The sequence below is a fragment of the Zootoca vivipara genome, chromosome 11 (genome assembly GCF_965207765.1).
Source record: "Zootoca vivipara chromosome 11, rZooViv2.hap1.1, whole genome shotgun sequence".
Taxonomy (NCBI): Eukaryota; Metazoa; Chordata; class Lepidosauria; order Squamata; family Lacertidae; genus Zootoca; species Zootoca vivipara.
In genome coordinates this window covers 44,179,177-44,251,265 of record NC_142594.1, presented here as the reverse complement: position 1 = coordinate 44,251,265, position 72,089 = coordinate 44,179,177, and positions in this window count along the sequence as shown.

The window sequence follows — 72,089 nt, the reverse complement described above, 5'->3', positions numbered from 1 at the left end:
TTCCTGGCGTCTCCAATTTGTGCTGGGAGAGAGATCCCTGTGTGAAACCCTGAAGATCATCGGCCAGTCAGGGCAGACAATACTGATTTTCATGGACCAATGGTCTGACTCGGTGTAAGGCCTATGGTACTAACCGTGTTGGTTTCAGTGATTACAATCCTGTGTCTCCATGTTGTTGTTGTTGTTTAGTCGTTTAGTCGTGTCCGACTCTTCGTGACCCCATGGACCATAGCACGCCAGGCACTCCTGTCTTGCACTGCCTCCCGCAGTTTGGTCAAACTCATGTTCGTAGCTTCGAGAACACTGTCCAACCATCTCATCCATACTCGTGTCTCCATACTTGACAGCAAGTCCCACAGAGCAAATCAGACCAGGCTGTTACTCTCATGAGGAACTTAGATTTTATCACAAATTGCTTGCCAGCAATTTCAACCTGACCTCCCTAGGGACATAGATAATGTGGAAATAGAGACCATTCTTAATCAAATGCTGGACACCAGTGCTGGACACCAATGTAGCTCTCATCAACTAAGGCCCCATCCTCACTATTCTAAGCAGTATCGTACCACTTTAAACCACCATGGCTTACCCCAAAGTATCCTGGAGACTGTGGTTTGTCCCCAGCTACAATTCCTAGAGTTCCCTGGGAAGAAGGTCTGCTAGATTAACTGCTCTGAAATTTGTAGCTTTGTAAGGGGAATAGGCTCCCTCAGCCTATAGAGTGAGATGAGCGCCGCAACCCCAGAGTCGTCTGTGACTGGACCTAACGGTCAGGGGTGCCTTTACCTTTACCTTTAAGGGGAATAGGGCTTTAAGGGGAGCGGGTGGCACTATGGTCTAAACCACTGAGCCTAGGGCTTGCCAATCAGAAGGTTGGCGGTTCAAATCCCCACAACGGGGCAAGCTCCCATTGTTTAGTCCCAGCTCCTGCCAACCTAGCAGTTCGAAAGCACGTCAAAGTGCAAGTATATAAATAGGTACCACTCGGGTGGTAAGGTAAACAACATTTCCGTGCGCTGCTCTGGTTCGCCAGAAGTGGCTTAGTCATGCTGCCATTGACTGCCCATTCACGCAGTTTGGAGAGATCCTTTTGGCATGCCTCACAATCCACTTTTGTTTTTGCCACCCTGAGCAGTTTAGTATTAACAGAGAACTTTGTCACCTCACTACTCAACCTTAGATCCAGGCCATTTGTGAACAAGCTAACAAGCATGGGTCCCGGGATTAATTCTTGAGGAAACCCACTTCTTATATTTCTCCACTATGTGAACTGTTCATTTATTCTTACTCTCCGCATCCTATTCTTTAACCAGATACTAATCCAGAAGAAGACCCGTCCTCTCATCTCATAACAGTTTAGCTCACTCACCAATCTTTGACGAGGTTCTTTATTGAAGGGTTTTTGTTTGTTTGTTAAGTATGCAATGTCTACTGGATCAGCCCTGTCCACACTCCCAAAGAACACTAAGACTTTAGCCTTGAGGAACTCATGCTGGTTCTACACCATCAAGAATTCTTCTGTATGCTTTTCAATTCTGCCTTTAATAATCCTTTCTAACAGTTCCCCCTCCCCCCAGAACAAATATTAAACTAACTGACCTGTAATTTCTAGAACAGGGGTCAGCAAACTTTTTCAACAGGGGGCCGGTCCACTGTCCCTCAGACCTTGTGGGAGGCTGGACTATATTTGGGGAAAAAATAATGAATGAATTCCTATGCCCCGCAAATAAAACAGAGATGCATTTTAAATAAAAGTACACATTCTACTCATGTAAAAACACCAGGCAGGCCCCACAAATAACTCAGAGATGCATTTTAAATAAAAGGACACATTCTACTCATGTAAAAACACACTGGATTTAGAAGGCGATTGGGCCGGATCCGATCCCTGGGCCTTAGTTTGCCTACCCATGTTCTAGAATCTCCACTGGAGTTATAATTGTCCACTGAAGAAGTGTGCATGCACACAAAAGCTCATACCTATGGCAAACTTAGTTGGCCTCTAAGGTGCTACTGGAAGGAATTTTTTCTTATTTTTTGTTTCACGTCAGACCAACACAGCTACCTACCTGTAACTAGCACTTTCCATTTGTGAGGTATGGAGGGTGATCTTAGGGTTGTTACATATTTCTGTTAGATGATCAGCAATTTCACAATTGCTAAGAACTCTCGGGTGGATGTGATCTGGACCCAGTGATTTGCTTATTTTAAATCTGTCAGCAGGGCCCAGAAATTCATCTGTTGTCGCCACTTTTTATCTCAGTTCCTCAGACTCTCTTCCCAAGAAAGTTAATTCAGGAACAGGGATTTGCCCTACAGCTTTGCCATTGGAGACAATTTATTCTGCTCTCTGCAATCTGCCCCCCCACTCCTTTAGCTGAGAAAAAGCTTGCTGTCCAAAGGTCCAGATGCCTCCCTATGAGTTCACTGCTTTTAACGTATTATTATTATTCTTGTCCTTAAATGTCTTTAGTGATGTGCTCCTCACATTCTTTACTTCTTCTTTGCATCTCTCTCTGGTCTCTGTCATATTTCTTCTGCATTTCACCCACAAGTTTGCTCCCTCTCCTTTTAAATATCCTAATATAAATTCATACTGTATTTAAATATGTATTTTCAAGCATACTGTATCTACAAATACACATTTCAAAATGTATTTGATCTCAACAACATGCACTTATAAACATTTCTGATACATTTTGTGGGCTAAGAACCAGTTTAGAAGTTGAGAACTGCAGGGCTGAGAATATCAGAGCTGCGTTTTTAGCAAAAGATTTGGAAGTAAAAGGAGGTTGTAGAAGAGTGTTAGTTAAGTTTATTATGTATTAAGATTTAGTTAAGTGTTATTATTGTATTGAATTTTAAAATTTAACTAGAATAGAATTGTATTTTGAGATAAGTATAAGAGATTTATAGTATTGATAAGTCATTAAGAGTATTAATAGGTTTAAAGGTAAAGGTAAAGGGACCCCTGACCATTAGGTCCAGTCGTGACCGACTCTGGGGTTGCGCGCTCATCTCACATTATTGGCCGAGGGAGCCGGCGTATAGCTTCCAGGTCATGTGGCCAGCATGACAAAGCTGCTTCTGGCAAACCAGAGCAGCACATGGAAACGCCATTTACCTTCCCGCTGTAGCAGTTCCTATTTATCTACTTGCATTTTGGCGTGCTTTCGAACTGCTAGGTTGGTAGGAGCTGGGACCAAGCAACGGGAGCTCACCCCGTCACAGGGATTCGAACTGCTGACCTTCTGATCAGCAAGCCCTAGGCTCAGTGGTTTAACCCACAGTGCCACCTGGGTCCCATTAATAGGTTTAGATAATGATTAAAAAGATTGGATTCAAGATTTGGAAAGTACTAAGGAAGTAATATAAAGAAACGTAGTTGGGAGGGAATGGAGGAAGTTGATAAAGATTCATGTTAGAAGATTGATTTGTTATCTTTTTTATTGTAGTCTTTGTATTTTGTTTTGTTGTGTAATTTGTGTGTTTTTTGTGTTGTATGTTTCGTTTTATAAAACCAATAAATATTTTTTTTTTTTAAAAAAAGAGAATATCAGAGCTGAGAACTGCATTCTGGAAATGCAAAGGTAATGAAGTTCTGAACCACATCTTTGCCCAGGAGGTGCACATCAGGTGAGCTTGTATTGAAATCTGCAAATACTGAATTCCTCGAGCATCCCTAGATCCCTACCAGCAACCTAGAGATGCCGTGTATACAACTATAAGGGCGCTTCTGATAAGCTGATCCTTAAAAGCACAAATAACTCTCTAGGCAGTGTGTTTGCAGCTGTGTGCATGCAGTGGTGGAGCTAATCTGGCACTCCCCTCCATGCACCATGCAATTCTGACCTCACTGGCACCTTGCCCTGCTCCAGGTGAGCTGCAGCTGTGCTAGTGATGATGATGATGATGATGAATAACAATAATAATAATTTATTTGTACCCCGCCCATCTGGCTGGGTCTCCCCAGCCACTCTGGGCAGCTCCCAACAGAATATTAAAGACACGATAAAACATCAACCATTAAAAACTTCCCTAAACAGGGCTGCCTTCAGATGTCTTTCAGAAGTCAGATAGTTGTTTATTTCCTTGACATCTGATGGGAGGGCGTTCCACAGGGCTGGTGCCACTACCCAGAAGGCCCTCTGCCTGGTTCCCTGTAATCTCACTTCTCGCAGTGAGGGAACCGCTAGAAGGCCCTCAGAGCTGGACCCCAGTGTCCGGGCAGAACAATGGGGGTGGAGATGCTTCTTCAGGTATACTGGGCCGAGGCCGTTTAGGGCTTTAAAGGTCAGCACCAACACTTTGAATTGTGGTTGGAAACGTACTGTACTGGGAGCCAATGTTGGTCTTTCAGGACCGGTGTTATATGGTCTCGACGGCCACTTCCAGTCACCAGTTGAGCTGCCGCATTCTGGATTAGTTGTAGTTTCTTGGTCACCTTCAAAGGTAGCCCCACGTAGACCGCATTGCAGTAGTCCAAGCGGGAGATAACTAGAGCATGCACCACTCTGGCGAGACAGTGATGAGACGTTTGGCGGTTCCACCCCATCCCACCGGCTGCTGCTGGCAATGTGGTAGCTATTTAAGTCCTGTGGACAGGCCTGCAGGCAATCAGTGTTGCTCGTTCAGAAAGGAAAAGTAAATCATCTCACCCCCCAAGCAGAGCACATTCAGTTTCTCATTTTCCCTTTTGCAGGTCAGAATGAAATAACCCACAGCATCCAGTTCATCTCGGGGCTAACACCATCCACTTGGCAGAGTTACCCCAGGGATGTGCATGGCCAATTGACCTTAATATCAGAAATTTTCAAAGTGATGCTGAGCACCTATTTGTGTAGCCCAGCCTGTCCCAAAGGTCCTTACAAATTTATTTCCAAATTGGAAATGGACATTGGCCATGGCGAGACGTTTCAGTGGCACAGAGCAGATGAGATGGGGAGTAAAAAATCCTGGGTCAAAGTGGGGGAGATGGCAGAGGGGATTTAGGGAAGCAGACGGCAATTTCCTGAGAGCACCGTATGGAATCCAGCCAAGCCAGATCCTCACTAAAGCATTCCAGAAAGAGGAAGAAGTTTGTGGGTGATATGAAGCTGCTGCAACCAGTACTGTCTGCTGCGAAACAAACAGAAGTGGTAAAATATTATTTTTCCCATCTGTAGCTGTTAGGGCCTTCCCTGTTTTTTTAAAATTTATTTTTATTTCCTTTTCTGTTATGTCTTGTCATCAACATATGCTATGCTACTGTCATACATTAAAAAAAGATAGCATAAGTATAAAACATAAATGTATAATAGCGGTAATAATGTATCTAAATTCTTCCAAGATTCTTTAAATCCTCAATGTCTTAAATTATACTTCCTTTCCACTCTTTCCAGGGTTTCCTATCTACTATCCTTTTATCTGTGTTTTCTTATTCTCTAAATTATTTTCATTACCTTACATAATCTCATGCTATAACATCTACTGCTGAGTATTCTTTCAGCCTGATATGATTATTTTCTTGTTATAATATTTTTCCACATAATCTGTATATAATATCCAATCCTCCCTCAGTCTCATATCATCTTTATTTCTTAATCTATCTGTCATACTGACTAGTTCTATGTAATCTAATATTTTGAGATGCCATTCTTCTCTTGATGGTACTGTGTCTGTTCTCCATTTTTGTCAGATACCACCTGTGGATCATTTTTAAATAGTTCCCTTTTAGTGAATAACAGAAAGTAAAATTTAAATTTATTTTCCACAGTTGCTTCCATAGATTTAAGTCAATACTGTGACCCACATCTTGTGCCCAACTGATCATAGATGGTTTCACTAGTTCTTCTTTCGTTTCCTACTCAGGTAATATTTTATACATTTTAGATAGGTATTTTTTTACCTTAGATCTTAGGGGCAGAAAGAGACACAGAGTTGCTGTTGTCCGTGACTGCCATGCATCTTCTGCAACATCTACTTTCAGTTTTCCTAGACTCTTAGTTTTTCTCATAAGATAATACCGTACATATGTTTTGCCTGAGGAGGAATTTCCACTTGATACCCACAAATTCTCTTCAAATGCCACCTTCGTTGTGATCCAGCGGTGAGCCAGAGATGCAATGTGGGTGGCATATTGATTCCTGAAGCCAGACATTCTGAGGAATTCAGTATTTCCAGAATCATATTTGATATGGCCTAATGTACACCTCTTGAACTACTCTTGAACTACTCAGCATCCAACCGGCATAGTACTTTTCCAAATTTTCCTAAGTGTTTCTCAGCAGTTTTGGGTGAAAACACACATTCTGCTGCATATGTTTACATAAAATATGCAATATGCGTTTAAATTTTAAAGGATTTTAAAAAATTGCCAATTTTAGTTCAAATAGAATGGAATTCTGTGTAAAATCACATGAGAGTGACCAGGACCAGGAAGGGATAAACTCATCCACAAAGTTTAGAAATTCCTTGACGAGTTCCATTGATCTTGCTGAAATACTTTTCAGTTCCCTCAGAGTTTCTACAGGAGTGGGGAACTCCACCCAGCTTGTCGGTGGGTTTTGTGGTATGTTGAATGGCAGGAGATACATTCAAAAATAAAATAAATGCCCATTTCCCATGTGGATCTGCCCTACTGCTGCAGGAGGCCAGAGCATTGGCCTAGATGGACCTTGAGCCTGCTTCAGTGAGGCAATTGTCAACTTTTTGAAACACAAAAAAGTGCTGCGGCACCCTAGAGACATATGAGCTGTCATAGGCAAGAGCGAACTTCACCCAACGTGGGATGCAAGACTAAGAAGTTGGTCGAGCCGCCAGCACTTGAATTGACAGAAGTGAATGGCTATTCTTCTGAACCAAGGAAGGGAAGCAAGAACGAAAGGGACTGCATCAAATAATACATGCAAATTGAACTCCGTGTATGCTTATTTTTTTTTAAAAAAAAGTTCCTGCAGTGATTCATTATTATCAGTAGGTGAAATATTAACACCCTGCATATGCTTCCAGATAGCCTGTTTTCCTCTCGCATTAAGAGAATAAATCACTACCTAGTGCTATTACACTCCGACAGCAGCAGGCCTACAATGGGTTTTGACTGAACAATATCAATAAAGCTCATGGAAAGATTTGCTGCCTAACTGCCGACGGCAGGAGAAATTAAAATGGTGGGCCTCCCTCGCCGGGCTTTCTTCTCAGATCAAAGCCAAACAACAGAACGGCAGTGCCCAAACTGGAAAAGTCACCTCAAAAACTTCTTCGTGAGAGTTTCTACCTTCTTTTGGGGGGGGAGGGGGGAGGGATTGGGCAACTTTGATTAGCTAGCCCGAGAGCATTTTTTCCTCCTCTCTGAGATAGCCAGGAAGGTCAGATGTCCCTTTCCTAAAAGCTTTCTGTTTTAAGACTCCTTTCATTTCAAAGCATTGCTAATGTTCAGATCTGCACCAAAGGACTGGAACAAAAGGCCAAAAGGATCTCCTCCGCGACGTCACTGATGAAAACAGGAGCACTTTGTAGCATTCCTAATATCACACCTGAGCTCTGCGCTTGCCCATGATACACCGTCCCGCGCTTTTCTCTACTTGCAGTTCCTTCACGCTATTTATTTCGAGAATTTATGTGCCTGCCAAGCATTGCTTTTTAAAAATGCTCAAGGCGGTGTACAGACCCCACCCCCTATCCCAGCAAAACAATCCTAATCATTGCGTGTTGAGATCCCCAAACCACCCCTCAAATTTTTCACACCACAGACAGAACTTTTGTTTGGGGGTTTTGGCATGAATTTGGCCACAACTTTATTAAAATACAAAATATGTGAGTGGTTGCGTAGGCACTGGTTCACCAACTGTCCCCTAAGGACAGAACTAGCCTTAAGTCAGCAAGGGGAAACCCTACAGGGAGAGACAGGGAGCCGGGTGTGCTAGCCCTCCCCTCTCCCTTCAGGCTCCCAGGGGCTCTCACGCGGCCCTGGCCCCCAACCAGGGGTTACGGACATTGCATATCGAGCCCCTGTATTCCTGAACGGAATTTCCCCTACACAACACACAGGCATTAACTTGAGGGGCCAACACAGTCAACAAGACCCCTCATACAACCAACAAAATAACCAATGCCTAACCGCCAACCTTACAAGTTGTGACTATTTGCTATGCAGTAGGCAAAAACCAGATGGCACCAGCCAATCAGCCAAATGGAAAAATTCCTACTGGGCCCCTGCCAAGCAGACGACCCCATGACAGGCACAGCAAGGTCAACACAGAGGCCTAAACATAGGGAGGGAGGGAGGGAGGGTGATCCAAAGTACAGTGGAACCTCGGTTTATGAACACCTCGGTTTAAGAATTTTCGGTTTACGAACTCCGCGGACCCATCTGGAACAGATTAATTCACTTTCCATTACTTTCAATGGGAAAGTTCGCTTCAGTTTATGAACGCCTCAGTTTATGAACAGACTTTCGGAACCAATTACACCCATGCTTCGGGTTAAGTACGCTTCAGGTTGAGTACTCTGCGGACCCGTCTGGAACGGATTAATCCACTTTCCATTACTTTCAATGGGAAAGTTTGCTTCAGTTTATGAACGCTTCGGTTTAAGTACTCTGCGGACCATCTGGAACAGATTAATCCACTTTCCATTACTTTCAATGGGAAAGTTCGCTTCAGTTTATGAACGCTTCAGTTTATGAACAGACTTCCGGAACCAATTGTGTTCATAAACCGAGGTACCACTGTACGCAGTCAAAGAGGAGGAATAAACCACGTGCCTGCCTTTTATACCCCTGGGCTGTCCCTCTGAAATTGCAACATGCTTCCCCCCCCCCAACAACAGCCTGGGTCCAATCAGAACAGTGGCCACTCAAAGCCCCCACCCCAGCAACTCAGGGGTAGTTTTCTAGGCCGCACCGCAACACATGCTCTCCATGAAGGAGAACCCGCATTGTTACCAAAGCTGCCAAATTAAGGCAACCCCCCTCCAAATCCAACATAATCAGTATCAAATCATAACCACAACTAACTTACACGGCATCCGGAAATGCCCAGGCAGATGGGGAAAACTAATGTTTTCCTGCCAGTGGGATGGCATAGAAGTTGGCACCAGGAGAGCTTTTCTGTGGAGGGTATTCCACAGAAGGGGCACAAACAAACAAAATACCTGTTTCCTCTCTCATGTCAGGTGGTGGTGGTGGTGGTGGAGACCCTCAGGTGATGACTCCGGAGTTTGGTATAAAAGTCAACATTGTTATGCTTGGCAAAGAGAAAATATAAACAGCCAAACATTAACATCACAGATTGGCAAAGCACACACTAGTGGTATATTTAAGTAGCACCATTCCCTGTTGACTTCTAGGAGGGAAAGAAGAAAGACTAGTTATCAGAAGTAGATCTCCAGCTGGGGCAGAGCTGCTCCCTCAGCTTCCTGGAAGGTGGGTCATTGTAGCTCATCAGAAAAGAGAAGGGAGAGGCAGCAGGGAAGACAGGGAGGGTTGGCAGACGGTATGTGGTTAAATGCTTTCAACCAGGACAAACTGTTTTTCTTGAAATGCACGAAACAACAATCAACAATAGCATCATAGGGTCATAGCATTATCAGAACATGTGAAGAGCCTGCCGGATCAGGCCAATGCCCCCATCTAGTCCAGCATCTTGTTCTCAGAGTTGCCACCAAGATGCCTGTGAGAGACTCACAAGCATGATTTGAGCACAAGAGCACTCTCTTGTGCATTACTGCCACTGATATTCTTATCCTCCTTGATCAGTGTGGTGTAGTGGTTAAGAGCAATAGACTCGTAATCTGGTGAATCTGCTCCTCCATGTGCAGCTGCTGGGTGACCTTGGGCTAGTCACACTTCTCTGAAGTCTCTCGGCCTTACTCACCTCACAGAGTTTTTGTTGTGGGGGGAGGAAGGGAAAGGAGAGTGTTAGCCGCTTTGAGACTCCTTCGGGTAGTGATAAAGCCCGAAGGATTTTATCAAATCCAAACTCTTCTTCTTTTTCCTCCAAAAGCACTTTGTGGTGTGATAGGGCCAAAGTCTGTTGCTCAAAGACATAAAATGGTGGACATTTCACTGGACAAATTCAAGGCCTCAGACAGGCCTGAGTCACTCTCTTGACAGAGGGGACTTTTTTCCCCTTCAAAAATCCTGCACATAATGTTTCCTATCGTCTTCTTTTTCTTCTTCTTTTTTAAAAAGAGGCTTTTAATTTATTGGGCTCTTATATAACCATAACAAAGCTCATCAATCCGATTCAACAGCCGGGCCCTCAGGGCTTATGGTAACCAGTGTGAAATGGATAGCATAGCAGGACGTTTCCTCAGGGAACATGCACGGTTGTCAATATTACAAAGATGAATTAAAATGTATATCCCAGCATTATTTTCTTTTTAACTCCACCGGTTAAGCAAACAGATTATTCTGCTGAAATGTTAACAAAGTGTACTTTTGCTGTTAAACAGGATAAACTTGTTCAGTGGATAGAGTTGGGCCTTGGTTTCAATTCTTCTGCTTCCATTACCTTCCTGGTATGCCTTTCTTAGTGATGAAATGGTGAAAGGATAGAATGAGGTGAGAAAAGTGCTGTAAAGATGAGTGTATGATATTTGTTTTGGGACTCTTAACTCTCATCAGCCCCAACCAGAATGGCTGGTGATCATCAATGATGGCAGTTGCAGTCCCAACAACATCAAAAGGACCACAGGCTCCTTACCCCTGGCAGGCATGGTCCTTTTACCTGGAGAAACACCCCATACCCTCCAACATTGCTCAGGGATATTCTATGCTTCATCAATATCACTGCTGGGGGGAAGGGGCTTTTTAATGTTAAGATTCTTATTAAAGTTTTCCATGATGCAGGCAATCCCTGCAAAGACCGACTAGCTCCAGCACGCACCTGCAACCATCATAACCTCCTTGCCCCCAGCACAACCCTCCAACTCCAGCTCCTGACAGGCCTGCCTATACCCCCACCAGCTATATTTTTTCCTCCCACTCCACCACACCCAGGGCCTGCTCCTGCCCAGGGTCTCCTACAGCCACTCCCTGGTCTTCAGACCTTCTCTTCTCTTCTCTGCAATATAATTTGATGTATCACAGAATAATAATAATAATAATAATAATAATAATAATAATAATAATAATAATTTATTACTTATACCCCACCCATCTGGATAGACCTCCCCAGCCACTCTGGGCAGCTCCCAACAGAATATTAAAAACACCAAACGTTAAAAACTTCCCTAAACAAGGTTGCCTTCAGATATCTTCCGAAAGTCAGATAGTTGTTTATTTCCTTGACATCTGATGGGAGGGTGTTGCACAGGGTGGGTGCCACTACCAAGAAGTCCCTCTGCTTGGTTCTCTGTGACCTCACTTCTCGCAGGGAGGGAACCGCCAGAAGGCCGTCAGAGCTGGACCTCAGTGTCGATGGGGGTCGAGACGCTCCTTCAGGTATAATGGGTCAAGGCCATTTAGGGTTTAAAGGTCAGCACCAACACTTTTTAATGTTCAGTTTATGCCAATTATTCCTAGAAAAATGGGGGGGGGGGGAGAGACTGGCAGGGAAAGGAACCTGAAACAGCTATTTAAGTGCCTGGCAGCTTCTATGAGATCCTGAATCTAATCCTTTGCTGTGTTTGAACCTGGGGAGTCAAGTTATGTTGACTTGAAATGCCATAGCATGCTTTGCATTCATGGGTCGACACATGAGTAATGTAAGGGAGTGGACATGATCTTCCCCCCTTCCCTCCATAAGTCAATCTCCTGAGATATGTCACATGCTCATACCTGCCAAGTCTCTCACGGAGAAATCTGGGATCGGCAGCCGCGCGACACCGGAAGTTGTGTAGACGCAATTTCCGGTGTCCCTTTGCCCATCTATGGGCACCAGAAAATGGCCGGTGCCGGTGCCGGAAGTCGCGTCTATGCATGTCTGGAAGTGCGTAGATGCAACGTCCGGTGTCGGCGCCAGCCATTTTCGGTGCCCATAGATGGGCAAAGTGGCACCAGAAAAATGGCCGCCGACAGGAACCAAAATAAGGGAGATTAACGGGAGAGGAGCTGAAATGGGAGACCTCTGGGAAACGGTAAGGAAAAATGGGGGTTTCCCAGGAAATACGGGATACTTGGCAGCTATGCACATGCTTCCAGGGATAAAGAAGCCTGACACGGACATTCAGCTCATGTGCAAAACCTATACACAAGCAAGTAAAGTGGGTTTGAATGTGCTTGGCTCCTCCCACCATTGCCCTCCTACTTACAGAAGTGAAGGCCCAAAGTGAGGAGCTTCCTCTACTCAGAAAGGAGCACCCACCTGATTTGGAACCCTGTTTCTGAAGGGTTCTAAACTGGGTGGGGAACTCCTATGAGTAGGGAGGCTCTCTGCTTCAGACCACCTTTGCCATCCACAAGTTCAAGAACGACGGAGATGGTTATGGAGCTGAGTATGCCCATCTTTCCTCCTGTGCATGTTCTACACGCCAGCATAACACCCAAACAGGGGAGGAGGAAGAGAGACGGAGGAGAGGGAGGAGGAAGAAGAAGAGGATATTGCTTAAATTTCAAGGCAAGCCTACTAAGGTCCATCCGGATGACCTGTTTACTGATGATGCATCCTGATTTGTTTGCACAGCGCTTACGTGGAGGTCTGGTCTTTACTGAGTATTTGTTCTGATTTGTTTGCGGAGAGGTTATATGACAAAGGACACTCATCCCAAATTCATCCTGAGTCGTTTGGGGCACCCCACAACATCTTCCTATTTGTCATTTGTTCAACCCACACTTTCCAATACCTCCAAAGTTTGTTCTGCTAGGGCGACAGAGCCCTTTTAACACACTTTTACTGGGCAAACCACAAATTCTGGTATGTGCTTGAATGCCTCCCACAATTTTTTAACAGTCAGGGTACCTCTAATTTCAGTATTGACAACATAATTGGATCAAACTGAGAGCAATACTTCATTTTCAGATATTTGGAAAATGAAAATAAGCCCTTTGTGGGGCAGGATAGCCTTCACTGGGGGGGGAAACACACACCCATGCTTCAACATAATTCAGCATTTGCATTCACAAGCTTTATTTGTATGCCTGCCCTTTCCCAGACACGTAAGCAAATAGAGATATGATTTGAGAGGGGTAATGACAGTCTTGTGCTTCTAATGCATTTGCCCAAAGGTGTACTTACGCATATGCTTCCTATTCATTTCTGTTCTCTATTGCACATTCCCCTCCATTTAATTATTCCATTGATTGTAATTTGTTGTTGTTTAGTCGTTTAGTCGTGTCCGACTCTTCGTGACCCCATGGACCAGAGCACGCCAGGCACTCCTGTCTTGCACTGCCTCCCGCAGTTTGGTCAAACTCATGTTCGTAGCTTCAAGAACACTGTCCAACCATCTTGTCCTCTGTCGTCCCCTTCTCCTAGTGCCCTCAATCTTTCCCAACATCAGGGTCTTTTCCAAGGATTCTTCTCTTCTCATGAGGTGGCCAAAGTATTGGAGCCTCAGCTTCACGATCTGTCCTTCCAGGGAGCACTCAGGGCTGATTTCCTTCAGAATGGATAGGTTTGATCTTCTTGCAGTCCATGGGACTCTCAAGAGTCTCCTCCAGCACCATAATTCAAAAGCATCAATTCTTCGGCGATCAGCCTTCTTTATGGTCCAGCTCTCACTTCCATACATCACTACTGGGAAAACCATAGCTTTAACTATACGGACCTTTGTCGGCAAGGTGATGTCTCTGCTTTTTAAGATGCTGTCTAGGTTTGTCATTGCTTTTCTCCCAAGAAGCAGGCGTCTTTTAATTTCGTGACTGCTGTCACCATCTGCAGTGATCAAGGAGCCCAAGAAAGTAAAATCTCTCACTGCCTCCATTTCTTCCCCTTCTATTTGCCAGGAGGTGATGGGACCAGTGGCCATGATCTTGGTTTTTTTGATGTTGAGCTTCAGACCATATTTTGCGCTCTCCTCTTTCACCCTCATTAAAAGGTTCTTTAATTCCTCCTCGCTTTCTGCCATCAAGGTTGTGTCATCTGCATATCTGAGGTTGTTGATATTTCTTCCGGCAATCTTAATTCCAGCTTGGGATTCATCTAGTCCAGCCTTTCGCATGATGAATTCTGCATATAAGTTAAATAAGCAGGGAGACAATATACAACCTTGTCGTACTCCTTTCCCAATTTTGAACCACTCAGTTGTTCCATATCCAGTTCTAACTGTAGCTTCTTGTCCCACATAGAGATTTCTCAGGAGACAGATGAGGTGATCAGGCACTCCCATTTCTTTAAGAACTTGCCATAGTTTGCTGTGGTCGACACAGTCAAAGGCTTTTGCATAGTCAATGAAGCAGAAGTAGACGTTTTTCTGGAACTCTCTAGCTTTCTCCATAATCCAGCGCATGTTTGCTATTTGGTCTCTGGTTCCTCTGCCCTTTCGAAATCCAGCTTGCACTTCTGGGAGTTCTCGATCCACATACTGCCTAAGCCTGCCTTGTAGAATTTTAAGCATAACCTTGCTAGCGTGTGAAATGAGCGCAATTGTGCGGTAGTTGGAGCATTCTTTGGCACTGCCCTTCTTTGGAATTGGGATGTAGACTGATCTTCTCCAATCCTCTGGCCATTGCTGAGTTTTCCAAACTTGCTGGCATATTGGGTGTATCACCTTAACAGCATCGTCTTTTAAAATTTTAAATAGTTCAGCTGGAATATCATCACTTCCACTGGCCTTGTTATTAGCAGTGCTTTCTAAGGCCCATTTGACTTCACTCTCCAAGATGTCTGGCTCAAGGTCAGCAACCACACTACCTGGGGTGTACGAGACCTCCATATCTTTCTGGTATAATTCCTCTGTGTATTCTTGCCACCTCTTCTTGATGTCTTCTGCTTCTGTTAGGTCCTTACCACTTTTGTCCTTGATTATGGTAATCTTTGTACGAAATGTTCCTTTCATATCTCCAATTTTCTTGAACAGATCTCTGGTTTTCCCCATTCTATTGTTTTCCTCTATTTCTTTGCATTGCTCATTTAAGAAGACCCTCTTGTCTCTCCTTGCTGTTTTTTGGAAATCTGCATTCAGTTTCCTGTATCTTTCCCTATCTCCCTTGCATTTTGCTTGCCTCCTCTCCTCCGCTATTCGTAAGGCCTCGTTGGATAGCCATTTTGCTTTCTTGCATTTCCTTTTCCTTGGGATGGTTTTCGTTGCTGCCTCCTGTATAATGTTACGAGCCTCCATCCATAGTTCTTCAGGCACTCTGTCCACCAAATCTAAATCCTTAAACCTGTTCCTCACTTCCACTGTGTATTCATAAGGGATTTGATTCAGATTGTATCTTACTGGCCCAGTGCTTTTTCCTACTTTCTTCAGTTTAAGCTGGAATTTTGCTATAAGAAGCTGATGATCTGAGTTACAGTCAGCTCCAGGTCTTGTTTTTGCTGACTGTATAGAGCTTCTCCATCTTTGGCTGCAGAGAATATAATCAATCTGATTTCGATGCTGCCCATTTGGTGATATCCATGTGTAGAGTCGTCTCTTGTGTTGTTGGAAGAGAGTGTTTGTGATGACCAGCTTGTTCTCTTGACAGAACTCTATTAGCCTTTGCCCTGCTTCATTTTGAACTCCAAGGCCAAACTTGCCAGTTGTTCCTTTTATCTCTTGATTCCCTACTTTAGCATTCCAATCCCCTGTAATGAGAAGAACATCCTTCTTTGGTGTCATTTCTAGAAGTTGTTGTAGGTCTTCATAGAATTGGTCAATTTCACTTTCTTCAGCACCGGTAGTTGGTGCATAAACTTGGATTACTGTGATGTTAAAAGGTCTGCCTTGGATTCGTATCGAGATCATTCTGTGATTGTAATTAAGCTCCCTCTAAGCTTGCGAGTGTGGCATGCATTTTCAAAATGAATTGGAGGGAGCTGATACGCCTCACAAGCACCACTAAACCCTCACAGGTTAGAAAAGGCACTTTGTCTGGGAAAACAAATTCTTTCTTTCTTTCTTTCTTTTCCTAGGCCCTTTATACCTTTCTTCTTTTAAGACTGAAATGGTGACCACAGCAGCATCATTCGTACGGCCATTACTCTTTCATGAAATTAAAATGCGTATCCAGAGTCCATCCGTCCATCCGTCCATCCGTCCATCCGTCCATCCGTCTCTCTCTCTCTCTCTCTCTCTCTCTCTCTCTCTCTCTCTCTCTCTCTCTCTCTCTGTGTGTGTGTGTGTGTTATAGATAGGAATTTGAGATAGTTACTATTGCCATTTGGATTCTCCTCACCCTAGAGACACCGTCCCTGTCTTCATAAGTAAGAGCAGAGATGTGAAGAGACTTTCTCTCCTATGAGAAGGTTGGCCCACCTTATTTTAATTCAAGGGTGCAGGCCCTCTTGTGGCAAAGGCCTTTCTCATGGCCATCTCAGAATGTGCCCAGCATTTGCTCATTTGAAAGCGCCAGAGGACCAGAGGAAGTTCCATTATCCTGAGTCAGCCCACTGGTCCAACTCGCTCAGTATTGCTTGCAACAACTGGCAGTGGCTCTCCAGGATTTCAGGCAGGGGACTGCAAGTTCAAGTCAGATCAGTTCCCCTCTGAACACAACAAGGGTATGTCCAGCTGTGCCTTCAGATGCTGACCCTGGGACCTTCTGCATGCAAAGCAGATGCTCTGCCACTGAGCTATGGCCTATCTGCAAATGTCGAAACCTACATGGCTTCTGTCTGTGTACTGCCTATCTGGACTTTACAAACTCCATCTGAAGTTGTTCTCTGAGTACACCCACCAGGTGGTCACTGAGGATAGGGTATTTTCATTGGTAGAGCCTTATTTATGGAATACTCTCCTAGAAAGGCTGGCTTGCTGCTTACCTTTTAATGATAGGCAGAGATCTTTTTAAAAAAAAATCCAGGAACTGAGCCTTTCCCAATTATTTTATGCAGCTTTTAAATATCTATCTATCATCTATCTATCTATCTATCTATCTATCTATCTATCTATCTATCTATCTATCTATATCTATCTATCTATCTATCTATCTATCTATCTATCTATCTATCTATCTATCATCTATCTATCTATATCTCATTATCTCTCGCTTGCACTACTGCAATGCGCTCTATGTGGGGCTACCTTTGAAGGTGACCCGGAAACTGCAATTAATCCAGAATGCGGCAGCTAGACTGGTGACTGGGAGCGGCCGCCGAGACCACATAACACCAGTCCTAAGAGACCTACATTGGCTCCCAGTATGTTTCTGAGCACAATTCAAAGTGTTGGTGCTGACCTTTAAAGCCCTAAACAGCCTCGGTCCTGTATACCTGAAGGAGCGTCTCCACCCCCATTGTTTAGCCCGGACACCGAGATCCAGCGCCAAGGGCCTACTGGCGGTTCCCTCACTGTGAGAAGCAAAGCTACAGGGAACCAGGCAGAGGGCCTTCTCGGTAGTGGCGCCTGCCCTGTGGAACGCCCTCCCATCGGAGGTCAATGAGATAAACAACTACCTGACATTTAGAAAACACCTAAAGGCAGCCCTGTTTAGGGAAGTTTTTAATCTGTGATATTATCATCTATCTATCATCTCTCTCTCTCTCTCTCTCTCTCTCTCTCTCTCTCTCTCTCTCTCTCTCTCTCTCTCATGGGCTACCCTTATGAGTAGTACCCCCCCAGGTGGATTACACAATTACAGATATAATTCGGACAATAATCATCGAATTACAGAGTTGGGAGGGACCACGAAGGTAATCTAGTCCAACCCCCTGCAATGCAGGAATCTTTTGCCCATTGTGGGGCTCGAACCCACAACCCTGAGATTAAGAATCTCATGCTCCATTGACTGAGCTGAAACAGAGTACAATACAAATCCTTCCATAAAACCACAACATTAATAGCACATTAAAAGAGCATTAGGCAAATCCATGGAAGGCAAAACTATCCGTGGCTACTAGACATCCTGGTTATGTTCTACCCCCGACTGCTGAAGTGCTGGGAATCACTGGGGGGTGGGGAGACTGCTCTTGCACCAAGGCAGGTCATTCTTATGGGTTTGCCATAGGCATCTGGTTGGTCACTGGGAGACACAGGATGCTGGACTACATGGGCCATTCATCTGACCCAGCAGGTTATGCTCTTAGGTTCCGATGTTAACCAGCAATAATAAATACACATGCAGCCCTCATATGAACACAAACTCCCTGCTGTTGCTTTTATTCTATGTTGTATTTTTTTTATTAAAAACACCCCACATTTTCTTCTTTTCTTGTTTTTTTACTATTCTGTTTATATAAGTCACCTTGGGAACTTGTTGAAGGGCAGCCTATAAATGCTTAAAATAGAAAGGCTTAAAATAAATGCATAAAATCATCTGTGTAACCTGTTCCTCCTTCCAATTGTGAACTCAGCTGCTGAGTGGGCCACTGAGAAAGAAGAGGGTTGCGTGCTTGAAGATAACTCAAAAGTTTGTGTAAGTACAAACACACACACACACAACAACAACAACAACCCTAAAGAGCACAATGTGGGTGCTGGGGGCAGGGGACAAAAACCAGTAGGGTTAGGGTAGGGTACTGGTGAATTGGAATGGAGAATTCTGGGAAAGGATATGGCTGGTTGGCACCGGAAGTGGCAGCTGGCTTGTTGTTGCTGACTGGGAGAGAGACGACCTGACTACCCCCCCCCCCCCAAAAAAAACCTCTTTAAGCAACAGTACGTTTCCGAGCATAATTCAAAGTGTTGGTGCTGACCTTTAAAGCCCTAAATGGCCTTGGCCCTGTATCGCTGAAGGAGCATCTCCACCCCCATCATTCAGCCCAGACACTAAGGTATAGCTCTGAGGGCCTTCTGGTTGTTCCCTCCCTGTGAGATGTGAGGTTACAGGAAACCAGGCAAAGGGCCTTTTGGGTAGTGGCGCCCGCCCTGTGGAAGGCCCTCCCATCAGGTATCAAGGGAATAAACAACTATCTGACTTTTAGAAGGCATCTGAAGGCAGCCCTATTCAGGGAGCTTTTAATGCTTGATGTTTCATTCTGTTTTTAATCTGTTGGGAGCCACCCAGAGTGGCTGGGGAAAACCAGCCAGATGGGCGGGGTAATAATAATAATAATAATAATAATAATAATAATAATAATAATGTCCCAACACTCTGTTTCAATGGATATCCATGAGTTCTACTGTTAGCAGGTGAGTCACTGTAATTACTATTATTAATAATAATAATTAATAATATTATTAATAATAATTAATAATATTAATAATTAATTTAATAATAATTAAAGAGTGTTGGGACATTCAGGGCAGATAAAAGAAAGTATTTCTTCATGCGGCACATAGTTAAACTATGAAACTTGCTCCCACAGGAGGCAGGAATGGCTTTAAAAATGGATTGGACAAATTCATTGAGACTACCAATGGCTACCAGCCACAAGGGCTATACTCTGCCTCCACAGTTACCAGCTGCTGGAAACCACAGGAGGGGAAAGTGCTCGTGTGCTTGGGCCCTGCTTGTGGGCTTCTCACAGGCATTTGAGTGGCTACTGTGAGAACAGAATACTGAACTAGATGGTCCATTGGTCTGTTCTATGTTCTAGGCTTCACCCCATCTGGCGAGCCACTTCTGGCTTGAACGCTGAACAGGAGCAACCCAGAATGCTGCACATATTGTGGCAGCTCCCGTTCTTCCATGTCTAACTTAAATTTCTTCCAGTTGCCTCAAGAGTTCTATAGCATGTAGCCCCGCTCAAGGGCACACCAATGCTATGGACTTTTTGTCCGCTGTGAACCATTCAGTGAATATTTTCTACTGCTCCTTTCTCTGCTTCTTCCTCCCAGCCAATAGATACTTAGGACCCATTCACGCCATCCGTTTAAAGCACTATGATTGTATTTTAAACCATCATGGCTTCCCCCAAAGAATTCTGGGAGCTGGGGTTAGTTAAGAGTGCTGAGAGTTGTTAGGAGAACCCTCTTCTGCTCACGGAGCTATAGTTCCCAGAGTGGTTTAACAATCAGTCTCTCTTCACAGGGAATTCTGGGAACTGTAGCTCTGGGAGGAGAATGGGTCCTCCTAACAACTCTCAGCACTAATGAAACAACAGCTCCCAGAATTCTTTGGGGGAAGCCATGACAGTTTAAAGTTGCATCATAGTGCTTTAAATGGTTGGTATGAATGTGGCCAATGGCACCAGACTGAAGCTGCTTTGCTGGGAACCGTCCCTCCCCCCACCCCCCGCACATATCACCACTGAACCAATTTGGGTGTTGTCAGAGGGTTGTCGTGGCTACTCTAGAGTAACTCCGCTTGAGTCCAGTTTGTCTTTAAAGACTTTTATTGTGCAAAGTATTTACAGTGCAGAGATAGCTCAAAACATGACCTCTCAGTCCGAATCAGAATCTGGCAATGGCGTACGTCTGTTTCTACACCAGCAAAGTAGTCGGGGCACCCCAAAACGTCTCCCCCTTGACCTGCGTCGCGGTGCTCTCCTTAACTCTTGCGCCGGAAGGAGCGATGTCCTCTCAGCCTCCTCCCGGTCAAGGCGGTGGAAAGGCATACTTGAGCCCTTGCCTACATCTCTCCTCCCCTGAGCTTTCCCATCGTTCCACACGCTGGCTTCTCTCTCCCTCCGAGTCTTTCCCCTTCCCCCTGGCTGCTTCAGACCCACTGCTGCTCCCTGTGCTTGGCGAGGTGGACGTTAGGATGGTGGGGGCTGGCTCCCTGTAGGGAGTCACCCTTACAGGTGTCTTCTGCAGGATTTATGCCATCGTGGCTGTTGATTCCTCCATTTGTGGCTTCTGGTCTTAAGTGCTGCATTTCTCTACATGTTAGGGTGAAACCAGAGAACTTTATATATTAAAAACCCCTACAATTTGTTCAGTGCACATTGTGAGCCCAGCATGTATCGTGTTTCCAAGCTTCTGATCAGGCGTCTTGCACATAGCCTCTCTTTTATTGCATTGTGCCATAATTATACGTGCCTTTAAATTTCCACCTTGGTAAGTGTTCTCGGTGGGTATTCAAATATCCATGTGTGTGTTCCGTTGCAATATGTGTTATTAAGTCTCATTCCAGCCATTTTAAATATTAGTGGCATAAGAGTTTCAGGTGAGTGAGTGCCAGGGGACCGAGCTTTTATGCTGTGTGTCGGGATGCAGATTCTTTGGGAAGGAACATTAACGGAAGTGTTTGTTTAAGTGGAACGACCTCACTGCACTAAAGCAATCAGGCTGTTTGCCTTTCTCAGGATGATTTCTAATAGCATTGTTACTGCATCGGGAAAATTAATTAAAGCAAATTGTTTGGCACGTGAGGGACTGGCAGGCAGATCAACGTGTTATTTAGTCTGAGGCAGCAGTTGCTTTCCTACATTGCCATGTTATTTAGATAAGAAGTTGGATTTTCATTGTGAATCTGAGAGCAGTCTAAGATTGTCCTTATGACGCTCTTGTTGGACGAATCTTGCCATGGGGAAAGAGGCAAGACAAAAATGGGAAAGCTATAAACTAAATATAAACATCCAAGCAAGATTTTGAATTACACCCATTTCCCAGAGTGATGGATGGATCGACTTAGTTCCATTCCATGTCACAAGTCTTTTCGAGTCTGTTTCCTCTGGATTTTAAAATTGTACAAACATACACTATATCTGACCACTTTGATATCAAGCAGAGTATGATTTTCTTGGTCATTTCCCTTTTCCTTCAATAAATTTTGAACTGTGGGCCAATGACCTTCTGGAGCAAAGTGGTGATGTTAGCTTCGAATCCTGCAAGCACTCAGCCTGGCTTTGAATAAGTTGCAAAGCCCTCCGACATTTCAGAAGAGATGCCATAAATATGCAATGTGCAGTTGAGAGAGAGGGCTCTCTGGTTTTAGCTCTGTATGACAATGGCTTTTGAAAGACGCTGTCATTGAGAAAGATGTGGAATTTCATGAAATGTCACTACCATTTTGCAATTCTTAATTTTTGCCTCAAAGACGTCACAACTGTTTTGACATTTCCCAACATTAGAGCATCATAAACTCCAATTTTCGTTCAAGAGAAATGTCATTTCCATTTCATTCAAAAACTGTGAAACTTATTTTTAATTTTTCATTCATATAGCAAGTGCTGTTTTGACCAGTTATAATGACAATGCCAATTAGGATTTTCCAGCACATGGAAATTTTGAAATGACACCCACAATGCTTTTCATCTGAATATTAAACAGCAACAATGTCTACTTCTGTGTGCGTTTCAGTGAATGGTGTCTTCCATTACATTCAGAAGCCCCTTCGCAGATTCCAAAGACAAAGGTGTGAACGCTTCACACATTCATTGCAAATACAATTGGCAAAAAGATACATATTTTTTAAAATGATGCATGTTCTCCAAGCACAGACTGCTCTTCTCCCCAGTTACACTAGACATAAACGAAAGGTGTGAGCTTTGAGTAGAGTCTCATGAACTAATTGAATTTCCTTAGTAGCAGTAATGAAATCAGACAGTTTGAAATTACAGGGTCACCACAAAGACATTGGGAGCAAAATGGTCCTTCTGACTACTCCTGCAATCCAGAAACTACTTGCAAATCCCTCACTTGTATCTAGTTGTGTCATTCTTGAAAAAAGTGACAAATAGGGGGCCACGGGGTTCTGGGCCTGTTGTTGTTCAGCATCCTTATAAATGACTTGAATGAAGGAACCAAGAGGATGCTCATCCAATTTGCAGATGACACCAAACTGGGAGGGGTAGCTAATGCCACAGAAGACAGAATTGGGATTCAAGATGACCTTAAGGGATTGGAGAACTGAGCCAAAACAAAATGAATTTAAATAGGGACAAACAGAAAGTTCTACACATAGTCAGGAAGAACCAACTGCACAAATATATATACAGTGGTACCTCGCCAGACGAATGCCCTACTGGACGAATTTTAATGCTAGACGAATGGGTTTTGCGATCGGAGGTTGCCTTGCAAGACGAATTCGTTTTGTGAAAAATTCGTCTAGCGAATTGCGGTTTCCCATAGGGATGCATTGAAATTCAATTAATGTGTTCCTATGGGGGGGGGGGAATAATAAAAATCTATGCATTCCTATGGGATTCGCAAGATGAATTTTTCGCAAAACGAATTGACTCACAGAACGAATTAAATTTGTCTTGCGAGGCACCACTGTATACAGTGGTACCTCGGTTTATGAACACAATTGGTTCCGGAAGTCTGTTCATGAACTGAAGCGTTCATAAACTGAAGCGAACTTTCCCATTGAAAGTAATGGAAAGTGGATTAATCCATTCCAGACGGGTCCGCTGAGTACTCAAACTGAAGCGTACTTAACCCGAAGCATGGGTGTAATTGGTTCCGGAAGTCTGTTTATAAACTGAAGCGTTCATAAACTGAAGCGAACTTTCCCATTGAAAGTAATGGAAAGTGAATTAATCCGTTCCAGATGGGTCGGCGGTGTTCGTAAACCGAAAATTCGTAAACCAAGGTGTTCATAAACCGAGGTTCCACTGTATATAAATTTATTTATTCATTTTTCCGATACAAACATCAACCGCAAAAGACACATACAACCAAAACCATAACAATAACACAATTTGACAATTCAGATTTGAATACATTGTTATACCTATGACTACACTTTTTTAAACAATATTTTCCCACCTCTCTCTCCTCCCCCTACTTCCCACCACTATCTGCCTTATCGCTTAAATATTTGTTCCACATTTCTTTGTATTTATCCATTCTTATTTTGTGTCAACATGCAATTCATTCGTATGTAGATAATCTGTCCATAGTATCAATCCATGTGCTCAGTGGGATCTTTTTGCAGCTCTTCCAATTCATCAAAACAAGTTTTTTTGCTTCTAATATAGCACGGTACATCCATTATTATTTTTTGACCCCTTGAAATCTCCCGTGTTTCCGGAATATAATTTAGAATTAAATTCAGTTCCCCTAAATAACAATTTCTTTTTATTACTCTTGCTATAAATATCCCCGCCTTGCACCAAAATGATATTATCATGGGGCAGTTAATCAACATATGTACTAAGTTCACATTTTTGCTCCCACATCTCCAGCAGTTGTCTGCACTTGTTATTTTCTTCTGGTATAGTTTTGCTGGAGTCCAGTGGACTCTGAATATTATTTTCTGTTGAATAAGTCTTAGTCTTAGATCCATAGAGGCTATTTCTGTTGATTTTTATACTTGACTCCCATATATCATTTGTTATCTGTACCCCTAACTCTTCACTCCATTTTTGTCTATCATATTCTAAATCATATTTCTTCCTGTTGAGTAGGGTTTTATATAGTGTAGAGTTTGTTTGTTTTTGTTGCAGAGATTAAATCTTGTAGCAGCATGGGTGTTTCCGATGCTGCTATAGCATCAGGGCCAAACTGCCTTTCCAACATATGTTTCAATTGGATGTATTGCCATTGTGTTTCACTGGTTAATCTGTTCCTCAAAGTCTTATATTCCAGAAATTTATAATTTCCATCGATTAGTTGATTAAATGTCAAAATACCTTTTTTCATCCAATTTTGCCAAATTATTACTTGATTTCCAATTTTTAATTTTGGGTTGGCCTATATTGTTAATTTCTCATGCTGATAGGGGTCATCCTTATTATTTTTATTTATTTTCATCCAAATTTTTATAGGGTATTTCACAAAATTGGAGCCAAGTTTAGTCCACCCTACAAGAGGTTCAAAGAAACTATATTCGATGGTTTCTATACAATGCAGCCCTTCTCCGTATTGGTAAAATCAGAGATTTTGTCCAATTTATGGAATATCCCGATATTCTTGCAATGGTTTTTATTTTCTCCATAATTTTTGGAATTGTATCTTCTGGTTTTGTAATAAATAAAAGGATATCGTCTGCAAATAATACAATTTTGTAATTATCTTTGTTGTGCTTTACACCCAACCAACTGCACAAATATAAGATGGGGGAACACTTGGCTTTCCAGTAGTACATGAGAAAAAGATCTAGAAGTCTTAGTATCCCACAAACCTAACAGGAGTCAACAGTGTGATGCAGCAGCAAAAGAGCGAAAGCTATTGCAGGCTGCAGCAACGAAAGTACAGTGTCCCAATCAATAGCACCACTCTATTCTGCCTTGGCCACCTCATGAGAAGAGAAGACTCCCTGGAAAAGACCCTGATGTTGGGAAAGACTGAGGGCACAATGAGAAGGGGACGACAGAGGACGAGATGGTTGGACAGTGTTCTCGAAGCTACCAACATGAGTCTGACCAAACTGTGGGAGGCAGTGGAAGACAGGAGTGCCTGGCGTGCTATGGTCCATGGGGTCACGAAGAGTCGAACACGACTAAACGACTAAACAACAACAACATTCTGTCTTGGTCAGACCACATCTGGAGTACTGTGTCCATTTCTGGGAACCACAATTTAAAAAGGATATTGACAAGCTGAAACATGTGCAGAAGAGGGCAACCAAGATGATCAAGGATTTGGAAACCAAGCCTTATGAGAAACGGCTGAGGGAGTTGTGTATGTTTGGCCTGGAAAAGAAGAGACTGAGAGGAGAAGTGATAGCCATCTTCAAAAATCTCAAGGGATGTCACATGGAAGATGCAGCAAGCTTGTTTTTGCCTGCTTTGGAGGATAGGACCCGGACCAATGGCTTCATGTTACAAGAAAAGAAGAGTCCAACTAAATATCAGGAAGGACTTTCTGACAGTAAGAGCTGGTTGACAGTGGAACAGACTCCTATGAGAGGTGGCGGACTCTCCTTCCTTGGAAGTTTTTAATCTGAGGTTGGATGGCCATTGGCCATCTATCAGGAGGCTTTAGTTGAGATTTCTGCATCGCAGGGGTTTGGTCTAGATGAGTCGCTTCTAACTCTATAATTCTGTTATTCTAGTTTAACAGGTTCAGTGTTTCCCCCCCCCTCCACTTCTTTTCCTTATTGATACGAATCATTTTCTGTTTATGTACAGAATCTATATTTAACACTGGGCCTTATTTAGCAAGTATGCTTATTTTAAAAGAGGCACCGTTGGTTGTTTGCCTTACTTAGGAACCAGGACCCAAAGCAATGCTTATGGAAGGACATTCATACAAAAGGAATTTCCCAGTCCTTCTTCCCCAGTTCAGCCTCTAAGTTCTCCTCAGGAAAGCCATGCATTGAGAAAGAGCTGCAAATGGTGGAGGAATTGAAAAGAATGAGGCAGACATGATCTGCATCTTAAAAAACACGCACACACAATGGAGAAAACCTGTTACATGGACCCAGCTCAGATATTCTATAAAGCTTATTTTATATATTTATTTTAAATGCAGCATTTGTGACGTTACACATGAGAAGAAGAAGAAGAAGAAGAAGAAGAAGAAGAAGAAGAAGAAGAAGAAGAAGAAGAAGAAGAAGAAGAAGAAGAAGAAGAAGTCTTGCAATCTTATTACCTGGAAATAAGTCCCACTGAACTCTGTAGGGCTTACTTCTGGGTAGCTATGTATAGGATTGCAAGGTAATTTTTCTGAATTGGAGAAGCTCTTTTCTGGGGGAAATGATGCTCAGTTCCTATTTCTGCAGAGTGAAGAGCAGCCTGTGCTCACCTTACAAGCCAGGTACTGTAATGACAAACTTTGGCACCATAGTTAGTTCCTTTAATCACTGGTTTATAATGAGGCTCTTTTCCCACTCCATGTGCAATACCTAATTCCACTCCAGTTGTCAATACTATGTGCTGTTACTTTCACTGACTACAGCAAATGGATGGATGGATGGATAAATAAATAAATAGATAGAGAGACAGATAAACAAACAAGCACAGCTAGAAAATCTCCAAGAAAACCTTTCTGGAACAAGTACTTTCAGATAGGTTTTTTTTAAAGTCTTATCAAGTTCTTCAAAAATTTGGAATGCTTATCTCTGGGTACACCTTGCAGTCTCACCAACATCACAGTAACCAAAACAAACAAAATGTTTTCCAGTATTTGGTGTTGACAGTCAAGATGATGAGAAGGTTACAATTAGAGAAAGTTAAATCATTGTTCCTATCTATAAAGCCAAAATGCTTCACTACCCAGTTGCTGATGAGATCATCTTATGATTCCATTTATCAATAATAGAAAGTTTCAAAGAATAGCTTTTACATTGGGGAAGTGAATAGAGTACACCCGGGTTTAACATCCTTTCCATTTTCATAGATGAATCCCATGACGTAAGATTTAAAATGAGGGCCAAGCTTCCCTTCTGAGAGAGATAAACTGAATTTTCTCCCTGGTGTGTGTGATTAGTTACCAGATAAAAATCGAGCAAAAGGTCATAAGAATTATAATTGATAATGCAGAGCTATAATCGGCAAGGCAAAGAAAATCTGATAAAGGGTCAGAATGAGTGGATGGTAAAATCATAGATTAAGGTTTTTTTGGGGGGGGGGGCTGCATTCCAGGCACAATCTTTGCCCAGTAGCGTTTGTTGGATTTTTTGAATAGTCAAGTTACTTTAGAGCTGGTCTAATGTAAATACTGTCTGTTTAAGAGAAACAGGTGCCGATGTTTCTGTTAATTGCTCACAGGCGTGGGCTCTGCTTCTTGTATATAAGGCTCTGCCAGAAAGCCTTCTGTATCTCTTAGTTAGATGTTTCAGTTTGATTCATCTCGTAGTAGATCACTCTTTCAGTTGTTCTCAGTTTAAGAGATTCCTTAGTTGAATCTTAGTATGATTGCTTAGTTATAATGCTAGAATGCTGTTAATTCTTGGGTAGTTTAATGGGAGTTATGTGGGAATTTTGTGGGAGGTTTGGAAAGTGGGTAGATAACATTGCTAAGAGAGAAAGCATTTATCTTTAGTTTAAAGTCTCTTTAGATTCAGTTTGTTTTTCAGTTAAAGAAACCCAACCGTTTGTATTTTCATCTGCATACTTTTACAAGTGTGCAGCTAGTAAGGGGTTTCATATAAGGGAGATAATTCCCTACGCTCTTGGTGGTGTTTTCTTAGCCAGGTCAACTTCTGACTGCGTATACTCTGCGTGAAGCGTACTTTAAAGGGCCGCTGTAAAACTGGGATATATGATTTAGGTTAAGCAGGTTTCAATGTCCAGTTTTCTCCAATATTATTCTTATCATATATATATTATTTTCCAATAGCGTTGGGCCTGGAAATTGGTGGGGTCACATATCCCCATCATGTCCTTGCAAGGTCTGATGGGCTTGCATATCCCACCCAACACCCATCCTTACTTCTTCTGGAATGTGCACTGCTCTATAAATGTTATTCACCTACCGACACCCTGCTCTCACATCAAGGCTGGGCATGCACAGCCACCCATCACAGATGGACTAGATCTTTCCCCTAATTGATTAATTCAGGGGGAAGGGCTCAATTTTAATCAACTAAGACAAATGCTTATCAGTGAGGCTGAGAGTTACAGTAAGTGCACATTTGTTTATTTTTGAAGGTTATTTTTGGCGTGGGCATGTTAGTGTAATTAAGGGAATGGAAATAACAAAAGGTGACCTTTTTCTTCTAAAATCGAATGGTAAGTTGCAATTTAATAAACAAAAGCTTTCTAACTCCCTTCCATCAGTTCCTTGGATGGGAACCTGTTTTGGTAACGTGCTAATGTATTTGAATTTCATCAGCACATTCATTGGCTTAGAGGCAGTGATCAAGAGCAAATGCTTCCATCATTTGACAGTGCTCCTTAAAATTTGTGAAGCTTCTGTGCAGAAAAGATGAGGAGTTCCATGCAGACACCTGTTATGCGTACTTAGAAGTTTAACTTCTGCCGCTAAAGTGGTGGCTTCTAAAATGCATTCCAGTGAAATCTTGGAAGTTCATTGGAAGCTTATCAGGGATTTTTCAATGAGATTGGTAATGGCAGACATGATTCCCTGAAAGACACATTGCCAAGCACTACCACTCTTCCCCTGCAGTGTGCAACCACTGGTGAGTATTAGGTGTTTTAGGATGGACTCCCAGTTCATGAGAAGCCAAACAACCTTGGCCTGAATGAAATGAGTGACTATCTTACAACATTCCCAAGAATGCTGTATGATACTCATATAAGCTATCACATACTAAGTCAAACCATTGGTCCACCCAGTAAACTTTCCACAGCCTGGTGTTTTGGGCTACAGTGTCCATCATCCTTGACCACTGGCCATGCTGGCTTGCACTGATAGGATTTGGAGTCCAAAAATCTGGAGGGTACTGGATTGGGGCACACTGATCTAGCTCAATATCATTGACACTGACTGGCAGCAGCTCTCCAGGCAGGAATCTTTTAAAGTCCTACTTGAAGATACCAGAGGAGGAATTTGGGACCCTCTGCTTTCATTGCAGATATATCACTGAACTTCACAAGCTGGGTGTGGAATGGGAGTTGATGGACTCCAACTCCCATCATCCCTGACCATGGGATGGGAGGTGGTTTAATGTAGTTTATGTGTAAAATGGAGATTTCCCAAAGTTGACCAGATTCAGATGAAAATCATTTTTCCTCCCACTTACAAGGTAGAGGCAAGAGGTTTACTGCTGTTGGCGTCTTTAGAAACAGCATGTATTCTTCATAATTCTTGAGAAATTGGGCTGTATATTTCTTCCTAATAAAAAAATAAGCTGATTACTTCTCCCTAGAATACCAAATGTGGAGTATTGTTTCGTAACCCTACATCATTTTTATCATGCTGTTATTGCTCTTTACATTCTGCCATAAACATCTCAGTAGGGTTGTTAGTTCTTTTAAAGCATTGCAGTTTTAAGTTTTAGATGCAACAATTAATAGTCTGGAGGTGCTGTTTCTCATATGTTTATGAAAACTGGTGTGCAGCATGTTTACATGTCAAGAGCACTCTTGTGTTATCCCCCCACCCTGCCCCAGACATAACCACTAGTCCTAGGTTCATATCCAATTCAAACTGAATCTATTTGAATAACACATTAATTAAGAAGGCACCTATTAGATATCTGAAATTAACATGTTTTTCGATGAACCACTTCAGAGGAAAGCCTCTAGCCCCTATGCAACTCCTGATGTGATTTCACAGAAATCTGAGAATGGTTCTAGGCAATTTTAACCTAGTTAGGGCCATTTCTACCACCACATCCATTACTAGATGCTTCCAGCCTTATTGCATTGATGGGCATCTTGGGGAGCATGATACCACCCAGAAATCTCCCTATACTCAGCACTTAACCAAGATATGTTCATCCCATCCCATCCCATTCATAACTTGCTTCAGGACTTTTTGGTCCAAGGACTCCATTCCCTTCTGGGCCACCTTCTGAGGGTCTCCTGCCAGTGGTTGGAGGGGCCAGAGACAAAAGTAGATGGGGTGGTGAAAATAAAAAAATTACCTTTGTACTGTAGGAAAATTTCTGCACACACTCATACACCTTTCTCTAGTCTCCATCCAGAGAGAGGCATTAGAGCTGAAGGTCAATGCATGGTGTGGCCTGGAAGTCATTTCAAGGGCCAGATAGAGAGGCTTGGAGGGCCACATATCGCCCCCTGAGCCTGAGGATTCCTACCATTGACACTGGGAATGAGGAAGCCAGTAGACAGAGTTCCATCCACGATTAGAGAGCAAAGGCTGCAGGGAAATCTCAAAGTCTCCTGGGCCCATGTGGGATGTGCAAGGCACCTGATCCTCATGGGTACTGTAACTGATCATCTGGAGCATGCCAGGACTGATAAGTCTTTTGAACCTATCTGGAACAATTTTGGAGCCTTTACATGTGCTCAGAAATGAAGCCGAACATCTCTGATGTTCAGCGGGTGAATCTGAATTCTGTTTGGATCTTTCTCACTTTTATGTGTTGCTGTAATTTTGAACCCCCTACCCCATGCCAATTAGTAAACTACAACCAAGAGTTGTTCATTTTCATCCAGCCTTCATTGGAAGCCTTCTCTGAGGACACTGATAGTTTGCCATGCTCTGTCCTTTTTGCAACTCTAATTTGTTTGTGGCTCTGTGAAGTTTAATTACGCCTTTTCATCCTGCTGCTGCTTTTGTTTCATTAGCCTGTGTATCATGAGCAATTTTAAATAGTTATGACTGCAGCATGAGAGCCTTTCTAGATATGTCTAAGTGCCTCTTTTAAGTTTTTCCATGCACTGCCAACAAACTGCATATCCATATGAGCTTTCCTTGATATAGGTGGAGTTGGGCTTTGTGGGGGGGTGGCTGGATTCTGAGCTTCCCACCACCAGGGTGAAGGAGACCTCTTTGCAGCAATCCCACAAGGATTGCGTTGAGAGGCCAGAGTGTGGAAAGCAGAGCATCTGTAATGGCTAAACCAAAATGCACTTACTTATTTGTATTTTCTTTGGCTGATCGCCGAAGAATGATGCTTTTGATGGTGCTGGAGGAGAATCTTGAGAGTCCCATGGACTGCAAGAAGATCAAACCTATCCATTCTTAAGGAAATCAGCCCTGAGTGCTCACTGGAAGGAGAGATCCTGAAGCTGAGGCTCCAATACTTTGGCCACCTCATGAGAAGAGAAGACTCCCTGCAAATGACCCTGATGTTGGGAAAGATGGAGGGCACAAGGAGAAGGGGACGACAGAGGACGAGATGGTTGGACAGTGTTCTCGAAGCTATGAACATGAATTTGACCAAACTGTAGGAGGCAGTGGAAGACAGGAGTGCCTGGCGTGCTATGGTCCATGGGGTCACGAAGAGTCAGACATGACTAAACAACAATTTTCTTTGTTGCTTTTCAATAGAATTATATGCAAAGCAATGCACGGACGGGAAAACAATAATATACAATATGATAGAAACATAGGAAGATGCCTTATACTGTGGATAAACCACTGATCAATCTACGTCAGCATTGTGTACACTTGCAGCAAATTTCAAGGGGTTCAGGCAGGGTTCTCTCCCAGCCCTACCTGGAGATAACTGGGGATTGAACCTGGGACTTTATACACACAAAGCAGATGCTCTACCACTGAGCTATGGTCCTTCCTCATGATGGCATCACATCATGAGATACATGATTCTAAATCTTATGGGGGAGAAGAGAAGTCAACACAAGGCTGCCATTTCTAGTGGCAGCCCTGTGCCACACTAAGGGCAATTCTGTCCTAAGATGGTTTTTCACTTTGAAAGGCTTCACAACTTAGGTGCTACCACTGAAAAGGCACAGCTCAGGGTCATAGCTGATCTTTCTTCAACATCCAAAAGGTCACCAAACAAGGCTGTATTCATAAATTTTAATGGATGAGAAAGGAAAATATGAGAATATCATCATCAGCTCTGATCATCTTTGAGAAGGGGACCTTCTTCCTACAAACAATGTCAGTGTTAACAGTGCCAGTTGTTTGCTTGGTGCTGTTTGTGTATATCGGAGCAGTTCCTAGCTATTGTTGCAATTGCAGGAGTGCATACAGATTGTTGCATTTAAAAGAAAAGGTTGTGTGCCTGATGTTCAAAACCTGCCTTGTGAAAAGGAACGATAGCATCCAGCTATTAAGATTTCCATCTGTTTTGTGGTGAGGTCCAACCAGTCAACTTAGTACTTTCTGTACCAGAGATTTTACAAAACTTGGAAACAGTTTGCTTTTGGTTTGCCTCAACCCCTTCATCTTTCCAGTCCACCAACATCCCTGAACTGCCAGTAATCAAAGTAAATGCAGCATTTTACAGGCACAGACTGAGAAGTATTGCCAGCAGAGGGAGGCTGTGTACAAGGGCGGGCTCCTTTGAGAATGCTCTGCTGCTCTTTCCAACTTTGGTTTTATGTGTCTATAATATTCATAACCCACCTTTTATTATAGAGAGGGTTAAGGTGGCCAGAGAGCAGCAGATGAAACATAAAGTTTGTTTTTAAACTTGTTTGGGGGTCGTGAAACTGGTCTGACCCTTTGCACTTAATGGAGGATTTTGGGCACTGAATATCCATGGAATCAATCAATACATGTCATGCTATGGAGAGTTATGAGTGTAACACATTCATAGTGATATATGGGGCCAAACATGCTCCTGGCAAACACATCCAAAGGAACCAATCATGGAGAGCTGGTTGTAAATCAGGTTGTGATTTGGCCCTTGGACTACAGCCGTAAAGCCAGATATCTGTTATAAAATACATGCCAAGCTCTGCCGTAAATTTAAACAAAACCAGCATGAATTTTCCTTTAATCAGCGCATGCCACCTATGCCGATGGGGGCTAGCAGTCCTTGCAAGTCGGATGGATGGCCGTTGTCTGCAAAATCCGTAGCATGAGACAAATCGCCAGGGAGGGGACTATAAATGGCATGCCTATATTAATGCACTCATTTCAGAATGCAATTTAGATGCTAATTGATGCTAATTTGGCTCAGCACTGGTGCAAGTCAAGTTCCACCATTTCTGTAGATGCTGGAACGTTGCTAAGGGGATGGTGATTGGAAGTTATGTGTAGCCTAATGAATCTGAGGCTCGGGAGCAATTCAGTTTATAATGCCATGTTTGTTGGCCTTCACTGATTATTATACTCGCTTGCTAATTAGCTGAAGGTATAATCAGCAAAGGACGTTAGCAAGTGCTCCTATGAGTAAAGGTCTTGCTAGCTTGAGTGCCACTTTCTCAGTGGATCATACCCATGGGTATGATCAGACTGCTTAAGGTGGGTGGAGACCACCTCCAGGACCAAGATCACGAAGGAAGGAAGATAATCCAAGATTCAGAAATGTCCTAAGCTGGTGGGGTGCAGAACCTACAGAGCACTAGTTGCAACCCTCAACTGTATGACAGGAACAAGGGGGACAATCAGTGGCTGTACAAATGACCAGGACAGATGGCTCAGATAACTCTTTGCCAATGATGACAGTATCAGGGTAGGAAGCAGGGGCTCTCAGCACCAGGGACAGCTCCAAAGCAGGAGACAAGCTGTTGCTTTTCTCTAGCTCAGCTCCAAAACAACTTTAAGGGTTTTTTCCCCTCCCTGTGGTGCAAGCCTGAAAAAGGATAGCCCAAGTTCCATCTACTAATGTGGTGAATGGCATTGTACTTAACAGAGCAGCACTTTCCTTGGGGCCATCACTTAGCAGTTTCCCTACATGCTTCCTAATGCCTCTGGTGGGCATTAGCTGAATTTGAAGCACTCCTGAAATTGTGCTAATAGTGACCTCCCAAGCCATTGTTTTGGGTGAAGCAATATGAGGTGGGTTTGGGGAAAGTTATCCTGGCAAGAGGGAATGCAAGGTAGAGGGGTGATTCTAAAGCAACGCTCTACTGCACTGATCACAAGATCTACAGGCAAAAACAGGAAGCGTAAAGAAGGCAGGGCAACTGGCTGTTTGTTCATGTATAGAGTTCAAGATGAAGGTCATTTTCTTAACTAAACTCACTGCTGGAGTGCCACCATGACCAAATAGTCATACGCCAGGGTTGGACAACCTGTGGCCCTCCAGACGTTGTTGGACTCCATCTCCCATCAGCCTCAGCTAGCATGGCCAATGAGAACTGGAGCACAACAGCACCAGCAGGATGCCATGTGGTTACTCCTGGTCAGCAGCCAGACGAACTGCTATTGGAATTTAGACATGGGCCTGACAAAGAAGCCCTGTTCGCACATTACAACTTACTACAGTTAATGCAATGGTTTGGCCAGCATCTGAATGGCCTTTGCTTTCCTTCATATTGCATAATATACAGATCTCTAGAAAACACATGAGTCACAGCGAGACTGGTTTTTTTAATAAAAAAAGTGAAAGGAGTGTGCTTTGCACTGGGAATGGAAATGGAAAGCTGTGAAAGTCATAGCAAGGTTCAGCTCTTAGTGATGACAGCCTACAGTTTTATGGTCTGTTTTGGTCCCTCCCCATCCAGATTTAATAGGAATATAGAATAAAAATAAACGTAAAGTTCATAAGCTTGCTGATATGAGTATTGGCACAAGGTTGTGAACTTCACATCTATTTATGCGCATAAACTATTTTGTGGCAAACATCAAAACACATTTGTAAGTTGCAATCTGTTCATAGACAAAGAGAAAGAAGGAGAGGGAGAGGGAGGGAGAGAGAGAGAATAGGATAATTTACTTACCATAAGCAAGTTGGTCAACATCATTTTTAACAAGGTTCACTGTATGGGTGCTGTCCTGGTGCTTGATATATGTTAATATAATCTGCATAGTCAGTAAAACAGCAGGGTCAACTTGTTCTGGGCTCGGTGCCAAAGTGTTGCCCTCAGTTACCACCACAGAAGTGTGTGTGCCGAAGCATTATAAGAAGACTGGGGGGAAAGGCCACGGCTAGTGTCATCTTGTGGAAATGAGCATAAAATACTACCAGATTGATTGCTGGCTCAGGTGCAGATGTAGTGGCAAAAGAATGGCTGTCAGGTCAGAGACTTGCAGAGTGAAAGGTAGGGATGTCTGTAGCTGGAAAGGCAAAGCCAGAACAGACTTGTATGAACCTACTGTGCATCAGAGTAAAGGAAGAACCCAAGTAGATTAGCTATTATCATCATAAGGACATTGACCTGTGGACTCTACTGTTTATCATCAGCATAGCACATTTTATGTTGGAATTGTGCTACAGCTTTTTATGCTGCTGTGGAATGGACCCTTGTTGCTCCCAATTCCCAGGTGGAGCACCGAGGCAAAGAGCAAGTTGCCTAATGACATACATGGGTACCATGGCAGAGGTGAAATATGAACCCAGCAACCCCAGGTTTGAATCCAGTTCTGCACGACTGCACTTGTTCTCACACTAAGAGGATTTCTTCAAAGGCAGAATAATGTGTGAGACACGTTTGCTCTCAAAAGTGACCCATGTCCTGTCCATGGGTTCACTAGCCCCAAATGCAAGTCTCTGGAATTGCCATTCACCTGCAAAAGCGGTCTTCCTTCCTGTGCCGTTTCCTGCACATTCACCTGCAAAAGTGACTACATCCCCACCAACCTTTCTAAGTTCAGGTGGCCATCCTAGCTTCTCCTCCTGTGACCCATGGAACAGAGCAAGGGAATTAATCACATTCTGCTCAGCCAATCTGAGAATGGAACAACAGCAACAGTCCTCATGAAAATTCATCAGCATTTCAGTATGGCTCTCTATAATGTGCAAAATTTTAGTATGTCATTTTGCCTAATATACTCACTTTTGCAAACCAGTTTCCCCTGACATTTTGTATGCTGTTTCCACTATTTTTGGGGCGCATTACTTAGCTAGGGAACACCATTGCACAATTCAGAGAAGTGCAAATTTCAAAGGATGGCTGTGTTTCAGATAATACATTGTTTTAGAAAGCATGATTTCAGTAGATGCACCTTTAAATGTGAACTGTATCAAATTTCTTTGCCTTTCCTATGCATGGGTATACATCTCCTTCACATATACATGGGGGGGGCAGCTATAATTAAGCCTCTGAGATGCATCTGAGATAAGAGTTTGTTTTTAAAAGAACGAAGGTTTCATAAGTAACCCTTTGAAAGGTTCGTTTCTAAAAAAAAGTATAATGCAAATGAAATATAAAATAATAATCACCTTCCCCACCACCTGTAATATTTCGGAGGGGGGCGTTGCTAAGATGGTACAATGAATGCAAGGAAGTGTTTTTCTCTCACCTGAAAGCCCAAGCTAATAGCAGATAATAAGAATTGTGTGTGTCTCTTATTGTTAGCACTCACTGTAAAAAGCCACTCCATTTGCCCTCCAATCATTCCTTTATTCATTTCTGGGAGAAAATAGGTCCTATTGAAACATGCCGGATTGTGCCATTAATTATGTTACACATGCAATGTAACAGAGGAAATCTCTGCAAAAGATAATGGGTGGATACTTTCCCTCTCTAGATCTTCATAAGTAAATGCAGTGCCTGATCGTTACATATTTGTGTAGAAAGGGGTTAAGACCCTTCTTAGATTATATTTTGGTTTTGGTTTATTACGTGTTCTTTCAACTGGAATCGGAGTAATCCGTTCTATAAATGTTTCTTTTTGACTTCATACACTCTGGTCCTGTGAGTAGGCACAATGTTGTAAAAGTGCCTCGTGGTGACTGAGCCTTTCCTAATTGGAAGAGCTCCTTAGCTGGTTGTGTTTGCATGGATGACTAGACTCAGTTAAGAACAGGCACATTTTACAAACAAAGCATTTGAACAGCACAGTGATGGGGGAATGGGTACTTCAAGTTGAATGGGCAGAGGCAAGCTGACAGATTTGGGCTACTTAGGTTCACACTGGTATGATTTTGGGAAGCATCCAGAAAGCATGATTCTTCTGCCGCACAGTTACAACATATTGAGCAGGGAAGACTTATGCATCTTATGTTTAAAGACTATCTCAAGGCAAATCTTTAAAATGTAGTATAAACACTGACAATTAGGAAACACTGGCCTGTGAGCATTCCAACTGAAGAGCAGCCTTTGCCAAAGTCCCTGCTGTGGAAGGACATGTGGATCCAGAATTGGCCTCCACAGTCACCTACGGACTCACTGTTAAGACCGTGTTCATGGAAGACAATCTTACTTGAGTATGAGTGATCTCTGAAGAAGAAAGAAGAGCTATCAGCTATCAGCGGAGTCCGGTGAGGGATTCTGAAAACAAAATTGTTGGTATATGTCAGGCACGACCAATTCCCAAGAGATTGTGATCTACTCGTAGTATTAAAAAAATGGCAGTGATCTACCCATTGTCATTGGCAAGAGTTGTTGAGCGTTTTGGGGGGAATGAGAACCCATAGTTGTTTAGCTTTTTTGGGGTGGTGAGGACAGAGTTGTTGAGCTTTTTTTGGATCAATTGAAAACATCCAGCGATCGACCTAGAACACCTTTGTGATCAACCAGTAGATATCACGATCAACCTGTTGGGCATGTTATTCCAGCAACATTTTATCTAGTGTAGCATCTACAGAGTGCTTTGCCCTCCTTCATTATGCAATGCACATTGGAAGCATAAGAACACATGATGAGCATGCTGGATCAGGTCAATGGCCCATCTAGTCCAGCATCCTGTTCTCACAATGACCAACCACACATCCATGGGAAGCCTGCAAGCAGGACATGAGCACAACAGTGTTCTGCCCACCTGTAATTCCTAGTGACTGGTATACAGAAGCTTCACATCTCTGACAGTGGAGGTGGAACATAATCGTACTGTTTAGTAGCCGTTGATAGCATGAATCAGTTATTTGGTGGGGCCGAGGAAATAAATCATTCCCCCTCTTCCACTGAAGAAAACGGCAGGAACTGCAGATCACCAATGCAAGGCAATTGAGGGGGAAACCATGATCCAATTGGATGTAACGAGAGCGTCAATGATAGAGTCAATGATATGTCATTTTCATTTTCTCCAAGTTTCTCGATGTTTCAGTCATAAATTCATCTTTTTAACAATTTACTTAATATTTGTCTGCCACTTCCCCTGTGATGAAGCTGAGCTCAAAGCAACTCATGATAACAAAGCATTAATGTATAAGAGCAACACTTCTTAGTGCAAAAGAAATGTACAGTAAAGACACAATACAGTGATGCCTCACAAGATGAAATTAATTACGTAGTTCCGCGAGTCATTCCGTATTGTGATAATTTCATCTTGCGAAGTGCGGTTTCCCATAGGAATGGGGGGGGGAATTGCAAAAGAATTCGTCTTGCGAAGCTCAGCCATAGAAAAATTTGTCTTGCGAGTCACCAAAAAAATCACAAACCCCTTTCGTCTTGCGAGTTTTTCGTTGTGTGAGGCATTTGTCTTGCGAGGTACCACTGTACATGCAACAAATGAATCTAAACAACAGAAAACAGAAAAGCCATAAAGTAAGTCATACTGGGTGTATGTTAGAAACACCAATTAACTTTGCTGAAAAATGCAAAAAAAAAAGCATTAATTAAGCCTGTCATAACTAGAACCTGGAAGTTGGGGGTATTTGCCAAAGCTGTCATACAAATCCACCCCCTTCCTGCCTCTCAGATCTGGAACAGTAGACTCTCACAGTGCAGTTTCCCACATTCCTTTATCAGCTTGTCCCCTCCACCCATTGACTCAATTTTGCAAAGTGGGCTTTCCGACGTAGCACACTGATATAGACATTTTAATGCACGTTTTACTCTAGTTTATGCAATCTTTGACACATTACTTGGCTGGAGAACTGAAATGAAAAATTCAGAGAACTGCCTATTTTAAAGGGCAGCCATTCTTCAGTTTGTATGTTTTTCAGAAAGTGTGAATTGCATAGGTTTGCCTTTAAATGTGAACTCGATCCTATTTCTACCCCCATCCCTTATCAGGTCACCCCTGCCCCATGCTATCAGCATTAGGCAGGATTGGAGTAAGTGAGCCAGGAGCCCAGACTAGAGAAACCAGAAAACAGTTCTGAAGGGCATGTCTAGAAGAACAAGCAGAGCTCAGGTAGATTTCATTGCTCAAGCTAACCAGCAGTGAGACACCAAGCCCTCTTGTACTTATTCCTGGTCAGGAGGACACCCTGGGAGCATAGCTGCCAAGTCCGGATCGTAAAGATCCGGGATCGGCAGCGCGCGCATGACCGGAAGTTGCGTGATGCGTCTTCCGGTGGCGCTTTGCCCTTCTATGGGCACCAGAAAATGGCGCCAGCGGCGCCGGAAGCCGCTTCCGCGCATGACCGGAAACGCGTAAAAGCGACTTCCGGTGCCGGCGCCGCCATTTTCTGATGCCCATAGAAGGGCAAGCGCCACCGGAAGACGCGTCACGCAACTTCCAGTCATGCGCAGAAGCGACTTCCGGCGCCGCCGGCGCCATTTTCTGGTGCCCATAGAAGGGCAAAGCGGCACCAGAAAAATGGCCGCCGGGCAGAAGCCAATTAAAGGGAAAATACCGGGATTTTCCACCAAACGGGAGACCGCCGGGAAACGGTAAGAAAAAAGGGGTTTCCCCGGCGGATACGGGATACTTGGCAGCTATGCCTGGGAGAGATGGCTAACCCAGAGCCTGGGTTTCGCTAAGAGGCTGCAGTTATGTGCTTCACCACATGGGGCAATAGTTAGCAGTACCTGACACATGCAAACATATGATTCCTGATTGGCAAGTCATTCACTCTGCAGGTATGGACGTCTGATCTCAGTGGTGTGACCATATGTGCTTACTGCCTCTCAAGAAGTTCTGGTAAGGATAATAATTTTGTTCACACCTTGATCTCCTCAAAGTGGCAGTTGGTGGTTCCGACAAATGTAGAGTTTCGCAGGCCATCACGGCTCATCATATGCTCCAGACTAAATGGCAACTTTCTTTTGGTGATAAATTTAGATATTAATTACTATCAAAATACCGAGTCAATCATTTCAACTAATTGCAAGGAAATCAAAATGTTTTGATAACCTGATGCTATTTTCAAGATTTCTGCCCCAATCAAGCAAGAGTGACTGGCACATGGAAACCAGCTTCCGTGATGACAATTTTGTTAATTTCCATAAATCCATAACTCTTCTATAGATTGATCATATTGATGGAGATGTTAACAGGATGCTGCAGGAGAGACACACTACCCTCGGATTCGTCCTGAACCTGGATCTATGCATTTGATGATCCTGGATTGCATGGAAAAATATGCTAAAGAAAATTTAAAATATATATAAATAGTCCTGCTGACGTGGTTGTGTTCATAAGCTACAAGATGAAGCTGACATGTCTAAATCTATTTAAACATCAGTAGCTTTTCATTCTACTAGATTTTGAAATATCTATTCTGTCCCCCTTTTTCTTTCCAAATCAATCTATTATACAATATTATTTATCAGTGATTATAAGAGAAAAGCATTCAAGGTACAAAATAAAAAAACACATAATACAAATCTATATAAATATATAAATGCATTCAATCTATTTTCAGCTAAAGTTCTCTTTGGTCTGAATTAGTGACAAATACTGAATATTAAACATTATTGAACACTAAATGCAATCAGATTGAACACTAAATGCAATGTGTGCTGGTCGAGAACCGTAACAATCAATCAATCAATCAATCAAAAATGCAATCAGATTTGATTCAAAGGAAAAGATCTACATTGCTGTATTGTGATAGGATACACTATCATTTCCCTGAGATTTCTAATTGCTGTTCTTAAAACACATTGGGTAACCAAATTTCAACCGTTTCTAACATGTACCGTATAACTCTTTCCTGGTATTTAATCACCGCAGTTAGTTTTAATGCACCTATTATTCTTGAGGATGAGAGTGGGGACTCTGCCATATCTCTGCTGATGAGACAGATAATGGCATTTTGCTTTCTGTTTTGTCCACAGCCAAGAAGAGCAATTTCTGTTCACATCAGAGAACTGCATATACAGGTCTGGATTTTCCCCATCAGAGCAGAATGTGTTTAAGTGAAATTAACAAAATGTGAAGTGCCATCCAATTTGTTAACGTCACCAGTTCCTTCTTTTTTCCCCTTTCTTGCACATTCTTCGCCAATCCACAGCAGGCTCAGCTGCCTAGCTTGGATCTAGGAAGTGAAGAGAGAAAATGCAATTAACATAATGCATCAGTAATACTGTGATGAAAGAAAAGGAGACGGGCCAGAGGCAAATGTCCCCCCCCCCACTGAATTCAATGTTTAAGCCCTCATCTGCACTACATGTTTAAAGCAGTATTATACCACATTAAAAAGTAATGGCTTCCCTCACCCAGAATCCTTGAAACAGTAGTTCGTTAAGGATGCTGAAGGTTGTTAGGAGGCCGTTATTCCTCTCACAGAGCTACAATTCCCAGAGTGGCTTAGCACTCCCCTCCCTCTTCACAGAGAACTCAGTGCTTTGAGGTAAAGTCTGTGGCAACTCATCACAGGGAATTCTCAATTCTCAGCATGGAGTAGTGGTTAGAGTGTTGCACTAGAACCTGGAATGCCAGGGCCTGAATCACACTCAGTCATGAAGCTCACTGGGTGACCTTGGACCTTGGGCTTCTCAGCCTAACTTACCTCACATGGTTGTTGTGTGGATTAATTGAGGAGAGGAAGAACCGTGTACTGCCCTGAGCACCTTGCCGGGAAAAAAGGTGAGCTATACTGTGGTTGGCATCTGTCTGTCTCAAGAGATAATGGAGCGCACCTCCAGAGGTGAAGCCAAACTGCTGTGTTAACGGCACGGAGGTGACCTCCCAGGGGCGCAAGCCTGGGCAGTGTGAATGGAGCTATAAATACAATAAACAAATACATGAAATGGATGGATGGATGGATATTGGCACCTTGGCTCTGGGATGCTCACCCCGCTCAGAACCAATACTAGTGGAGTTTTGGCAGCAGGCATTTGGGTTCAGGGGTGCTCTACAGTTGGCTGACGCGGGTGGCGCTGTGGGTTAAACCAGAGAGCCTAGGGCTTGCCAATCAGAAGGTCGGTGGTTCGAATCCCTGCAATGGGGTGAGCTCCCGTTGCTCGGTCCCAGCTCCTGCCAACCTAGCAGTTTGAAAGCACGTCACCAAGTGCAAGTGGATAAATAGGTACCGCTCCAAGCGGGAAGGTAAATTGCATTTCTGTGTGCTGCTCTGGTTCGCCAGAAGTGGCTTTGTCATGCTGGCCACATGACCTGGAAGCTATACGCGAGACGAGCGCCGCAACCCCAGAGTCCGTCGCGACTGGACCTAATGGTCAGGGTCCCTTTACCTTACAGTTGGCTGATGTATGCTATGGTGCCAGCACAACATTTGTTATTATATTAAATTACATTTAAATGAAATGTCCTTTTATTATATTGCTGTTTTTCATCTGTAATTGTGTGAACAGTGATGATGAATAGGGGAGCATGAGCAATTCCTGATCCCCTTTATGTTTCCATCATAATTCTCTGACATCCCATCCCTACCTCTCTGCAAACATCCTGCTAAGCTCATAGCAAGTTGACACATTTAAACGCCAGCTGAAAAAGTTTTTGTCCAACTAAGCCTTTGGATAAACCTTGGGGTTGTGATTTATGTTAGAAGGATGCTCCTCCCTTTTAGATATTTATTGTTGCTGTTCTACTATCTGTTTAGTGTAATGCCATGATTTTATGGTTGTGTTTATTTAAGATGTCTGCCTTAATGATTTATTATGTGAAGCCAACCCCCGCCCCGGACTCTGCATAGGAGGAAGGGTAGGGTATGAAAAAACCTGACAAGTAAACAGCTAAAGGGTTCTTGCTGTTTTAAATCAAGTTCATTCAAGGGTGGTAATGATATGCCAGATATGACTGTGTACTACTAACATTGTTCATTATTAAGAAACAATATCTATCTATCCATTGCATAGTTCTAAGTTAATTTTACATTACGCTTGACTTTTAGAAACCTACCATGAACTTACCTGTTTTGGGTTTTTTTTAAAAAAAAAAACAAAACCAAGGTGTATTTCAGGAAGGTGTTAATTGTAGGAAGGGAAATGTGAAGAAGGGAAATATTTTCTTACTTCTTACAGCTAAGAATGCCTAGATGCTAAAATATGCATCGGCACTTGGGGTTGTTGACAGGGCTGAATATGGAAATGAGGAAACCCACTAGTTTTTCCTTAGTTTCTTTTCTGCAAGCAGGGCAGGCAGTCCTAATGATGAAAGACATTGGTTTGCTTGCAGTCCAGACAGACATACTGTACTTTTCATTTCAACATGGGCTCTTTTTGGCTAGACGGGATAAGAAGGACTTCAACTCTTATATAGCAGACAAACAGTAATATCCAAGCCCTCCAAGCTCAGGCCAAGAGAGACGGGGAAGTTCCAATCTTCTTTTTACACCTCCCCTTTTTTGTGGAAAAGGGATTTATGCTCCCTTTGGCCCTAATGGGAGAGAAACAAATCTGCACTCCACCCCAAGGGCAGTCTATCTTCCATTGGGATTTGGTGGGCAATGATACTGTGATTAAACAGATAGTTCTTCTGTGCTGCAAAATGTTTCAGGTGTGTGTGTGTGTGTGTGTGTGTGTGTGTGTGTGTGTGTACTATCTATTTCATGTGCAACCAAAATGTGGAATTTAAATCCTTTTACTACTGCCACTACCACCACCACCACTAATACAATAATAGCCATATGATTTCCTCCTTGTTCTGGAGGTGTGAGGAGAATGGGAGGACTTTGGAGCCAAAGTCTCTCCCAGTCTACCTCCAAAATCTTCCTGGAACCCCCCCCCCCTTTTGCCATCTGCATTGTCAAACCACCAATGGTAGAGAAGCAGCAGCAGCAGCAGTGGACCTTTCTACTGCTGTTTCAGAGAGGCTTCTATACTCAGACAGAAGAAGAAGAAGAAGAAGAAGAAGAAGAAGAAGAAGAAGAAGAAGAAGAAGAAGAATTTGGACTTGATATCCCTCTATCCCTCCTTTCACTCCCCTTAAGGAGTCTCAAAGCGGCTAACAATCTCCTGTCCCTTCCCCTCCCACAACAAACACTCTGTGAGGTGAGTGAGGCTGAGTGATTTCAGAGGAGTGTGACTAGCCCAAGGGCACCCGGCAGCTGCATGTGGAGGAGCGGGGAAGCGAACCCGGTTCACCAGATTATGAGTCCACCGCTCTTAACCACTACACCACAGTGGCTCTCCTACACCACGCTGGCTCTTTCTCTCCATCCACCAGAATGGAAGACACAGAAAACCCCCTGAACTACAGGGACTCTAAACTCTCATCAGCCTCAGACAGCATAGTCATGGGAACAGACAATGCTGCCTTCTGCAGACTCAAATAATTGATCCATCTAACACAGTATTATCCACACTGACTAGCATTGGCACTCTAGGCTTTCAGACAAACAGCCTCTCTCAGTCCTACTTGGAGATTCCAACTGTGTGCAAGGCAGATGCTCTGCCAATGAGCCACGTCCCTTTCCTCAGTCAATGGTCAGGGTGATTGGACTCATAGTTCAGCATCCTATGGAGGAACACAGGTCCCCCATCTCTGCTTTAGGTGCTGACACCCCAAGCCATGTAGGGCTTCACACCATAGGTCAAAATCAACACTTTGAATTGGGCCTTGAAATAACTAGTAAGCTTATGGTGAAAGGAAGCGATACGATGTCAACATTCCCCTTCTGATGTTTGATCTGTGATGGCTCATTCACACATGCAAATTGCCCCTTGATACTGAATGTATCAACTGATTAAGCGGCATGTGTGAACCCGCCCACTGAGCACAATATGGCATTTAGGTCTATTTTTCTGCCTCAGGCCTTTATTTCTGCATGTGGCATTTAGTTCATGAACTCTCCCTGCTTCCCTGGTACCCTGGCGTGCATCCCATTTATTTCAGATTCAGTGTGTGCCTGTTTCACAAAGATACAAAGCCCCAGCCTGCCTGAAATATATATCATTGGCATTCACTCCCTGCAAGGCCATTACAAATGACTTGAGAATGATAAGGCAGTAGCTCCCGTCGTGTTTAATGTGTTTGACCATGAAGCGTTCATGTAACAGAATGCAGGGCCTTCGCATTTTAACTGACAGTGTTTAGTATAAAATATGTTCTCGCACCGCAACCATATATACCCTCCAACGTTTAAAAGATGAAAAGAGGGACATGCTGGCAATACCCCTCTGTACCCACGCGGTAGGCTGCACTCATTCATTTTGCAGTAGCTTGTCCTGCTCTGATTTAAAAGCCAAGGAGGTGTTAACACCGACTATATTAAAGATAAATTAGGGGGGAAACATCACTGCTTTGCAGTCATTTCAGGCTGGGCTGAAAATGCCCCCTGGCCCTTCTTACAGGGCCATTCACCACTCAGGGCAGTTACCTGGTCCTCCTACATCACCACTGTTAACAATGTTATGGCATAGTTACCAAATTCACACCAAAGAATTCTGGGAGCTGTAGTTTGTCAAGGGTGCTGAGAGTTGTCATGGCTTCCCCTTCAGAGAGTTACAGTTCCCAAAGAGATTTAGCCAGTGCTTTTTTCCTGGGGGGGGGACACATGCCCCTAAACATTTTGTGAATCTAAGTTTGGCCTCATTGAGGGGCAGTATTTCAATATGAGTAGGAAAATGAGAGTGCCCCTAAACATTTTTTTAAAGGAAAAAAAGCACTGGATTTAACAATCACACTCTTGACTGGGGCTCTATGCTGGTCACTTAAAGAGATCCCACCCTGAGTAGAACTAACACTGCATACAACCCTCTGCATTGAAAACTGTGAGTGTGTATTTACTAAATGAGAAGATGCCCAGTTTGACCCAGGAGATGCTCTCATACATCAAGGATAACCTTGGAAAGTATTCCTAATATGGTTTTTACATACTGATGTTGTTTTACCCTTTAGCACTTCTTCGGCTTTTGCTCATAGCTTGCTCTCAAGCATTTTCAGCTTGCTAAAAAGATCTACCATTTGCATCCAATGCAGGTTGTCATCCAAGAGTGGGGGGGAAACCTTCCTGGTACCAGAATATTTGACTCCATTTCCCCCACCCCTCCAGGGATTTGCAAATACTACTTTTTAAAGGCATAGGCTGGTAGAAGGGTAGATACAGAATGTGTCCCCATTTCACCCCATGGATTCATTGGCCTAGCAAATCTCATGCTTGAAGCTTCCCCCTTCCCAACCTTTTAGATTAATAACATCAACGGCAATCCACACATAACCTGCAAATCTATTGTTTTGCATTCCTTCTATGGAATGAATGGAATCTTTTCTAACTCTGTGTTCTAGGGAAGACTCTGATGCTCAAAAGTTTCCTTTGTTCTTTTTTGAAGGGGTGCATGGCATCAGCCTTTATTCTCTCCCAAAGTATGGCTTGATTCTTCAAGTTTTCCATGTCTTCAAAGACTGTACAAGATAAAAAAGAAGGAAGGAAGGAAGGAAATCAGGTCCATCCAGTTGAGATTTTTCCTCCTCCTCCTCCTTTAAAGAAAAAAAAAGACACAAGCAAAGGCAGGCTGGCTACATAGTTTTGCATTGTGTTATGAATCAGAGAGTTCTTGCCATTTAAGGAAAGCAAAATGTATTAAATTCAGTGGAGGAGAACCTCTGGATCCCAAGCATAAATGCATTTGCAAAAAAAAGGGGGGGGAGACCTACTGATTTCAGCAGAAATTGTTGGTATGTGGTTTGATACAGATTGTAGCCTGATATTGACATTGTTTCATTCTCTCTCTCTCTCTCTCTCTCTCTCTCACACACACACACACGTACACATAAACTTACTGTTCATCTGATAAGCTATAAGCCACTTTAGGCACACTTTTCTGGGAAAATGGCATAGAAATAAACAGATGGGTGGTGGAGGCAATAATATCACAAGGGAGGGAGAAGCCATGCTTTTCATGCAGAAGGCTCCAGCATTTTCAAAGAGGACTGGGAAAGATTCCTGACATAAACCTTGGACAGCTCCTGCCACTTATTGTTGACAATACCAGATAGATGAATAGTCTGGCATTGTACACAGTAGAGTCCGATGACTAAGTCACTTAAATGACACAGATGGAGTCCAGGGAGAAAATAAATCCTGGTAACACTTTAATGGGCAAACTTGAACAAAAACTAGGTATAAACTGAGCAGAAAGGCACAAGGCCTCTTAGTTGAGGCCTTCTACATAGCAAAACCTACAGAGGAAAATTCACTCAGAAATACACAGTGAATCAGAGCACATGCTACCTCAGCAAGCACAATTCCATTCTGCCTGGTTGCTAAGTGCCTGGTTAGGTGACTTACTCGTAACGTAATAAACCCTTAATTTACAAACTGAATTATCCCTGCTGTTGCATCTATTACCCAGCACCTCCCATAAACCTAATTTAATAGCATCCATAAAATTGTCCTTTCATGCCTAATGCAAGTATTACAGTATGCTGGACACCATGGCACACTTAGAAGTCTGGAGTATTGGCAACTGGGCTTGCAAAAGTAAAGTTTGCAAAAGTTTCTAGATATGCCATTTATAGACTTGTAGAACTGTAAGGAACACCAAGGATCATCTAGTTCGATCTGCTGCACTGCAGTTTTCTATGTGGAGAGTTCCCACTTGCAGACTTTGTTGTTGTTGTTTAGTCATTTAGTCATGTCTGACTCTTCGTGACCCCATGGACCCCTGTCTTCCACTGCCTCCCGCAGTTTGGTCAAACTCATGTTGGTAGCTTCAAGAACACTGTCCAACCATCTCATCCTCTGTCGTCCCCTTCTCCCTGTGCCCTCAATCTTTCCCAACATCAGGGTCTTTTCCAAGGATTCTTCTCTTCTCATGAGGTGGCCAAAGTATTGGAGCCTCAGCTTCAGGATCTGTCCTTCCAGTGAGCACTCAGGGCTGATTTCCTTCAGAATGGATAGGTTTGATCTTCTTGCAGTCCATGGGACTCTCAAGAGTCTCCTCCAGCACCATAATTCAAAAGTATCCATTCTTCGGCAAACAGCCTTCTTTATGGTCTTGCAGACTAGCAACATGTTTATCACCTCAATGGGAATTGGCCTTAATTTATACAGATAGGAGAACGGTGAGATATAATAGATATGTTAGTTCAAATGTAGTGTTTGGCCAAATATAGTGTTGAGATGCTTTTTAAAAAACAAAAAAACAAACTTAATTGGACATGTAAACGCATTATCTATTGCATTTATACCCTTTTCCTGCAAGGAAGCCAGAGCCGGCACATGATCATTTGCCCCCCCTTCATTCTCACAACAACCCTGTGTGGTAGGTCAGACTGACACGACTGAGTGGGGATTTGAAATTTGGTCTCCCTAGTCCTTCTCTATCCATAAATCCAAAGAAAATACCTGCCTGGAGGATTTAAGAAAGATAAACTGAAAGTGATCCTGATAAAAATAAATTAAAATTGCAAATCTCACTACCAAGTAGTGGACTTAGAAGCAAGTTAACTCCCCCCCCTTTTTTATTAGACTACCCTGCATTGGTCTCTGTGGAGAAAATGACATTTCTGAAAATCTGAAGCCTGCAGACAAAAGATAGTATTTTAGTCAAGCATCGGTATGATAACAGTGATAGTAAATCTGGCGTTTGAAGTGCCGAACATGGAAACCCCTCAAAGAAGGAGGTTCTTTCTTTTTCTCCATGGGCTTCACCTAATACACCTCTGTATTAGGGTGAGATAAACATGGAGTTGACTCTATAGCCAAGACAGTGCTGTGCCTATTTACATCACAGCATTATCTCATAGCTTCGAGTTGCCCATCCAGTGCATATTTTGATCTGCAGACCACAGCTTCCTAATAGTTCTGAGGCTCACCAAAAAGCGTGATGGGACTGCATCAGGCTACACTCGATTCATATTTCAGATTAAAATGTGCAGTTAAGAAAATGACATGAGTTTTTGACAGAAAGAAAGAAAGAAAGAAAGAAAGAAAGAAAGAAAGAAAGAGTATCAGGGTAGGTGAATTATAATAGTCAATTTGCCTGCAATCTGATAATTCTTCATTCATCACCATAATCAGATGTGCTTCTTTCCCTCCCCCCCCCCCGGCTGAAAAATATTGGCCAAATAAGACCCAGATTCAAACCCCCACCTGTTTACAGGCAGTTGTCCAGCCATTAACATCCATATTTTGGCGGGAAAGATAAGGCATAGGGAAAGTTGGCGAACATTAACCAAAGGTGGGCCAACCATAAGGTGGGGAAATAACTCAGAAACTGATAAATTAAATCATCAGTGGGGAATCTCAGGCCTTGTGCCCAATGCAACTCTCCAAACCTCTCCATCTGGATCTCAGGACTCTCAGCAGACCACACACACTCACTCGCCAGCCACGCCTCCTCTCCCCAGACCTCGCTGCTCACTGGCTTCGCTTCACACCCTACTAGAGTGCTGGGTCTGGCTGGGATGTGTCCTTGTATCCAGGGGTGTGCAAATGTGTGTAGAAACTAGTCTACTGTACAGTGGTACCTCGGTTTACAAGCGCAATTGGTTCCGGAAGTCCGTACTTAACCTGAAGCGAACTTTCCCATTGAAAGTAATGGAAAGTGGATTAATCCATTCCAGACAGTCCGTGGAGTACTTAAACTAAAGCGTACTTAACCTGAAGCGAACTTTCCCATTGAAAGTAATGGAAAGTGGATTAATCTGTTCCAGACGGGTCCGCGGAGTACTCAACCTGAAGCGCACTTAACCCGAGGTATGAGTATAATTGGTTCCGGAAGTCCGTACTTAACCTGAAGCGTACTTAACCTGAAGCGAACTTTCCCATTGGAAGTAATGGAAAGTGGATAAGTGGATTAATCCGTTCCACACGGGTCTGCGGAGTACTTAAACTGAAAATACTCAAACCGAGGCATACTTAAACCGAGGTATGACTGTACGAATGGGAAAATTTGCATTTGTTGCTCCACCCACTTTTGCCTCTAGCCCCAGCCATCACTGGCATGTGGACCTCAGAAGGTGGTCCTGCAGGAAATGTGCCCCCTGGACTGAAAGAGAGGCTCCACCACTGATATAAATAAATCAGGGAGGGCAAGCTGGAAAGTTTTTTTAAAAAATTTGTAAAGTATTTGATTTCTTACTTATTTATTGCATTTATATCCTGCAGGGCCTCCAAGGTGCTCATACTTTCTCCCTCCCGCTTCCATTTTATCATCACAACAACCCCATTAGGCTGAGATAAAAGTGACTAGCTCAAGGTCACTCCGTAAGCCTGAATGGGGATTCGAACCTCTAACCACCTCTAACCAGCACACCACACTGCCTCTCTAGATGAGGAATGCCAAGTGAATGATGCAGGGTAACTTCCCAATTCAGAATTATTTTGAGTATGCGAGGAACACCCATCATGCAAAGTTGCATTTGTAACATTGAGATTCTCCTCTTCTCTGTAAAATAAGATAATTCTGCCCCGGATCTTCTCTGTCCTTCAAGGCAGAACTGCTTCATATGCCACCTGGTTCATCAAATGCCCTAGAAAGAATATTTATCTGTAATTACATAGCAGGACGTTGCTCAGCAATTTTTAATGCATTTCACATGGCACTCTATCCTAGGTATCTAACATGGGAGAAACACTGTCCATTTTTTGTTGCCTGGGCACCTTTTTACTTGCCTTTCAGTAAACCTCCAGATTTTCTTAGCATCAAAGTTCTGTTTGGCCATTGATTACCGGAGGGATTATGAGGCAAAGTGACAATTACGAATTGAGATAAGAATGGGAAACATTTTGAAGAGACTTGTTAATGCATTACTTGAGGGCGAAAGAGGTAGACTGTAGAATATAAAAGAAGCCATGAATTCTCTACAAGTGTTGCTGTATTCTAAATTTCTTACAGCTCAGAGAGAGAGAGAGAGAGAAGAGAGAGAGAGAGAGAGAGAGAGAGAGAGAGAGAGAGAGAGAGAGAGAGAGAGAGAGAGAGGACGCATACATTGTTTTCAGTAGCTCTTGCAATTTAAACTTTATTTTCTTTCTGGGTAATTACCACTCGGTTGCTGCAACACTGTAGTTAACTTTCAAACTTAAGTGGAAAACATGCCTTCATTTTTGTTCTGCTGAATAAAAGTCTGTCAGTGAAAGGTTAGTCTTATTGCCATCAACATGCTGTATCCAATCACAGTGAATTAACTGTCCACTCTCATCCCTCAGAAGCCCAGCAAGTGAAAAGCATATAATTAATCTGAGATATGGTTTTTTAAAATATGTTTATTGAGATTTTATAACAAAACAAAAAAACATACAAAATACAAACTGCAAAAAACAAACCACACAATACAAAAACTACAAAAATATCAAAATACAAAAATACAAAAACACAAAACAAAAATTCTTACAATTCAATCTTACTTCTAATCGAATTTCTAATGGCTTCCTCATTCCTCCTCTTACTGTGTTTCATTATAAATCACATTTAGTAATTTCTAAATCTTATACAGCATCTAATCACTACTTAAAACTATCTTAATTCTATATCTTTAATATCTTTATATTTTACCATCCCAGCTATTTCATTTCTTTTTATATAATTATACCAATTTCTAACAATACTTATTTCTCAACATTATAATATCCACAACCTCTTTGTATCTCCTTCACTTCCATTATTTCTATCCTATTATACGCTTATTCTTTAAATAAACTTTAAACGTCTTCCGATCATCTTCCACCGCTTCTTCACTCCGGTCCCGAAATCTCCCGATTAACTCGGCCAATTCCATATATTCTATCAGCTTTTACCTATCTTTAATAATTCCCCTTAACCTAAAATTTATACTCCACATAATCCAAAATTATATTTTCTATCATAACTAACTTAATACATTCCAATCCTACATCAACCCTCCCTTCCCTACATCTACCCTCCCTTCCCTAGATTACAATTCCCCAAACGCCCCAACCAGCTCCTTGTAAATAATTAATCTGAGATATATTGTTGTTGTTTAGTCGTCTTAGTCGTGTTTGACTCTCCATGACCCCATGAACCCGAGCATGCCTTGGAAACTCTCACTTTCTTCTCAAAGCTTCTCCTTTTTTATGTCCATGGAGTTTTCTTGGCAAAATACTGGAGTGGTTGGCCAGTTCCTTCTCCAGGTGGATCACATTTAGTCTAAACTCTCAGCTATGACCTGTCCGTCTTGGGTGGCCCTGCACAACAGCATAGCTCATAGCTTCTTGGAGTTATTCAAGCCCCTTTGCCATGACAAGGCAGTGATCCATGAAGGGGAATAATCATTCACACACACACACACACACACACACACACACACACACACACGCACACACACACATTTCAGAGGTTGGATTTACTTGCAGTGATGATGACCGGCGTAGAAATCACACACTATCTATCTATCATCTATCTATCTATCTATCTATCTATCTATCTATCTATCTATCTTGTGTGTGTGTGTGATTTCCATGCCGGTCATCACTGCAAGCAATTTCAGTTGCCAACCTCTGAATTTAATAGTGACTGGTTCAGATAACACCGAATAAACCTTTTGACTTGTGCTCCAGGCATCTTGGGAGTCCTTAGAATCAGGCCTGGCCTCAGAGATTGGCTAGATCTGGCAGTGGCCAAGGACCTTAGAGCTCAGAAGGACCCCTCACTGGCTTGGCCTGCCACCCACCCCTTCACCCAATGGGCCTGGATGATGGGGTGCTTTGCTTGTGAGTCAAACTACCCACTGGTTACTTATGAATCTTTCAGAAGTCTTTCCCAACCTGGTGTGCTCCATTTGGCATGGACCCCAGCACCCATGAGCCCCAGCCAGCCAATGGACAATAGTCCAAGATTTGTAGCCCAACAACATCTGGAGGGTACTAGGTCTGGGGAGACTGCTTTATAGCATGCAAATCATTCAGTTATTCATGATATTGTGTATCCATGATCAGAAAGGCTGTGTAATCCACTCTGAAGACCTTCTTAGGAAGAGAGCAATCAAAGAACAAATGAGTCTCATTTTTTCATCTCTATAAAAATTCACATAATATTCACTTCCACAGTCCAGTTTCTAACTCTTCCCTATCACACTGACATGTACATATCTCATATGGAATGCCATTAGATGTGCCGTGTGTAATGCCATTAGATCATATTGTTAGGCTTGAGAAAATTCAGAAGGCGGATTAGAAATGATGATTCTCAAATAGTGCTCCACATGTCAGAATACGGACAGCCTGAAATGGTCTAATTATGAAGGCTGAATGCTGCGTGTCCCACTGGCATACTGTGGTTTTCAAATGAAGTAGAAATTCTGAAATATATTCCTTCTGCATTTTATGCGAGACGTCACAGTGCATGTGCCAGCTACTCTCATAGAAACACTGAACCTGATCTAGATTTTCTTTGCATAATATTGATTAACTATGTTTTTAATATTTTTTAAAATTAATGTCATGGGGTGGTTTTTTTTGGGGTTTTTTTTGTTAATTTATATAAAACCAGTCTTTGAATCCTACCTGTGTTTTAGAGCACTGGTTTCCAATTAACTAAGAACAGTGGAACACACACACGAACACGCACACACACACACACATTTTTCAAAAGCCAAGCCATGCACCCTCTATTTTTGTATATTTTGATATCTCTGTGGTAATTTTTGCGGACCCCCTGGGATCTACGGGCCACCAGTTGGGAACAACTGCTTTAGAGTATGTAACTGAATTCACTGAACTCTCGACAGGCAGATATCTTGGTTGTTGTTTTTTACATAAGTCTTTGAAATTTCACTACAGTAGAAGCAGATGAGTCTTTCACCTGCAAGCAGAAAGAGGTGATTTTTTTTTTAGAGTGATTAATTTGAAAAGCTTTAACAGCTCATAAACATGAATATTGTTAAGCCTCTTCCTGCGAGCTTTTTACATGGGCAAATTTCCTGTTTAATTGAATGTTTAATCTGCCTTGTTGCGGTGTGTTCTAATAAGAACAACAACTGTTCTTCTGGAGTGCCTTTCAAGCTATGCATCCCAAGGCCTTTCGAAACAGTGTGTGCATCTCAGAGAGATATCCTACGAATAGCAGAAAGCCAGGCACATAAATTAGGCAGTAATGGGAGCAGTGCGCTTTCCCCCAATGAAAGAGATGGCAAATCTTCCACCGATTTCAGTGGATGCAAATTTGCAGCCTCACTTTGTGTTTCCAGAATGGCACTTCCAACCCCTGTGGCATTTGGAGCCAAGATGTCAGGCAGATCTAAGGACACATTCTCAAGATCGAGTAATGTTTAAAAATTATACCTCTGTAGACCGGATACAGTGTGCAAATATCAAGGCTGTTGATGCATTTCATAAAGAAACTGGGATTGTTGCTGGCCTAACTGGGTCCTAGGGCTGATCCAACAGAACCTTTTTATGTAACTGCAATAAAAATACATTTTATTGGTGCAATTGGTGCAGGACCTGGGGATATATAGGATACGACTCTAGTGGGGGTGACTTACTGGACGGGACTCGGCCACATTCCAACAATACTGGTGCTCACTGGAGGATAAAGATGGCCAGCTCTGTTTCTTTCCACCCAGTAACAATGTGTTCAGCTCTATTTCAACATTAATCTGTTTTTAAATAAACCTCAAGTAAAGATCAGAAGGGGAAAATCATATCTAACTATATATTTTAACACAAAATAATTCTAGATATATTTTATGGGGTTGGACTGGATGGCCCTTGTGGTCTCTTCCAACTCTATGATTCTATGATTCTATCCTAAAAGGTTCAGTCTCAACACACCTTGCCACATTTCAAGCTGAGAATTCTACTGCAAAAATCCAGAGGTGTGTGAAGAATAATTATATTATGAGCTGCAGATTTAGCTGGGAAGTGCAAGCCAGGGTAGTTCGTGTTTGAATTTGCAGGAATCTAAGTCTTCAAGCATCCCTACTTGAAGGCACCCTGAGTGATGTCACCATAGTGTGTGTCACGACACAGATGCACCCCTGGGTTTCAAAACACCAGGTCTTCCTTTCGCAAGTTTTTTAATAAAAAAAAATCAAAGAAACTTTAACTATCCTATATAAATCTGGATTAGCAACAGGAGAATATCACAATTACTATTCTCTTGGGGGGTGAATAAACCATTTAGGATCCTAAACCCATTTAGGATCCAAAAGATTTTATTCCCCCCACATAGCTTGTACCCAATAAAGCCATTGCACAAATGACTCATGCAATGAAACTTCCTGTTTCTATTTTCCACCTTTACCTCCTCCTCAATCGGCTCTGGGTTCCCCTCCAGAGCAGATTGGAGGTGTGTAGTTGACACACAGGGAGGGGAAGTCCCATTGCAGGAACAGAAGTTGTTCCTCTCACGCAGTGATTTCATTGGATCCGCCCTATACATATTCTCACTCACCCACGATTTGTATTCTGTGCCGGGTGTTGTTTTGGGGTTGCTGTTGATGGCAGATAACAAGACCCACCTCTCGAAATGCTAAACACACAGTCTATTTTGAGCGCACAAAATCCTCACGGATCAGGCTAATGTTATAATTGTGAGATATTTAATGATGCCTCTGAAACTCCGAAACCTCTTGGCATGCTGTCTAAATAATCAAGCATTTTGGGGGGAAGATGAAGCGACGCTCTTCTGCTAAGTGATATCAATCTTAATGTAATTAGTCCTTAGCAGTATGGCCCTTCATTATTTTTTCTATTTTTTGCCACAGTTATCTTCATTTTCTCTTCATTCCGCAGCATCTCTTCATCTGTCAGCCCGACAAGAACTTTCTCAAAGACAAACAATGCTAATGAAACACTGACGTGTCTCAATCAATGTCTTCCCTTTCCCACGTCTTGAAAGGAATCTTACCGGGCTGCTAATTCTGCAGTAGGTTTTTCTCTCTGCCTGCCTCTCCTTCTCTCCCATTCTTGGCCTCAGAGGCATGGAACAGAAATGATTTCAGCAGTTTTCAAATAGCTTTTTATCTGGCTAACCGGAAGCAATCCATGACATGGTTGAGCATCCCCAGAGGTAATGTTTCAGGTGGTTAAAACTAGCACAGATTTTATATTTATATATATATATATATATATATATATATATATATATATATATATATATATAACCCCACTCATTGAATTGAGATTATAATGGACAAAACAACAGTGACTAGTTAGCCAAATTCAGAACATATCATTATTTTTAACTCAGAGTTTCCTAATATGAGATATGATGGGCTTTGTCTTGCTGGCTCTAATACTCAGAAATTCTGAGCTAACAGTCATTCTGAACAGAATCATGTGGGGGGGGGGGGAGTTTATGCCTTCAAAATATATATGTGGAAGGAAATGATGGTATGCTATCCAGTTCCTTCAGCAATGAGAAATTTGAGGGGCAGCACTTGTTGGGCACCCAAAGAGTCGCCCAAAGAGCTTCATGGCGGAGCAGGGATTTGAACCCTGATCTCTGAGATCCAACACTCTAACACCTACACCAAATTGGAAAGTGGCACGCAGGTGAGGTCCACATGTCGGAGAATGATGACAGCACTTACCTCACTGCCTGGCATACCCTCCAACATTTCTCCAATGAAAATAGGGACATCCCATTCTATAACGATAATTTTACTATTTATACCCCAACCATCTTACTGGGTTGCCCCAGCCACTCTGGGCAGCTTTCAACATACAGTCGTATCTTGGAAGTCAAATGGAATCCATTCCGGAAGTCCATTCGACTTCCAAAACATTCAGAAACCAAAGTGCGGCTTCTGATTGGCTGCAGGAAGTTCGGGTTAACGTCTGCAAACCAGAACACTCACTTCCGGGTTTGTGGCGTTCGGGAGCCAAAACATTCAACTTGCAAGGTGTTCAGGATCCAAGGTATGACTGTATATAGAAACATAATAAAACATTTTTAAAAGCTTCCCTATACAGGATTGTCTTTAGACAGTTCAGGGGTCAGATAACTCCATACCCTCCAGCATTTCTCCAGTGAAAATAGGGACACAGGTGGCACTGTGGGTTAAACCACAGAGCCTAGGGCTTGCTGATCAGAAGGTTGGCGGTTCAAATTCCTGTGACGGGGTGAGCTCCTATTGCTCGGTCCCAACATTTCAAAAACACGTCAAAGTGCAAGTAGATAAATAGGTACCGCTACAGCGGGAAGGTAAACGGCGTTTCCGTGTGCTGCTCTGGTTCGCCAGAAGCGGCTTTGTCATGCTGGCCACATGACCTGGAAGCTGTACGCCGGCTCCCTCAGCCAATAACGTGAGATGAGCGCTGCAACCCCAGAGTCGGTCACGACTGGACCTAATGGTCAGGGGTCCCTTTACCTTTAAGGTAAAGTGGGACATTGCAGGATCAAATCAGAATCTGGGACGGCTTCTCTAAATCCCTGGTGCCCCTGATAAAGAGGGACACTTGGAGGGTCTGGCCTGGTGTCCACACCATCATGATCAAATGTGGTGGACAGCTTGTACCAAACTTCCCCGTCAAGATTAGTGTGGAGTCAAAGTCTAGGAGCCTGGGGTGGAAGGCAAAAGTGAAGGTTGAACAGTTTGCCCTACATCATAGGAGGGAGGACGGGTGCCATGATCAGTTTATTTCACACTAACTTGCCTAGGCACCAGGGGAGCTATCAGACAAGGACCACCAAAATGGTAAAGGAGATGAAACAACTCCCCAGTGATGATGATGGTGATGATGATGATGATGATGATGATGATGATGATTTATTTATACCCCACCCATCTGGGCGGTTCCCAACAGAATATTAAAAACATGATAAAAGATCAAACATTAAAAACTTCCCTAAACAGGGCTGCCTTCAGATGTCTTATAAAAGTCAGATAGTTGTTTATTTCCTTGACATCTGATGGGAGGGCGTTCCACAGGGCGGGCGCCACTACTGAGAAAGCCCTCTACCTGGTTCCCTGTAACCTCACTTTCAGCATTTGGAGCTACTTGGTTTAGAGAAAAGGCAAGAAAGAAGTAACATGATGGAAGATGTGTGTGTGCTATGGAGAAAGCGGATTGACAGAAGAAAAACAGGACATAAATAGAAGATGGATAGGAATCCACCATTGGATAAGAGCTTGGCTTTGGAATGAAATCATGACCATGTCTAGATCAGCTGAACCAGACTAGACTCTTGGGGGGAAAGGAATAAATGACTGGGTTAAATTTATATTGCATTCATATCGGGGATAAGCATGTTATGTCAAACCAGTTCCCTTGTAGAATAATATCTTTCTGATGCTTCGGCTCTCTGAACACTTATATCTCTGAACACTTGTTCGGGATATCAAGGTCAGGATGATCAGAAACAAAGACCAAACTAATGTGTTTTTTTTAGAAAAGAAAAAGCTTGAGGGGATGAAAACCAGGAAGGGGGGGAAGACTAATTAGTCAGGAATGACAAAACCTTGCTAACACTGAGAATAAAAACAGTGATGTTGGTCAGTGCACAGAAGGCACCCATTTATTTACATCATCTGGGCTAAATGCTCTATTAATTGGGGGAAACAATGTCTGGCTCTTACCTCTGGGAAAGTGCAGGTCACATGGCTTTTCTTTTGCTATGCTTTTCATGCTTCCCCAGCATTCTTTGCTAAATCCCTGCCGCCCCACATGAGACACCTCTAAAGTACAGGGGCCATTTCAAGGATTGTCAAAAGGCTCAGCAAGTGAATTGAAAGCAATGAGTTGCTGGTGTGCAGCGTCATTTCAAAGTCTTCTTTCCCCTCCTCTCTTTTTATTCTAAATCAACAGCTTAGTCATTGGCCACATTCACAGCATACATTTAAAGAACTATGATACCCCTTCAAAAAATCAAGGTGTCCACAAAGAATTCTGGGAAGTGCAATTTGTCAAGGGTGCCATTCCCCTCAAAGAGCTTCAGTCCTCAGAGTGGTTTGAACAGACAATGCCTCTTCCCAGAGAACTCTGGGAATTATAGCTCTGTGATGGGAGTAGGGGCGTCTCAGCTCCAATTCAGTAGTAAAATGCAGGTTTTTCAGGGGAAAGGCTCAGGACAACTAAACTAAACTAAACTAAACTAAACTAAACTAAACTAAACTAAACTAAACTAAACTAAATAAAATACTTGCTTAGACACAGGCCTGGAAAGCCTGGACTTGTGTCTGGAAAGTGTGGAGCAAACAATGAGCCATTGTTCATGCTCAGAGTAGACTTAAGTCCTGTTAAATTCAATGGGACTACTCAAAGCATGAACAGGTCTGGATCCAACCACATTTCACAAGCAATCAAGAGCAACTATTCATTATTTTATCCAACATTCCAAAGAGTGTGAGAGGATCCTTTTGCCCTGCTTCTGTCCTCATTTGTCTAATAGTTATTTTGTTTTCGAGTTCTTAGTTACAATGCCTTGGCTTTAATTACCTGAATAAATTTTAATGCAATTAAGAAGTCGAATCCCCCCTTGCATTCAGGTGATTATGCGCAGGTAATTATGCAGTGCCTGAGGTGCAATTTGCATACCATTACTACTGTAGTGAGAAGGGCTTTCTGCATGCAAAGTAAAGGAATAGGTTGGGGTTTCCTTAAAAGCCTCTTTCTGTTTCCGTTCGTCCACTGCCCAAGTGAAATGAGTCGAGATGATGAGCCTGGCCTGTGAGCTACAGCTGTATGTGTGCTGCAGAGAGATGTTGCTTCTGCATTCTCATCAGCAGTGAGAGCAGAGCCTACTTGACTGTAGGGCGGTTGTTGTTGTCAGCATGCAGAACTTTTCATTGCATGGAGAACTCCTGTGCATGTGATTGATTTTCATTCATTTATTGCACTTAATCAATTGGTAGGCCACTGAGACTATATATAATTAAAAAATTCTTTTTCACCCAAATCATTTTTATTAGACATTTTCAGTATGAAAGACAATAAAAGTCAAACTAATCTAAAAGAGAAGGAAAGAATTAAAGAGCAGATGGAAGAGAGAAGAAAAGAAGAAGGAAAAATCATTAAAAAGCACTCTGTAAACAATGTATCTTAAACTCTATTCCATGCCAGGGACAGTGGGCCCTCCAAGCTCTCACCTGGGAGCCTTGCCTTCTTCCCCCAATCTCCCACCTTGAAAGATCCTCTCTATCTTGCTTCTCATGTGTGTGTGTGTGTGTGTGTGTGTGTGTGTGTGTGTGTTTTCAGCAGCCCTGCAGGATCAGGCCAAAGGCCTCTCAAATCCAGCAGATGGTTCTTACCAAGAACCATCATCATCACACCCTCGAATTACAACGCCCATCACCCCCAACTATTGGCCATACTGGATGGGCTTGATGTGAGTTGGAATTCAACGACATCTGAAGGACCACAGGTTTCCTATAAGGACTATGTTCAATGATCATAGAATCTTCCTTATTTGTTATGGGAATGGAATGGAATGGAATATCTTGAGGAAGGGGTATGGCTGGCTGGAACCCCAAACAGGAGCACTCCACGCTGCAAAATGGCGCTTTGGGCTCCACTTGTTCTGTGCGTCTTTTGTATCACAACCCAGCAGATCACAGACCCTATTCTATAGGGTGGGCATGAAATAAAAGGGGTGGGGAGCAGTTAACAAATGCTAGAAGATGTCTGGCGGCAGAGTCTCCTGTCTGTTCCTAGTTTTTAAGTGCACAATCTCTGCAGTGATTTGATTCCCTCCACTGACTTCGGGATGCTTGTGTCATTTTGCAGCAGCAAAGCAGTAGAAGAAAGAGAGACTTGTCTGGATTTCAATCTCCGAGTGAAGTTACTAACTTACTAGCTTTTCTGCAATGCTCCTTGCCGATCCGGTTGTTGTTGTGATTCTAATCATGGACAAGCCTAATAGATTTTGATTTATACCAAACATATTCAGGAAGCAGGACTTGTTGGTCTGAAAGGACTCTGATCTGATACAATTTGGGGCGGGGGAGCAAACAGCCTTTGCTCGCCCATACATCTTCTAATTACACAGCGATGCCTTCCCGTTTGAGAAGCAATTGTTGTCAGGTGAAAGGCAGCTCCAAAATGCATAATGTTGAAGAATTAGCACCTCAGTCCTTGCCGTTCCTTTCATCTGTCAAAGCCCTCTAAGTGTTTCAAAAAGAAATTGGTGATAATAATGGACTCTGGCTGGATTTTTCTCCCAAGATAATTGCACTGTCATTTCTGAATAACCTTAGAGGTGATTTTACTTTTCGGCTTTACTGTTTTTATTTTATTTTCAAGGAAATATCGTGAGGCTTGCGGAAGATGAGGTGGCGAAAGAGGGAGGAAGATTATAGCACAGTGATTATAGCACAGTGGCAGAGCACCAAAACATAAGGGGAAGTTCAGTGTAGTGGGTAGAGTGGAGGACAAGAGGGGCAGTTGAGGTTCACTGGATGGCTCTCACAATGTTGTTGAGAAGTAAAATGGAATTCTCCCTACCTAGTCTGTACTGTGCTCCTTGGTGGAAGGGCAGGACCCAAATCTCTCAGTAGTATTGATGTAGAATTCCAACAGAAAGAGAAATGGGAGTGGGAATACTGCAGTTTTCATGTTTGTCCAAGGTCAGGAATGGAAATCACAAAAATAAATATGAGGTGTATTCAGTATAGGGTGTTTTTCTTTTTTTAAAACTCCCCAAATTTTACATAAATAATTATTTTATTTTCCCCACTGGGTTTTGTTTTTTAATGTTTCCCTTCCATTGAAATTTTGTTATGTAATTAACTACATAAGGTTCTGACATAGTGAATAGTGAGAGGATAGAGTTAAGCAGCAACCAAACTGGAGTGGAACGGAAGTGGTGAGGATTGCGATGAGCCCAGGATGGAATGGAAATGGATATCTCCTGAAATCTCTACTCAATAGCTATTGCTGTTGGTTGTTTGACTGGCTGAAATGTGTCCTTCAACTCCAGCAGTGCTATTTGCTTGCCTGCATGGAGGAGTGTGTGAAAAACGTGTGCAGAAACTACTTTCTGCAGAAAGGTCAGTTTTATATTAATTGCTTTGACCGCTTTTGCCTCTGTCCCCACTCATCACTGGCCTGTGGCCCCCAGAAGCTTCCCCAGAATGGAATGCGGCCCTCAGGCTGAAAACGGTACCATTGCATCAACACACTTACAGCTATGGGGAATTATTTGGTGGGTAGGAAAACAAAGTCTCTCTCTCTCTCTGTACACATAAAGGTAAAGGGACCCCTGACCATTAGGTCCAGTTGTGACCGACTCTGGGGTTGCACACTCATCTCGCATTATTGGCCGAGGGAGCCGGCGTACAGCTTCCAGGTCATGTGGCCAGCATGACAAAGCCGCTTCTGGCAAACCAGAGCAGCACATGGAAGCGCCGTTTACCTTCCCGCTGTAGCGGTCCCTATTTATCTACTTGCATTTTGACGTGCTTTCGAACTGCTAGGTTGGCAGGAGCTGGGACCAAGCAACGGGAGCTCACCCCGTCACAGGGATTCGAACCGCCGACCTTCTGATCAGCAAGCCCTAGGCTCAGTGGTTTAACCACAGCGCCAACTGGGTCCCTCTGTACACATAAAGAGCAGCAAATAGCAGACTCCAGCAAAACTAAACCAGAAGAAAATAACAAGTGCAGACAACTGCTGGAGTTGTGGGAGTAAAAATGCAAACTTAGTACATATGTTGATTAACTGCCTGATGATAAGATCGAGGTGCGAGGTGCGAGGTGAGGATATTTATAGCAAGAATAATAAAAAGAAATTATTATTTAGGGGAACTGAATTTAATTCTAAATTATACTCCGGAAATGTGGGGGATTTCAAGGGGTCAAAAAAATGGATGTACCATGCTATATTAGAAACAAAAAAAAAAACATGTTTTGATGAATTGGAAGAGCCGCAAAAAGATGCCACTGAGCACATGGATTGATGATATGGACAGATTAGCTACATACGAACGAACTGCATGTCAACGCAAAATAAGAATGGATAAATATGAAGAAATCTGGAATGAATATTTAAGCGATAAGAGGAGAGAGGTGGGAAAATATTGTTAAAAAGGTGTAGCCATAGGTATATCAGTGTATTCAAATCTGTCTATCCATAATCTGGACAATGCCCTGATTAAATGAATGTCTGTTCTTGAATCCTCCATTGAACCCTATTGCAACAGACAGAGTTCCGTGGCAATCTGGAAGCCCCATGAGGAGCTTTTCATGGAGTGCTTTTGGTTTTGAAAAGCGGCATCCAAGTTGCAATTAGATGCTTCCTTCAATCAGGGAAACAACCATGAACTAAGCAATGGTGATAGAAATATAAATGCTCTTTTTACAGTTCCTTCTTGCTAGGATGGGTGGAACTGTCCTTTGTCCCCCCCCCCAAAAAAAGATTCTCTCAGCCATCCAAGAATTAAGGAAGATTTAAGTGGATCCAGATGAGTTGCTGGAGGAGATTCAGCCTTAACCCTTAACTAACAGTGGCAGCGTTTCATCTGCACAAAAAGGCAATGGCAGGCTGCAGACAAGTCTTAAGGGGGAAGACACCTGAACTGTCAAAACACAAGCAAGCACTGTCAAAGCATGTCTATGAGGACTACATTAAGATGTCAAAAATGAAAGGGATGTCAATGCAGGATCTGCTACCTGCACAAACAAACAAAACCTTAAATTAAACACAAGGGACTTGACTTGTCTCTAGCATAACCATCATGCAGGGGGTGACTTTGGCATATGTACAGAGATATGGAGCTCCAAATGGCATTCTGGTGGTGGGTGGGCATTGGATGTACAGTGGTACCTCGGGTTACAGACGCTTCATGTTACAGACGCTTCAGGTTACAGACTCTGCTAACCCAGAAATAGTATCTCGGGTTAAGAACTTTGCTTCAGGATGAGAACAGAAATCGCGCAGCGGCAGCACCGCGGCAGCAGGAGGCCCCATTAGCTAAAGTGGTAAAGGTAAAGGGACCCCTGACCATTAGGTCTAGTCGTGACCGACTCTGGGGTTGTGGCACTCATCTCACTTTATTGGCCGAGGGAGACGGCGTACAGCTGGTCATTGTGGCCAGCATGACAAAGCCGCTTCTGGCAAACCAGAGCAGCACACGGAAACGCCGTTTACCTTCCCGCTGTAGCGGTTCCTATTTATCTACTTGCATTTTGACGTGCTTTCAAACTGCTAGGTTGGCAGGAGCAACAGGAGCTCACCCCGTCGCGGGGATTTGAACCGCTGACCTTCTGATGGGCAAGCCCTAGGCTCTGTGGTTTAACCCACAGCGCCCGCCACCTGTGTCCCTAAAGTGGTACCTCAGGTTAAAAACTAAACTCAACACACACCAACAACTGTCAGGCATGCATGTGTGAACCAGCCCTTACCTTTGATGGGATGCGAAGAGCTATTTTAGGTACATACCTGACCTGGGTTCATACATTCCCAGCGCTTAAAACTTTTACAAATGCTTTACTTTTAACAAATTCCCATGATTTACCACACTCTATTTGCAACCCACACGTCAGTTTCCAAAATGGTTTTCCATTGGCCTTGATGCCTGCTTTTCACAACAAAGATATGCAGTATTGGCTGTGTGAATCTTTGCATCCGGTTCTTGTCCTGTTCCCTTATCTTTGCATCAAATCTGATTACCTGAAAAATCTTATTTACATATAATCCATGGGGATCTAAAAAAAAAAAAACCATGTCTGCGTCTCAACATCATTTCAATAAAATTATATATATTTAAAATTCCTCTCTGTTCAGTCTGATTATTTAGAATTGCAGTCCACATGCTGTCTAATTCTCATTCAAAATCATCACTGATACAGAAGAGTGGTGCTCTTTACCACAATTGTTTAAAAGAATAAAATGGGGGTATTTAAGTGGCTAATCATACAGTTTCGCTGGGAAGATATGAGCATTCAAATTATATGGTGATAAACTGATCAGAAAGAAATGCTGGCAGTTCTGATATTGCGCTAAAAATGAGAAACAAAGGGAAGATGCTCTGGTTCACATCTGCAGCATTTATTGAACTAATAATTACATTTTAAACCACTTTGCTCTATTTTCTTTTTTTATTAAAAGAATAGATTGTATGCAGAGTTGTGCTCCAGAACATGTATTAGTATTAATCATGAGTCTCCCGTTGCAAACAAAAGAATGTTTAATTTTCAAAATTAGAAATTGACAGAACTAGTTTATTTCTGTTTCATGGGGGAGGATAGAAATGTTATAGAGAAATAGTCTTCAACTTTCTCTCCTGTTTCATTCTGAAACCCATACATGTGCTCAGAAAAAGTACAGACAGACGCAAGCAGATCAATACCATGGAGAGCTCCCGGTGGAGCAATATTCAGGGTTAGGTTGAATGCTGTTAGGCCAGAGGGAAGAACCTGCGCCCAGGGGCCAAATGTGACTACAGATCCCTCTCTCCAGCCCTCAGGACATTTCCTTGGGCACCCCCCATCCTCCCCAAGTTAGACCCCTCATCACGTCTGCTCCACACACTTCTTGAGTGCCTTTGTCTGGCTGAAATGTGTGGTAATACCACTTGTCTACCTGGATGGAGAACAGAGACGTGTGTGTATCTAGAAACCTCTGGATTTTGCATCCTTGAAATGTAGCCTATTGTGCAAAGGTAAGAGCTGTGTCCACCTCTCCATCCACTTTTGCCTCTGGTCCTGCCCAGCAGTGGCATGCAGTCCCCACATGGTTGCTCATGAGGGTATGTGGCAAGAGAGGGCTGGATTTGTTGTTGCACCACTGTTCTGAAACTGAATGAAGCTTTAGATCAGCCTTCCCCAATCTTGGTGCCCTGAAGATGTTGCAGCTACTAAGCCCACCATCCCTTGCCAGCATAGCCAAGGGCCAAGGATGGTGACAGTTGTAGTCTAGATGAGCAGGCATCCCCAAACTTGGCCCTCCAGATGTTTTGGGACTACAATTCCCATCATCCCTGCCCACTGGTCCTGTTAGCTAGGGATGATGGGAGTTGTAGTCCCCAAACATTTGGAGGGCTGAGTTTGGGGGTGCCTGATCTGGAAGGTATCAAGTTGGAGAAGGCATACCTTTTCTCCACCAGAAAGAAGTTGAGTGGAGTTGGTTTTCGAGGGGAGGAGGAAGTGGATGGGAAAGAAGGGAAGTACGAAAGGAATTTGAGCTGCCTCAGCAAGGGCAATGAGGAGGGGGAAGAAGAAGATTAAGAAGGCAGAAGGGTCTACGGTTGCCATCCCTAATTGTGAGCCAGTAGAATGGGAAAGGGTAAGGAGGCAGAGGCCTGAAAAGGAGGAAGGAGAGGATACTGTACTGTACACTAGAAGACAGGAGAGAAAACACTGTGTATAAAACGAAACAGAGTGGAGCCCTGTAGGGGGCAACAAAACTATTTGAGTAAGTTCTCCACCAGGTGGTGCTCTGAGAAGAAGAGGTCACATGGGCTTCTGATGATTCCGTGGACGTAACTAATCAGTCAAAGACCTTCACGTTTCCATAGTACTAACTGAGACCCTGCCTGCTTCCACTACTCCCCACCCCCAAATGCTTACAGACAGGGGAGGGAAACTCCCCATGGCTTTAGTTACAGGTAGGTAGCCGTGTTGGTCTGAGTCGAAGCAAAATAAAAAAATTCCTTCAGTAGCACCTTAAAGACCAACTAAGTTTATATTTTGGTATGAGCTTTCGTGTGCATGCACACTTCTTCAGATACACAGATACACAGATCTGTGAGCAGAGATATCTTCTGTGTATCTTCAGATACACTGATACACTTCTTCAGATACACACTTCTTCAGATTCGTGTGTATCTGAAGAAGTGTGCATGCACACGAAAGCTCATACCAAAATATAAACTTAGTTGGTCTTTAAGGTGCTACTGAAGGAATTTTTTTATTCCCCATGGCTTTGCTCACCTTTTTCCACCCTGCAAGACCTGTGATTTTGTTTAAATCCTGGAAACTTTAAAAGAACAATATGTAGGTATTGAAACATCCACCAGGTCCATTGTTTTAGGCTAAAGGTGCAAACGTAAAAGGGAGATGGTTCTTGGATGCTGCCAGATAATTTATTTCATTGGCGGTGCCAGTGCATTGCAGCAGTTGTGAATGCCCATTCAAGGTGGCTTGGGCTGAGCCATCCCTCACTTTTTCAGTCCGCCTCCCACTTAGAAACAGATAGGGCACCTCTATCGTTAACATTCTATGCGGGCCACATTGCTTGACTTTTACATTATTGCTCGCACTATTACCATGCATGCATTATTTATACGGTTGGCTATCAAAGAAAAAAGGCAAGCAATTTACTTGTCAAAACATATTAGAATGCATGACTTTAAATCAAAGTTGCAAAGGTTGGATACAAAGCTATAATAAATGCACTTTGGCTAATATGCCAGTGCCACGAACTGGGGACGGTCAATGCATTGACTTGAGAAACCTATAATCATTTCTACGAGTAAGTATTTTCGAGTGATTGTGTTCCGGTTTTAATTGGATAATATCCAACTTTCATTTGCAGAGTCACTTTTCCGTTGTTTGCTTTGGGAAGAAGGGTCTCTAACCTTGTGGCTTTAATGTTCTTAGTAGATGATAATCATTGGAGTCTAATTGTTTAGAAGAGACTCGCAAGAGCAATTTCAGGTACTTAGAATGCAAATGTCGGCTGGGCAACTTTTTTCAATGTGCCAACTCACCAATGAGATTTTGTTTATGACTGGGACTCAGCTGACTGCCTTTTCTCCAGCCTATCCATGAAACCTGTCCCAAAGTAAGTGGCGAATTCAGAAGTGCAGGGTCACAGCCACACCCCTTCTAAGATTATACAATAATCTTATAACTATACAATAGTCTTCTTCTTCTTCTTCTTCTTCTTCTTCTTCTTCTTCTTCTTCTTCTTCTTCTTCTATCACTCGTAGCCAAGTAAGTCACTGTGGAGGCCAATTCTGGATCCACATGTCCTTCCACAGTGGGGACATTGGTTTCCGGGCAGGAGTTGATCAATGGTGTGGATTTGCCAAGCGTGCCTTCCTCCTAGCACGTTTCTCCTGAGTTCTGAGTTCGAGTGTCTTCAAAGCCCATGACACCTTTGGTAAAGGCTGTTCTCCAACTGGAGCACTCGCAGACCAGTGTTTCCCAGTTGTCAGTGTTTATACAGTGGTACCTCTACTTACAAATAACTCTACTTACGAATGTTTCTACTTACGAATGGAGCTCCGTCCGCCATCTTGGATGCGGTTTAGATAGGATTTTTTCTACTTACGATTTTTTTCTCCCAATGTATTCCTATGGGATTCAACTTACAATTTTTTCAACTTACAAATGTGCGTTCGGAACGCATTAAATTCGTAGGTAGAGGTACCACTGTACTACATTTTTTAAAGATTTGCCTTGAGACAGTCTTTAAACCTCTTTTGTTGACCACTAGCATTATGCTTTGCATTTTTAAGTTCGGAATAGAGTAGTTGCTTTGGAAAACGATCATCAGGCATCCACACAACATGACCAGTCCAACAAAGTTGATGTTGAAGAATCATTGCTTCGACACTGGTGATCTTTGCTTCTTCCAGTACACTGATATTACGGGAGTTCGCCCATCTTCCCAAGTGATATGTAACAATTTTCAGAGACACCGTTGATTGAATCTTTCAAAGAGTTGGAAATGGCGTTTATAAGTGGTCCATGTTTCACAAGCATATAGTAAGGTTGGTAGTACAATAGCTTTGTAAACAAGCATTTTGTTTACAAAATGAATACAATAGTATTCATTAGGGATGCATTGCAAGGATAAATGTAGATCTCTAAGTGTTGCCTCCCAGTTACTATTTTACTATTTTCTGTGCACATACATGTGCAAATGACTTGAAGTATTCCAATATCTTCCTTCTTTCATAGCAACTTACCGTAGGTTATATATTCTGTGAAGTTTCATTGTGCATAACAGAATTTGCACACTGTTCTCTTGGAACTGAAGCACCTTGTATTTTCAGTGCTCATAAAGGCTTAGCTTTGGAGCACACAGAAGTTAAAAAACTGAGTGGGTGGCTCAAGGACACTGGAGACAGGGACCATGCTGTGGAAACAGTAATGGACCACTGACTTCAAGTTTAGGCAACCAGCTGCCTAAACTGACTGTGTGCTGTGTGAAGAAATACCTTTTGACTGACCCGAACTTCCTGCCATTGGGTGACTCTACGTTCTAATATGAGATAGGAAGAAAAACTTCCTTCTATCCACTTTCTTCACACTATACATCCAGTATTTCTATAAACCTCTATCGAATGTATGTATGACGCTTCTAGAGGTGGCTCTGATTGGAGGGGGGAATTTTAAATGGTTTATATAAGGGCGGGCAGGCTTTTGTTCGGGGTTCTTCTTCTCCTTTGTCCTGCCATGAGGGAAGACCCTGTTGCAACAGTAATAAAGATCAAGCTTACTAGTTGCTTTGCTTCTCAATATTCTCTGCTTGGCTCTGTCATTTCCTCTTACCGATGGAGAACTCTGTAAGGCTCTTATGTACCCCATAAGGGAATAAGGACAGGTTTTATTGATAACAATACTGAATTGATCGTTGCTCTTTAGGTGAGGGCCTCCTACAGATACCATCTTATTGTGGGGCCCATTCAATACGGTAATATGAATATGAGGGGCCCATTCAATAATATGAATACGAGACAGGAGCAATCTCTGTAGTCTCCAGGGCCTATTGATGACCTTCCTTTTTCACGTTTAGGTCTTTCTAAGTCTTCATCTCTATTGGGATTGTTTTAAGGGTGTTTTTAAGCTTCTTCTTCAAAAAAATTGTTTTATAATTTCTCGTTTGCCACCCTGGGCTCTCTTGGTAGGGGCAGCGGTACATAAATTAAAAATAAATAAATAAAACACAATGCAATTTTTTGGAACACCAACTATTACTATCTGTGCTCATTTCATTTACCATATTAAGCAAAGCAGCCTTTAGAAATCATCTGCAGGGGAGAAGGGCTCAACTCTTTCCAAGCCCACATTGTGATCTTCTATCTATAGAACAGGATGCAGTAACTACCAAGGTTCTTTACAGTAAGGAGGATAGTCTCCGTTGTATTATATTTAGATTTCTCGCTGCTGCTTCAGGAACAATGGGAGAGGGAGATGGGGAGAGAGCGAGTCAAAGACAGAGAGACAGGGGAAATTATGCTGGACAAAAAGGAAAGTTGCAAGGTTTAGAAAGGCTTTTTGCTTTATGGAGATTGATGGACATTTGCAGGCATATGCAAATAGGTTTAGTCAGCTCATCATTGAAAACAACATTGGAGATAAAGATAAGAAAAATGGCATTTCCTTGCTGCTGGATAGTGCAAGACGTATGATGTCTGGCTGGATTTTCTGTCTCCCAGTAAGCCTGATAAAGCCACAAAATTATCTGTAAGAGACAATGACTAAATGCCAACTGCTTTCTGTAAATAAATGATTACACTTTTAACGAACAGAGATGAGGAAGGGGGCAGATGAGCAGGGGAGGCAGGAGATCACAAAGTTCACTTTATTTTAAACAAGTGAAATGTCACTCATCATGATTAATTTGATTTTTTTTAAAAAAAATATTTAGAATGATTTATAGAGTGCTAAGAGTGCAGTCCAAACCACAAACCCTGCATAATTCAGCGTAAGCAACACTGAATTCAGTAGGACATCTGTGTAGACACGGGGTTGGGATTGGGCTGTAAATCACAAAGTTCTCTAAACAGTGTACATAATAAATTTAAGATTTTGGGAAACACACACACACACACACACACACACATTTATCAACAAAAACACAGATAAGATCAGTAAAAAGTACAAACTTGATGAATGGGATGTGTGTGGAGCTCAAGGATGAAGAATCTTTGGTTCTCTAGATCAGGCATGTCAAACCTGCGGCCCTCCAGATGTTTTGGCCTACAACTCCCATGATCCCTAGCTAGCAGGACCAGTGGTTGGGGAAGATGGGAATTGTAGTCCAAAACATCTGGAGGGCCGCAGGTTTGACATGCCTGCTCTAGATGTTGTTGGACTCCATCAGTTTCCTGTAAAAGGCTGCACCATTTATGGTGCAATTCTATACCTATCTATTCAAAAGTACATCCCACTAAGTTCAATTCTACTTAGTCCCAGGTGTATTGCATCCCACTCTGCTTTTTACCATCTTCACAGAATTTTCTACCTTTTGATGACCACACCATCACTACTACTGTAAATCCATCTCACTTTCAACACATGGCCTCTGATTCATTCCTTCAGATTGAGGGAGCGGCCACGATTTTCTGAACTTGAGGGGAATTTTCAAGAAGGCTGGTATTGGGAACCAGGCAAGAACACATTTCACACCGGGAAATGCCAAATAATTAAACCGCAAGCAGGGGGCCTACTCTATCGAGTATTTAGCATAATTGCTAATCCACTCTTGACTGGATTCACATCAGTAGGTCAGGCTGAGAGACTGGGACAAGTCCAAGGTTACCAAATGAGTTTCATGGCTTGAGTGGGGATCTGAACCATGGTCTCCCAGGTCCTAGTCCACCACTCTAACCACCACTCCACATTGGCTCCAATACCCTTGTATATTCTGTAGTGTGCGGTGCCATGAGTAGAATTTCTCCCAATGATTTAACTGATCTCACAGGTCCATACAAATGATCTTAAATGGTTTTTCTGAACTTTCCACCAGCAGCCAACACCCTTGGTTTGTCCTTCGCAATACTCAAATTCGCTATTGTGACTTATGATCGGAAAAACTGAATTTATTAAGAGATGAGGTAGATGTAGAGAGGTACGCTGTAACTCAGCTTCCCGGTCTCTCTAGAGCAAAATAATTACTGTTCTCTAAGGGGCAGAGTTGAGTGAATGAGAGACTACATTTGACTTTGACAGCTGACTAGCATCCCTGAACTAAGCCTGGATGATCCCTATCAGTCAATTTGAAGATCAGCCTCCCATATCTAATATCTAAACATGGAGCAAAGTCTAGTGATTTGGGTCTATCTGAAGTTGGGTGGGAGAAGGGTAAGAAGAGGGCACCAGAGCTT